Below are 72,089 nucleotides of genomic sequence, written 5' to 3'. Positions count from 1 at the left end.
AAAATCCAAAATAAATATCTGAGTAGATACAACTTTCAGAAGACTAATTAAATAGAAAGCTTAAATATTGCACGTTTAATGAAGGGATATAGTAACATAAATACCTCTCAAATGTTGTTGAACCGCAAAACATAACCACCGGACAGTAGAACCAGGAAATAACTCTTCAGAAACAAATGCCTAAAAAACAAAAGGTTTGTAACAGCCCAATTTTCACGCCCAAAAATTTCATTTTTATATATTACTTTCATTAAAACATTCGAAGGAAAAACATTGTCAAATCATAACATCTCATAAAACTATGTATAATGTCTGAAAATCCAAATCATAAATAGTGATAATGTCAGAGCACAATCCCAAGGAAACTCATAGTGCGAAATCTGGGGTGTGTGTATGATGTGCAGCTACCGCGCCGGCTCCTTCCCCTTCGCTGAAGAGGTACCTGAAACAAAATTGTAAACTGTAAGCACACAAAGCTTAGTGAGCTCCCCCATCGTACCACATACCATAAAATCACATATCATGCATATATTGTCAAGCATATCTGGGTGCCTGACCTACCCCTTCGGCCCTGTCGACCGGATAATGCCTAGCATATCTGGGTGTTGGCCTCCCCTTCGGTCCTGTCGACCGGATACTGCCTAGCATATCTAGGTGCTGGCCTCCCCTTCGGTCCTGTCGACCGGATACTGCCTAGCATATCTGGGTGCTGGCCTCCCCTTCGGTCCTGTCGAGCGGATACTGCCTAGCATATCTGGGTGCTGGCCTCCCCTTCGGTCCTGTCGACCGGATACTGCCTAGCATATCTGGGTGGACCGAATACCGGGGACTATTTCACCCCACTACCACTACCACATAACATGTATCACATAATCATATTCTATCTAGTATGACTGGCTGTGACTACCCTTCTTTGGCCCTATCGACCGGAGATCTTAGGGACTATCTCCCCTACTGCTACTGGCATATAACATCATATCATACTAGCACATAACATATCAGGTAGTAGCAAACCTAGATGAATATCACAAAGACAATCATCTAATATACAACTCCTACTGGTGGGCCGGCATTGTGGCCGTAGACCCACCGCTACTGGAAGGTAACTCACCTCGTAAAGCTAACTGCTCGAAAACTGCTCGGCAACTGTCTGACTGCTGTTCCGGTAACCCTCCGGCTATAATCCCACAAAACACTCAGTTAGAACCTGATATCTACTCTTAGGGTAAAATGACCATTTTACCCCTGACCAAGTCCAAGTCAAAGTCAAAGTCAAAGTCAACTTCCAGTTGACCCGACTCGCCGAGTTGGGCCGCCAACTCGTCGAGTCCCTCTTCGATATGAACATCGAATGAACCTTCATCCGACTCGCCGAGTTGTATGAACAACTCGTCGAGTTCATCTTCAACCATAAGGAGATTGCCTTGGACTCGCCGAGTCTGTTCTAGCACTCGTCGAGTCCCATGAACTCCAGGTCTAAAACTAGGTCCAATGCGTTGGGTCACTCTTTCTGTCCTGCTACAACCCTTCTAACACCCAACTGAGTTCTTTGGCCCTCGACAGATATGGGACTCAAAGCCTTGGACTCGTCGAGTCCCAAGAACGGACTCGCCGAGTCGATGGCATCCACACCCTAAATCCTCGATTTCTGATGTACAACACTTGACCAAAAGGTAGATCTAAGCTCCTTCAATCGTTCTAGCACGTAAAGTTACAAACTTTACGTGCATGCATGGGACTTTGAGCTCAAAAGGACATAAGATAAGCTCTTATGATGCATGGGACCTTTCTTGGGTGCAAAAGCAACCCAAATCTGCCTTGTGACTTTTCCCAAGTGCAAGATCCAAAGTCTTGACCCCCAACCATATTTGCAATCATGGTTGGTTACCAAAATGGCTTATAAAAGCCCTAAATCTCCCCAAAAAGGGATTTATCAAATGAAAGAGCAAGGTACAAACTTTATACCTCTCAAAGACTGCAAATGATGAACCAAACTCGAATCCTTCAGGTTCCTCTTGATCCTTCTATGCTCTTCTTTCTTCCTTGTGAACAAAACCACCAAAATCACCACAAATGCCTTAAGATCTTCACACACTCGGCTAGGGTTTGCTATGGAGGGTTTCTGGGAGCATAAAGGGGCGATGGAGGCTGTATAAGGTTGTTTAAATAGGGTGCAAACCCTCAGATTAGGGTTTTGTCCATACAGAGCCTACTCGTCGAGTCCGGGATCCGACTCGATGAGTCCATCACTTAAATCCCGCGTCTCATCCCGCTTCTACTCGGCGAATTGGTCCTTCAACTCGCCGAGTCCAAGGTCAAAAATGCAAAAATACTTAAGTAAATACATACCAAGAACCAGGTGCTACAAATCTCTCCCACTTATTTTAGACTTCGTCCACGAAGTCTGCTGCTCGATCCTGGAATAACTCTGAGTAATGCTCCATCATCTCATCAACCGGCTCCCAGGTCCATTCCGAGCCCTTCCGGTGCTGCCACTGCACCTTCACGAGCTCCACCCTCTTGTTTCTCAGATCCTTCGACTTCCGGTCGAGGATTGCTACAAGTCGCTCAATGTAATTTAGGCTGTCATCGACCTGAATGTCCTCTAAGGGTACTACTGCCAAGTCGTCCACCAGGCACTTCCGCAACTGGGAACCGTGGAAAGTGCTGTGGATCTGACTGAGTTCGGCTGGCAGATCCAACCTATATGCCACCTTGCCCACCCGGGCTATAACCCTGAAGGGTCCAATACACCTGGGACCCAACTTACCCCGTTTCCTGAACCGGATGACGCCCTTCCATGGCGACACCTTCAGAAGAACCATATCCCCGACCTGAAACTCCAGGTCCGATCGGCGCTTGTCGGCATAATTTTTCTGCCGACTCTGAGCAGTCTGAAGTCTGCTCCGAACCTGCTGAATCCTCTCTGTCGTCTTGAGCACCACTTCGGTGCTCCCCATGACCCTCTGGCCAACCTCACCCCAACATATCGGGGTTCTGCACTTCCTCCCGTATAACATCTCGAAGGGAGGACGGTCGATACTCGCATGATAGCTATTATTATACGAGAACTCCACCAACGGAAGGTAGGTATCCCAGCTACCTCTGAAGTCTAAAACACATGCCCGTAGCATATCCTCTAATGTCTGGATGGTCCGCTCGCTCTGACCATCCGTCTGCGGGTGAAAGGCGGTGCTACAATGCAGACGAGTACCCAGCTCGTCATGAAACTTCTTCCAAAACCTGGAAGTGAACAACACATCCCTGTCGGAAATCACGGAAACTGGCACTCCGTGCCGAGCTACCACCTCTCGGATATAGATGTCGGCCAACTTCTCGGCCGAGATGCTCTCCTGGATCGGTATGAAATGGGCACTCTTGGTCAACCGATCCACGATTACCCAAATCGAATCCACTCCCCGTGCAGTCTCGGGAAGCTTGGTGATGAAATCCATGGTAATATCTTCCCATTTCCACATGGGAATATCTAACGGCTGCATCTTGCCGTGTGGCCTCTGGTGCTCGGCCTTGACCTTCCTGCAGGTCAAGCACCGCTCCACGTACCATGCCACATCCCGCTTCATGCAGGGCCACCAATAATCAGGACGAAGATCTCTATACATCTTTGTGGCTCCGGGATGGATAGAAAATCTGGATTTGTGTGCCTCCTCCATCAGGATCTGGCGCACGCCTCCATGATAAGGGACCCACACCCTATGGTGAAGAGTCAATAACCCTCGGCTATCATAGTCGAAGGAGGAAACCTGCCCCACAATCCGCTCGCTCTTCCGATGTTCCTCCTTCATGGCCTCCTGCTGGGCCTCCCGAATCTGCTCCAACAGCGGAGTCACCACTATCATCCTCAGACAGATATCCCTGATCGGCGCTGCCTTGCGGCTAAGCGCGTCGGCCACCACATTGGCCTTCCCCGGGTGGTAAAGGATCTCGCAATCGTAATCCTTCACCACGTCCAACCACCGACGCTGCCTCATGTTCAGATTTGGCTGGTCCATGAGATACCTCAGGCTCTTATGGTCCGTGTATATGGTACAACGAACACCATAAAGGTAATGACGCCAAATCTTGAGGGCGAACACCACAGCCCCCAGCTCCAAATCATGCGTCGGGTAGTTCGCCTCATGAGGCTTCAGCTGCCTCGAAGCGTAAGCAATGACATGCCCTCTCTACATCAATACTGCGCCCAAACCTGAAATAGACGCATCGCAGTACACAACAAAATCCTCTACGCCCTCTGGCAGGGCTAATATTGGCGCCTCGCACAACCTCTGTCTCAGCGTCTCGAATGCCACCTGCTGCTCAGGCCCCCAACGGAAAACTACGGCTTTCTTCGTTAACCGCATCAAAGGTACGACTATTTTGGAGAAGTCCTGGATGAATCTCCGATAATAGCCGGCTAATCCCAGGAAACTCCGAATCTCGGATGGAGAGTTCGGAACCTCCCATCTCATCACGGCCTCTACCTTAGCCGGGTCGACCAAAATACCGTTCTGGTTGACAAGGTGCCCAAGGAACTGCACCTCGCGCAACCAGAACTCGCACTTGGAGAACTTGGCGTACAAGCTCTCCCTCCATAGAGTCCCCAACACCTCTCGCAGATGCTCCTCATGCTCCTCCTGCATCTTGGAGTAAACCAATATATCATCGATGAAAACTATCACTGACCGATCCAGCATCGGTCTACACACGCGGTTCATGAGGTCCATGAACGCGGCAGGAGCATTGGTGAGCTCGAAAGGTATCACCACGAACTCATAGTGGCCATAACGCGTCCGAAACGTAGTCTTATGCACATCCTCCTCTCTGACCCTCATCTGATGATACCCTGAATGCAGATCAATCTTGGAGAACCAAGATGCTCCCTGCAGCTGGTCAAAGAGGTCGTCAATCCTTGGGAGTGGGTAACGGTTCTTCACCGTCACCTTGTTCAGCTCCCTATAATCTATACACATCCGATGCGACCCGTCCTTCTTCTTCACAAACAAAATCGGGGCTCCCCAGGGCGAACTGCTTGGTCTAATGAATCCATTGTCTAACAGCTCCTGCAGCTGTGTAGACAACTCCTACATCTCAGGAGGAGCCAACCAATACGGTGCCTTGGCTATCGGAGCCGCACCACGGACTAGGTCGATCCTGAACTCCACCTGCCGCTCCGGAGGTATCCCAGGCAACTCCTCGGGGAATACGTCCGCAAACTCTCGCACCACGGGCACATCGCCCACTGTCGCCTTTACCGCCTCCCGGGTGTCCATGACATAAGCGACATATCCTGCGCAACCCTGCTGAAGGTAACGCCTTGCCCTCGTTGCTGAACATAAAGCTGGCCCTCGCTGTGGCCTCTCGCCCTGAATCACTAACTCTCCCCCTCCTGGGGTCCTGACTCGCACCGACTGCTGTGCGCAATCTATCACTGCTCCATTGGGGCTCAACCAATCCATGCCTATAATCATCTTGTTCCCTCTCAACGGAATAGGAACCATGTCTACCAGGTAACGCTCCTCAAACAATCTCAAAACACAATCTCCAAAGACCTCAGATGCTCGCACTGACCGGTCGTCTGCAATCTCGACCTCTAGAGGGCAATCCAACATGCCCGAAGACTCAGGAAACTTCTTGCTAAGCGCAAGAGAGACAAATGATCGGGTAGCACCCGAATCAAACAATACCTGAACTGGGATACCGTTCACATGGAACGATCCTAAACAGAGCACATACATAACATATCAAAATCACAGCAGCATATCATAAAAGCATAAACAAGAGGTCATACCCGTCACCACATCGGGTGCAGCACGTGCCTCCTCGGTAGTTAACTGGAAAGCCCGACTCCTCCCCACTGGAGCCTCTGCCTTGCCCTGCCGGCCATCAGTAATCCGCAGGGTCGCTGGAGCTGGCGCCTTTACTGGCGCTGCTGCTGTCAACTGGGGGCAATTGGCCTTCTTGTGGCCCCTCTGGTTGCAGTGGAAACACAGCAACTCAGATGTCGGAATAGTGGGTGCAGGGGCGGTACAATCCCTGCTGAAGTACCCCGTCTTGCCGCACTTGTAGTAGCCCGACGATCCCAACCTACACGCCCCCTCGTGCGGCATGCCGCATTTCCTGCAGCGGCCCTGTCCTGACTGGCCTTTCGGCCTACCATCTGATCCTTTGGGCTTCTTCCCCGAAGCCCCAGTCGTCTGTCCCTCCTCTACCTTCCTCTTCCGGATATGCTCCAGATCAATCTCCCTCTCCCTTGCCCTGGCAATCATGGAATCCAGGGTAGGGCAAGCTGAAAAACTAACATGCTCCCGAATGTCAGCTCGCAGCATGTCATGGTAGCGGGTCCTCCTCATGTCCTCATCTCCCGCATACTGGGGCACTAGCAACGCCCTCTCCCGAAACTTGGTGGTGATCTCCGCCACAGTCTCCGTAGTCTGTCTCATATCTAAGAACTCCCTCGCCAACTGCTGGAGCTCCACTGTTGGTGCAAACTCTGCCCTGAACCGAGTTACAAAGTCCGGCCATATCATAGCCTCAACCGTCGGGGCTCCCAGAGAGTCACCAACCGACTCCCACCAATCCTTGGCCCTATCTCTCAAGCATCCTGCTGCATATCTCACCTTCGACCCCTCAGGGCATAAGCTGGTCAACTGTGCAGACTCAATGTCTGCAATCCACCGTCTGGCCACAATGGGGTCCTTCGCCCCATGGAATTCCGACGCACCACTGCCCCTGAAGTCCTTAAAGGACAGTGTGCGTGATCCCGACTGGCTGGTCGCCATGTCGTTCCTGAACACCCGGAGGCGATCCTCCATCAGCTCGACAATCCCTTCCTTGATCGACCCAAAAATGACCGGGGTCGCATCAAGGATGCCTCTAGTGATCTCGGACGCGATAAACTCGCGTAGCCTCCCATCCACTGGTTCGGAACCTAAGCCCGAACCCGATCCCTCTCCTGAACTGCCAACTGCTGGCCTCGGACGTAGCACCACCATTCTGCAATACATAATGACAATCGTCAGTGCTACTGATACATCTAGAGGGATCACATCCATCACGAGCTCCTTGGTCTTGCCTCAGCCCTTCTCGATTCAAGTACGGATCCTCTGCTTTCAGTAGTACGGGCCCATACTACCTTCCACATCTATCTGTACTTTCCTCAAGAACCGCCTCGACTCTACCAAGTCACTACTACTGCTACTGATCTCTGCTACTCTCATCCTAGGCTTGCCCTAGGGAAATCTCTGACTCTACCCAAACCAGTCCTCAGCTACTGAAGGCCTCCTTGTAATGCCAACTAGCCATTACCTGAATACCATCACATGTAACGAGGCTCAGATAATCTTTCGAGTAAAAGACTCGTCCCTACAACGGTTAGACTCAAACGAGAGTTGCGCAATAGGGTCAAATCCAGCACTCTGAGATTATTCAATCCTGATCACATGTGACGTGACGTATTCACCTGATGGCTAACTCCCATCACTCAGAGTCCCACAAAGCACAAACCAAGCAGCATTCAGACAAAGGGAACGATCTCAAGCAATTCTATCCTCATAACAGGAAACTGCACCAACACATAATGCTAAGCTCATACTATCAGGTATAACCTAAACATGCTATCCTACTGCTATCTACTCAATACTAGCATGCAATTCTCATAAGCTGAAACACATAAAGCAGGCACATAAGGCATCATTCCTAGATCCTTAGTCCTTTTCTAGCATGCTGTTCTACTGAAGCTGTAAACATAACATAAACTTGTATGTGTACCTTGGGGAATACTTACTTGAGCTCGGCCGGTCGCGCACATCACACACTTCGTTCTTTCTCAAAACTCCTTTAACTTATATTTTAGACAACCATTTTCTTGTAAAAAGCTTTTAATCCCTCGATTTGAGTCCAGACACCCCCGAGGGTGTGTCCGAATCCCTCAAACCAGGGCTCTGATACCAACTTGTAACAGCCCATTTTTCACGCCCAAAAATTTCATTTATATATATTACTTTCATTAAAACATTCGGAGGAAAAACATTGTCAAATCATAACATCTCATAAAACTATGTATAATGTCTGAAAATCCAAATCATAAATAGTGATAATGTCAGAGCACAATCCCAAGGAAACTCATAGTGCGGAATCTGGGGTGTGTGTATGATGTGCAGCTACCGCGCCGGCTCCTTCCCCTTCGCTGAAGAGGTACCTGAAACAAAACTGTAAACTGTAAGCACAAAGCTTAGTGAGCTCCCCCATCGTACCACATACCATAAAATCACATATCATGCATATATTGTCAAGCATATCTGGGTGCCTGACCTACCCCTTCGGCCCTGTCGACCGGATAATGCCTAGCATATCTGGGTGTTGGCCTCCCCTTCGGTCCTGTCGACCGGATACTGCCTAGCATATCTAGGTGCTGGCCTCCCCTTCGGTCCTGTCGACCGGATACTGCCTAGCATATCTGGGTGCTGGCCTCCCCTTCGGTCCTGTCGATCGGATACTGCCTAGCATATCTGGGTGCTGGCCTCCCCTTCGGTCCTGTCGACCGGATACTGCCTAGCATATCTGGGTGCTGGCCTCCCCTTCGGTCCTGTCGACCGGATACCGGGGACTATTTCACCCCACTACCACTACCACATAACATGTATCACATAATCATATTCTATCTAGTATGACTGGGTGTGACTACCCCTCTTTGGCCTCATCGACCGGAGATCTTAGGGACTATCTCCCCTACTGCAACTGGCATATAACTTCATATCATACTAGCACATAACATATCAGGTAGTAGCAAACCTAGATGAATATCACAAAGACAATCATCTAATATACAACTCCTACTGGTGGGCCGGCATTGTGGCCGTAGACCCACCGCTACTGGAAGGTAACTCACCTCGTAAAGTTGACTGCTGGAAAACTGCTCGGCAACTGTCTGACTGCTGTTCCGGTAACCCTCCGGCTATAATCCCACAAAACAATCAGTTAGAACCTGATATCTACTCTTAGGGTAAAATGACCATTTTACCCCTGACCAAGTCCAAGTCAAAGTCAAAGTCAAAGTCAACTTCCAGTTGACCCGACTCGCCGAGTTGGGCCGCCAACTCGTCGAGTCCCTATCTCTTCCACTGTCCTCATCCGCGACTCTACTCGTCGAGTTGGGCCGCCAACTCGTCGAGTCCCTCTTCGATATGAACATCGAATGAACCTTCATCCGACTCGCCGAGTTGTATGAACAACTCGTCGAGTTCATCTTCAACCATAAGGAGATTGCCTTGGACTCGCCGAGTCTGTTCTAGCACTCGTCGAGTCCCATGAACTCCAGGTCTAAAACTAGGTCCAATGCGTTGGGTCACTCTTTATGTCCTGCTACAACCCTTCTAACACCCAACTGAGTTCTTTGGCCCTCGACAGATATGGTACTCAAAGCCTTGGACTCGTCGAGTCCCAAGAACGGACTCGCCGAGTCGATGGCATCCACACCCTAAATCCTCGATTTCTGATGTACAACACTTGACCAAAAGGTAGATCTAAGCTCCTTCAATCGTTCTAGCACGTAAAGTTACAAACTTTACGTGCATGCATGGGACTTTGAGCTCAAAAGGACATAAGATAAGCTCTTATGATGCATGGGACCTTTCTTGGGTGCAAAAGCAACCCAAATCTGCCTTGTGACTTTTCCCAAGTGCAAGATCTGAAGTCTTGACCCCCAACCATGTTTGCAATCATGGTTGGTTACCAAAATGGCTTATAAAAGCCCTAAATCTCCCCAAAAAGGGATCTATCAAATGAAAGAGCAAGGTACAGACTTTATACCTCTCAAAGACTGCAAATGATGAACCAAACTCGAATCCTTCAGGTTCCTCTTGATCCTTCTATGCTCTTCTTTCTTCCTTGTGAACAAAACCACCAAAATCACCACAAATGCCTTAAGATCTTCACACACTCGGCTAGGGTTTGCTATAGAGGGTTTCTGGGAGCATAAAGGGGCGATGGAGGCTGTATAAGGTTGTTTAAATAGGGTGCAAACCCTCAGATTAGGGTTTTGTCCATACAGAGCCTACTCGTCGAGTCCAGGATCCGACTTGACGAGTCCATCACTTAAATCCTGCGTCTCATCCTGCTTCTACTCGGCGAGTTGGTCCTTCAACTCGCCGAGTCCAAGGTCAAAAATGCAAAAATACTTAAGTAAATACATACTAGGAACCAGGTGCTACAAGGTTAGCATCCATTAACTCGGAATAAATAGAGGAATCACTGGAACCATGTGAGTTAAGATCCAAATAAGCTAATTGAACACCCATAAACTCGGTGCTCTAAGGTTTTTTACAACAAAAAAAACACATGAACAACCTCAATCTCTGATTTTAGATCGAGTGATATAGAGAGGAGAGATAGTTACCAGCATATGGTTCTTCTTCCAGGAGGGTCAACCAAGTGAGAGAATAGATAGTGATAGCCTCAGTGGATGATGGTGTGTGTAGCGACATGGAAAGCGATTTAGCGATGGTGGAAACAACGGTGTGTAGTGGGGAAGGTCGCCAGTTAGTAAGAGAGAAGGAGAAGAGCGGTGGTGGTAGTTGCGCAAGATGATGAAGGAGATGGAGATGGTTTAGTGGTGGAGGCAGAGATGGTGATGGAAAGGTTGAGGAGCGGCGCATTAGATTGATTGTGTCTACGGTGTTAGGCGATGTTGGTTTTTATATGTGAGGTTAGTTCCATTAAGATGCGATGGTCGTGGATAATCTGAAAAACGATGGTAATGCAAAGGATTTCCAATATTACTTACGGACTTTATGGTGATGCAATCAAACGGTAGTGCAAGGAGATTTATATTTAGAGAGAGAAATGAATTGTGTAGTTGCTCTACAAGGGAAATACATGAAGTAGCCAGAATAGAATGGAGAGATGTTTGTCGATATTTTAGCAATTAACAGACTCAATCAGGGATAAAAGGGATTAAAGCCGAGTCAAAATTCCATAGAGAAGTACATGCATTGGTTGATTGTACGCTCAGTTAATATGATTGAACGACTTAAAGATAATATTATTTTATTGATGATCATTTGTATTATTAGCTTAATGGTTTGGACGTCTTAAAAAAATAATATTATTATATTCAATTTATTTTTAGAAATAGTGAGATTTCTTTTATAAGATAGTATATATATATATATATATATATATATATATATATATATATATATATATATATATATATATATATATATATGGAAAAGGGAATATAAGGTTGTAATGTATGCATGCTTGGGTATAGAACCCTTCAAAACTACATCGTTTTTGTGGAAAAACCCACCAAATCACGTTCCGAGCTTATACGGGTTTTTTCCATGCATATCCTTTGTTTCCTTCTTTAACTCTGCTAACGATCTTCTCTATTGATTGCTCATGCTAAACCCTAAACCCACTTGTAATCGTAACTCCCATCGTTTTCAATATCAAATCTCTAAGTTGAATCGGCAAATAGTTCTCTGTGTACAATCAAATTGATTTAAGATAAAAACTCTTGTTTCCCAACCGTTGGTTAGTATGATATTTAGAAATACATATATTTACTTTTTGTTTTGGTTTCGTTCATTCAACCTCAAAATGCGATCAACATATAATAATAATAATAATAATAAAAAGTTAGTTTTTATCATTATCATCACGATAATATCAATTTTGCAAATCGCATACCACATGTAGAGCCATTAATTCCAAAAGCTTCTTAAAAGTGCTTTCTGAAGTCAAAGCTTCATAAAACCATTAAGTTTTAAATGGTAGCAGCTCAATGAAAAACATTTAATTCAAATACTAAAATTAGAGCTTTGTGAGTTAAAGATGGAAGAAAGTATTGATTACAATAATATGGACCATAATATTAATTTCGTCTTCAAGAGAAATAATTTCAAACAATAAAATTAGAGAAAAACCAAAATACCAATCCCCTATTATGTTTTTTTGTTGTTAAATTTGAATAAGTTAATGAAAACTTGAATATGATGAATCTATAACACTTTTTTCAATTAATTTCAGTTTACTAGTTTCTCATTTGTTCAGGGTGTTTTCTAATTCCATGAAAGAAAGACAGAAACATAATTAACCTTCTATAATTGTCAATTTATCAATGTTTATACATTATGAGTTTTTATTGATGGGTGATGCCTTGTGTATCTGGTACATGACATGCAAAACACCATGAATTTAGAAGCTCAAGTAGTTGATCATCCATTACAAACAGATACAACCGAAGATGTTGATGAGGATATGAACCTTGGTAATGATGTATATGAAAGTGATGATGAAAGTATCATGGGAAAGATTTTTGATACACCTCATGATGCGTATGCATTTTATAATCGATATGCTTTTTTACATGGATTTGGTATACGAATTCATTGGGGTTATAAAAATAAGACGACAAATGAGGTTTATCGTAAGATGTATGTTTGCAACAAAGAAGGTTTCAAAAGATTGAAGGCTAATAGTTCACATGGAGATGCAAAAAAACGGCGTAGAAATTTAAGGACCGGGTGTAAAGCAATGGTTCGGATTTCAAAACGGAAAGATGGGAAATGGTTTGTGGATGTGTTTAACGATAAACACAATCATGAGTTGAGTATTACACCGACAAAAGTAATGAAGCATCGCTCGCATGGAAAGTTACATCGTTTATTGGCGTGTAAATCTCTTATGTTGGAACTTGGCCAATCAGGGTTAAAGCCTTCTCCAATCAAAAAGGTTGTTAATGCAATGAAATCTCCATCTGACATCAATGTTACTTCAAAACAGTGTGTGGATATCTTATCTGAGGAACGAAGACAATACAAAGGGAAAGAGTTTTATGGGCTCATCAAACATTTCCAAGATAAAGCATTAGTTGATGTTAACCAGTATTTTGTTGTTGATTTATCTACGGTTGGATCTCCTCGAAATGTTTTTTGGGCTGATGGAAGATCAAGGGATGCATATACTATATTTGGAGATGTTGTGTTTGATGTTACGTACATGACAAATAAATTTAAGATGCCACTTTCTCCCTTTGTTGGAGTGAACCATCATGGCCAATCCATACTTTTTGGTGGTGCATTGCTAGAGAATGAAATGGAAGAAACTTTCCAATGGTTATTTGTCACACCCCCGAACCAGACGGCGGAAACGTCCGAGGGCTCGCGTGACTTAAATTGAAATATCATCACAATGAATATACATGAAACATAACACATTCATCACCAAACATTACATAGTACAACTGGCATTGTTTACATCAAGTACAAGGTTTACATTACATGATTCCAAAATATAAAGTGTTTGGTGATTTGCAACTACAAAAGAAACTTTCAACACACTGGATGCTCCCTTGTCTAACGATTACCTGAGAATACAAGTTATTTTAAAAACGGTCAACATATATAATGTTGGTGAGTTCATAAGGGTGTTTGATGTAAAGTAGTTTATGTCGTTGGTAAACCCAGAAAATCCAATATTTTCTGTATTAAAACTTTTCTTGAAAATGTTGTGATGATCCTGTAAGTATGTGCGTGGATGATTTCAAAACGTGAATAAATGAGAAGTTTTTGCATTATAGTTATTGAAAGTACAAATGAGCAAGATTGGTTTCCCCGGAAAACCCGATGTTTTCCGATAGAGAGTTATGATCGTTTTGCATTATTGTATCGTTACATCGAATGAATATGATTTCCCTTGATTAATGATATCGGATTTCTACGTGAGTCGTTATAACCATGCATGATAATGACTAGTTCGTCTGTCTTGGCATTCTAATGAACACCGAAATTTGATCTTAAGACTTTGTCACCCTAGACTGGCCGAGTCTAACTGTAGCGAACAACTTAGGTGTGGGGGAGTCACCCCCGTATAGATCTATACACAAACTCTCGCTCTCCCTCCAGGAGACTTTGATTACAACTACAGACTACGACCGACACTTATTGGTGTCACCCGTTATTACTCACTCAATCCACATGAAGAGAAGGTAAGCCTAACAGACGAGAAGAAGAGGACTACTATGCCCTACTAATTTTGTATGTTATTTAAGGCTGTCGAGTATACGAAAAGCGCGTTGGCCCATTTCGCATATGATTTATTTGGACCTTACTAGTAATGCTAATGGGCCACTGAGGCCCAATAGCATGTAAAAACCATTGAGGGTCCCTTAAGCATGTAATTGGGTCACAAGAGGCCCAATAACATGTATTATTTATGTTGGGCCCAAAAGCCATGTTAATGAGTCACGAATGCCCATTAAGCATGATTAGAATCTCTCAAGCCCAACCATTTGAACTTTTACTTGTTTTGTATAAAATTAATGTTGCGTGTTGTTTAATCGATGTGTCGTATAAATCACGAATATGTTTTATAACGATTTATAGATTTATAAAAATAGTTACTTTTCTATTTACAACCCATAAGTTATAAAGTTTTGTATATTTTGACCCAATTATTATTATTATCAACATAATTGACCAAAAACATTAGTTTGACTTATTCAGCCCCTTATTTTGTAAAGTTGACAATTTTTGCCCTTTTTATAAAAAAAATGACATTTTAGGTCCTTGAACCATTTTTCTTGACATCTTTGACCCGAACACTTATTTAAATAATGTTTTAAGCCCAAAAGTAAATTTTAGAAAGTTTCAACCCTTTAGTTAAAAGATTTTCATTTTAGTCCACTTTTTTCGCAATTTCTACACTTTTTACCCAAAATCCAAAATCTTTGCATTTTCAATCCTTTTTAACAAATATGATCATTTTAAACCCCATAAATAGATTTATTTACCTTTCTACCCACTGTTTTGAGAAATTTACCATTTCAGCCCCTTAAATCCATATTTTTCGCAACTTTGGGCCTATGGGCCGAAAAGCCCAAAATTTAGCCCAATAAGCCAAAAATTTCATTTTTAGTCCTTTGAAATCCATAATGTTCATAGAAATTTCCATTTTAACTGTTTTGGCATTTTGAACCTTGTAAAAACCGTAAATGACAACTTTTTCCCAAACTTTTGTTTATTTGACAAAAATAGTCCAATAATGAGTTTTATGTTGTAGTGTGTTATTTTAAAGCTTGTATATTAGTTTATCTTGACATGTTAAGTGAAATATGAACTAAGTCACATATTTTTCCTTCTTGAACTATAGATCTCGAAATATCTTTCATTTTTAGCACATATATATCACAAAAACACAAGAAATCACACATATCATACAAATACACATAGATATTCACATTTTACTTGCATTCTCCCCCATAAAACATATGAAAACCGAAAATAGAGGGGTATGAACTCACCTTAGGTTTGTTGCTTCGGTTTTGAAGAAAGAAAATGGAAGAGTTTGGTCCTAGCAACTTCCTTGAGTAGATCTCGAACTCAAGAAGATTTCTAAGAGTATACACACCAAAAACTTTGTGTAAAGGAATGATCTAACAAGAGAGTGAAGTTATGAAGCTTGGATGTGTAAAGACTTACCAAAGATAATGGTTTCTTATGGAAGAACCTCCTTGAAATGCCCTAGATCTCGAATTTTTGATGGAGGAATGAAAGGTGTTCTTGGGAGAATAGTGAGTGTTTGAAAAAATGAATTTGGTGTGGGTGTTGGGTGCTCTCGGCCGAAACAAGAAGAGAAGAGAAGAGAAGGAGAAGAGAGAGATAGATGAAAGGATGGTTGCATGGAGACATGTGAACTTGCATGGAAGTCCAACATGTAATAAGGAGGTGGCTAACCCTCCTTAATCCCCTTAATTCCCTTTTTTTTGTTTTTTACTTGGGCCGAGAGAGAGAGAAGGGAAGGAAAGGCTTGGGCCTTTTGTAATAGAGCCCATAATATGGAGCCCAAAATAATGGTTTTTCGGCCCATTGGACCCCTTGGGTAGATTACGGCCCAAATTGCATAAAAGAATGAGTTTTACGGCCCATTATCGCTTATTGGATTTGTTATGGCCCAACAAGGCCCATTAAGGTAAACCAATCCATTTTAGGCCCATTATGGCCCAAAAGTTAAGTTTCATGAAAGTGGGTTGAATTTCAAGCATAACATGAATTAGGGTTTACGAGTTTACAGTAGATAATGTTTACAAGAGTACATAATTTCCTAGCTAGAATGCTAGTTGTGACATTATTTGAGCATTCTATAAAGTGCATGTTCAACAAGTGCCCATCTGCAATGATAACCGATCAAGATAAGGATATAGGTAATGTAATTTTTAACATCCCGAAATTTTGCAGGTATTTCCAAACCCTATTCTATCATTACTTTGTCATTTGTAGTCCTTGGGGTTGGAAGTGTAGAGCCAAGTCAAGTATAAGGGCCAAGGTTGCAACCTCAAGAAGGAGTACGTTGAGCGTACATAAGAGTACGCTAAGCGTACTAGGGTCCGCCTTAGTATGCTGGGTGTACACTTGTGTACGCTGGGCGTACTTATATCAGGATGAAACCCTAATATTTAGGGTTTGGGGATTATATAAGCAACATTATGAGCACCAAACCCTCCCTTACCTCAGCCTCCACTGCTTAGAGTCGTTTTCCCCAAACCCTAGACATTTCCTTGAGTGTGTGAGCTTATTGAGTGTTTCTTGAGTGTTTTAAGAAGAAGGTGTTGCACCAAGGAGTTGGAGGAGACGATCAAGCTTGTAGATCTGAAGTTGGTTTGTGCCTTAGAAGCTACAGAAGGTAAAAAGCTTCAAACTTTATGCATATATGTTTAGATCTAGCCATTTTGCTTTAAAGAACCATTTCTTGTCCCAAAAAGTCCCAAGATGGTGCATGATGTGATTTGGACAAAATGAATTGTCCTTCTAGACTCTTGAAGGAGTTTTGAGTGATAAAAATGAGGTCTTAATAGCTTAAGATGTCCCATGCATGGAGTAGGAAGGTCTTAATGGATTAAGACCAAGTATTAAGAACTTTCTGGACGCCCAAAGTGATAAAGTTCGTGACTTTATGGGTCCTAGGCACATTTGGTCACTGGATCTGAAGTTTAGGCTTAAGTGCTTAAGCCATTAAGCACTTATTAAGATTTTGGCAAAACGCGACGTACGCCCAGCGTAAATCCAATACACCCAACGTACTGGGTCAACCACCCCGATGGTGGTCAACATCAGAACGAGTACGCCCAGAGTACCAGAGGAGTACGCCCCGCGTACGTCCTCTGTTGGGCTTTTGACATTTGGGCTTCGGGTTTTGGGCTGTTTATGGACTAGTTGGATTTGGGCCTTTGCTGGACTTTATGAATATGATGTTTTGGACCAAGCTTTGATAATGGATCTTGGAATTAGGCCCAATTAGGAAGTTGGGCCCAATTTGGTAAATTGGGCCAATAATGGGCTTTGCATAAGGACTTTCAAAGTTATGGACTTGGCATTGGGCTTTGGCCCAATAAAGAGAATGGACATGATGGATTGTATGGGCCCTTAGTCAAGACTGTTATGTGGTGTATTGACTTGGTATTTATTATGTGATAGTTCGGGATTTCCGGTGAGACGACAGTAAGAGGTTCGGTACTTCAACATTATTTGCGAGGTGAGTTTCCTCACTATACTAAGGGGTCTAAGGCACCAAGGTCGGCCCATTGGATATGATATCCTAGCAGTTGGTAGTATGATGAGTATGAGTTACCGTTGCATGCTAGTTTCTATGCCAGTTAGGTAGATGCAGGGTGTACGATCAGCCGGAGCCAGTAAGTAGGCCCCAAAATACTATACGGTTATTTGATATTATGATATGTTAGAACAGCATGTTAGTACTAGGCTAAGGATCTTCAGGAATTGCATGATAGAATTGTCTGATTACATGATGCCGTCTAGCCTAGGGTTTTCTTTATATGAGATTGACATCATTACTGTAGTTGCTTAGTGTATGCATCACGACTGTACATAATTAAGATCTTATAGCCTGAGAATGTTTGGTTTGGCCTTATTTCCTGTTCTTGTTTGATGAAGAGCTTAGGGTAGGATCAGGTATTCGAAAGTCTATAAGGTCCAGCGTTATGTATGGTTAGCATACATGAGTGTTGCAGGGTTGGTGGAAGTTTCATGGATGGGTGGGTCATGTGAGGCCGGGAGGCCAGTTATGTGATATTTAGCATTCCTCTAGGAGTGAGGATCGAGTGCTCGCTATATATATATATATATATATATATATATATATATATATATATATATATATATATATATATATATATAGAAGTAGGTTCAAATAAAAATATCAAATAAAGTGAGAACGTGAGAACACTTCTCAGCCAATCGTTTTATTTAATTAATTTTTAAAAAATATATTTATAAAAAGGTATTTTAGGTATTTGCTACAACCATTAATAACCAATTTAAATTCAAACCCTATTTTTATGGAAAAAAAGTCTTATCATCCATTTGATGTTCTTGTTTCCATCAAGATAAAATAAATTAACACATAATTTTGGCCCAATTTTAAGAAATGATATCATGCCTTTTGGATTCTGGCTTCTCTATTTCTTTAAAAATAAAATAAACGATAATACATCCATTTTACATTTATGTTTGGCATGTATAATTACTAAAATATTGTGTTTGAATGTTAAAATATTGATTTTAAAAGTGTTAACTATGTAATATGAGTTTCGTCAAATGGGTTATAAAATCACTTTAGTTATAAATTCGTTTCATTAAAAAGTTACTAAAAAAAATATATATTCTTAAATAGATATAAATTTTTAAAAATAAAATAAACGATAATACATCCATTAGACACGTATGAGAATCCACATACCTTTCTTTCTAATTCTTTCGTGAATATTACTTTTATTAGTAGCCATATATATATATTAAAAATTATATATAATTCTAATATGGATATTAGTTTGATTATGTTTGTTGTTATTTTTGTATTTCGTCTTGAAAAAAATATATATTCTTAAATAGATATAATTTTTTTTTATGATAATGATAATATTCCATCATAAATATTGTTTGTGCCTATTTTCTAGATATTCTTAATGGAAGATGATATCATTCACATTGATATATATGTTTATATTCATATGTGAATAACTCTTGTATGGTATATTCTATGAGGAATAATTATGTCATCATTATTGTCATAGTACAATTTATATTTGAATATTTTACTATTTATATAAATGTTCAAAATTATTCGGTATTTTATTCATAAGTTCATAGCCAAAGTTTGATGTCAACTTTTTGCCTTCAATCGATATGTATTGAATTTTGATTTTAGTTGAAATCGAAATCATAAGAGTTTGTTGAAAAAAAAATTAGGAATAAACAAATCATTTTCCTTTAAAAAAAATATATATGAATTATGTCAAATTTGCAAACATGATTCAATAATGAAACAATTAAATATCCCTTAAAATGGGAAACAAATATGAAATTAATTACATAATTAACTATTATCCCTAAAAATCCTCCGTAACCACCACTTCCTTGTTTTATTTATTTCACTTTTATAGTTTTTTCCTTACACGTTTAGTTATATATATTCTAATAGTATTTAAAATATTACTTAATAAATGAAATGATTGGTTGAGAATCGTTCTCACGTTCTCACATCATTTAGTGTTCTCATTTGAACTTTCCCATATATATATATATATATATATATATATATATATATATATATATATATATATATATATATATGGTTAGGGTGTTGTGGTGATACTTGAGACAAATATGGGTAGGTGTGGAAGGTAGTATGGGCCCGTACTACGTAAAGCACAGGACCCATACGCTTAGCAAGGAAGTCACAACCCCTAGGGTTTCGTTGGAAGTTGGTCCCCTGTTATCATGTTGATTATTTGATATCTTTCTGGTATGTTTTCAGAATGGTGGTTACGAGACGCTTTGTGACTGGATGCGGGTTAGGATCAGGATCAGGAGACGAAGGCCAGGTGGGGCCAATAGCACCCGAGACTGTGGTGCAGATGGGGACAGAGGAGCTAGATGCCAAGATTCGAGAGATCCTGCAAGATGAGGTTGCCGCTATGTTCCGGGCACAGCTACCAGATATGTTTGGGTCTATTAAGACCGCCATGGTCGAGTATTTCGACGAGCGTTACGCAGCCCTTGTAGAGACGGCTGCCGCTGCAGCTGCATCGGCTGTAACAGCGGCATGAGGAGGAGGAGCCAGCCGGGCTTTTCAGTACAGGGACTTCGATAACACGAAGCCCCCTACTTTTGATGGGACTCAGGATCCCATCAAATCCATGAGGTGGATTTCTGATGTAGAGGGGTATTTGTTTACTTGCTCGTGTCCTACTGACCAGAAGGTCAGATGTGCCCTGAACCTGCTGAGGCTCGGGGCCAAGGACTGGTGGAGATTGACGACAGGGCCGTACACTGATGATCAGAGAGCTGCTGTTACTTAGGAGCAGTTCAGGGATATGTTCCACGCTCGATACATTCCACGGGTCGAGCGGGAACGTTTGGCTCAGGAGTTTTTGAGTTTGAGACAGGATGGGGAGTCGGTGACGGAGATCACCCGCATGTTCACTGAGAGGGCGATGTTCTGCCCAGAGTTTGCTTCTGAGCAAGCCCAGATGACACGTTATCTGAACATGCTCAAGACTGACATTCGTCAGTTTGTTGCCACACAGCGATGTGATACTCTACTGGATTTACAGGAGGCCGCTAGGCGGCGTGAGTTGGAGATTGAGTTACAGTTGAGGGAGCAGCGACAGGCCCCGACACAGTCACAACCGGCGCCGAAGCGGTCTAAGACCGTTGATTCTAGGGTTGGGAGTCAACAGAGCCGCACTTGTGGAAAGTGTGGCAAGGGTCATTCTGGGGTTTGTCGAGCTGGTAGTGGGTGCCACAAGTGTGGAAAGGACGGACATTATGCGAAGGACTGTCGCCAGCCCGCCTCAATTCCGAGCATGAGATTGTGTTATCGCTGTGATCAGGTTGGCCACTTGAAGGCCAACTGTTTGTTACTTGCCGCCACGCCGGCACAGGCTCCCGTACCAGCTACATTGAGGATTACGGACAGGAGGTCAGGTAGGTCAGAGCCCCCGAAGGCTCAGGGGCGTGCCTTCCAGCTCACCGCAGAGGAGGCTAGGGCAGCGCCAGATGTGGTTGCTGGTATGTTTCTATCCCTTATCTTACCGATCTTATATATTTTATGCTTATCTGTTTATACCTGTGGTTAGGTACGTTTTTAGTAAACTCCTTGCCTGCATTGGTTTTATTTGACTCGGGGGCGAGTCGGTCATTTGTATCACAGGCATTTAATAGGGAGTTCAGTGTGCCAGTAGGCGAGCTAGAGTGTCCGTTGCGAGTCTCTATCGCCAACGAACACGGGGTTTCTACTTCTTTGGTCTACCAAGGATGTGAGTTGGAGATCTCCGGAGTATCCTTTTCGATAGACTTGATTTTGATTCCCATGGGGGATGTGTGCGTAATTGTGGGGATGGACTGGCTCAGTCGATTCGGTGCCATGATTGATTGTGAGGGTCAGCGGGTAGTAGTTCGAACCCCAAGTGGGGGAGAACTGATTGAAGATGGCGAGGGCACTAGAGTGGGATCAGGGTTTTGTTCAGCTGTCAGGGCTCGGCAGTATATTCAGCACGAGTGTGCGGGTTATCTAGCGTATGTGGTGGATACGTGGGTCAGGGATCAGACTCCAGTTTCAGAGGTTCCAGTGGTTAGAGAGTTTGCTGACGTGTTCCCGGAGGAGTTATCAGGGATACCTCCGGAGAGACAGGTCGAGTTCCGGATCGACCTGGTGTCGGGTGCGGCCCCTATCGCCAAGGCGTCATACCGATTGGCGCCACCAGAGATGCAGGAGCGGTCATCACAGTTGCAGGAACTGTTGGGCAAGTAGTTCATTCATCCGAGCAGTTCGACATGGGGAGCACCGATACTTTTCGTCAGGAAGAAGGATGGTTCACACCGGATGTGCATTGATTACCGGGATTAAACAAGCTGACAGTGAAGAACCGTTATCCACTCTCGAGGATAGACGATTTATTTGACCAGTTACAGTGTAACAAACCGTTATTTCAAACCTATGTAATAGTGTAGGTCAATTTGTATTTCTTTTTAAAATAATAAAGAGAAATTTTAGCATACTGTGTATATTTACATAATTGACCCTCAAAAATAAAGTATTAAACAATCTCGATTGGGATGAACAAAGTGGTAGAGATTGTAACAAGGTTTCCAAAAATATAAAGAACACTAAAATCCGAGTTATAACGAAGAAGTTATGACCAATCGAAGATCCGCGACAAAACCGGCAAAACACTGTTCAGTGTATAAAGTGAATTTTCAATAAAAAGCTTTTTAGCCATAACAATCTAAATAAAAGTTGTAGATTATGTTAAACCGAGAACTTTCATAAAAAGAACGTCAAAATCTGACTTCGTATGAGGAAGTTATGATTTTTCTAAGTTTCAGTATAGTAGTATACAGCTAAAAACTCGAAATAAAGATCGAGTGATTTTTAGCCAACACAACCTAAACGAGAATTGAAGGTCTCGTCAATAGTAGTACAACGGTAAAAAGACAGACAAAAACGGACGCTGGATGAAGAAGTTATGAATTTTTAACGGATTTCCTGTCTCGGTCTGTTAAAAATAATAATATTAAAAATAAAGTCAAAATTAGCCGACGAAGTCTAAACGAAAGTCATAGATTATAATTTTACCTACGTGTGCATATAAAGAACGTCGAAAACGGATCTCGTATGCGAAAGTAATGAATTTCGCAAGTTTTGGGCATGAAAATCGAAAAATGTTGAAAACCGGGAAAAATCACATGGTGCATACTCGGCCACGTCACCTCGCATGCGAGGCTTCTTCGGGTACGCCCTGTGTCACCTTCTGATTGGACCGCATCTGCGGTCCAGTGGCCATCCGACACGCCCTTCGCACGCTGGAGCTTCCGAACTCGCACCGTGCCCTCTTCTGATTCGACCGAAGTCCGGTCCACTCCTGATCCGACGTGCCTCGCTAGCTGTCCGAAGCGAACCCTCCCCCTCGCCACCTGTCCGAACACGCGTCTGCTTCTCCTTGCTTCGGATCCGAGGCTTCGCCCTATATAAGGCATGCGAGACCCTCCAGATTTTTCACATATTTCACACCATTTTCCACTTCTTTTCACTTATTTCACCACTTTAAAATTTCCTACAACCCCTAAAGCCCCGATATCAATTCTAAAACCCTAAGCAAGCCTCGAAGCCCCGAGATTCCGGAGAAAAACAACTTTCTCCAGTCGAAACTCTGCTCGATTAAAGCCGTTTTTTCGTCAAATAAACTCCTTTCCAGAAAACGAAACGCTCTCCAAATCACCACCTATCAAGTGAGTTTATACCCCCGTATTTTCATAATTTCTACTGTTTTAAGGGGGGGGGGGGGAATACAAGTATAACACAAGAACTTTGTGTCACCTTCTGATTAGACCGCATCCGCGGTCCAGTGGCCATCCCACACGCCCTTCGCACGCTGGAGCTTCCGAACTCGCACCGTGCCTTCTTCTGATTCGACCGAAGTCCGGTCCACTCCTGATCCGACGTGCCTCGCTAGCTGTCCGAAGTGAACCCTCCCCCTCGCCACCTGTCCGAACACGCAACTGCTTCTCCTTGCTTCGGATCCGAGGCTTCGCCCTATATAAGGCATGCGAGATCCTCCGGATTTTTCACATATTTCACACCATTTTCCACTTCTTTTCACTTCTTTCACCACTTTAAAATTTCCTACAACCCCTAAAGCCCCGATATCAATTCTAAAACCCTAAGCAAGCCTCGAAGCCCCGAGATTCCGGAGAAAAACAACTTTCTCCAGTCGAAACTCTACTCGATTAAAGCCGTTTTTTCGTCAAATAAACTCCTTTCCAGAAAACAAAACGCTCTCCAAATCACCACCTATCAAGTGAGTTCATACCCCCGTATTTTCATAATTTCTACTGTTTTAAGGGGGGGGGGGAATACAAGTATAACACAAGAACTTTGTGTTATAAAATCATAATTTTAAATCATGATAAAACGACATTAAATCATCAAAATATTCTCAAAACATTAAACTCTTTCGTAAACTTATATTTTTCCCCAAGATTCATATTTGTGTGTGTGTATATATATATATATATATATATATATATATATATATATATATATATATAAATAAGATTTAAAAGGCTTAGGACTGATAACTCATTCTGGGTCCTTTTCCTTGTTTGGATGTGGGCTTATAGTACCGGTTATTTGTCCGAATGTTGTTTAAATTTTACTTATATATAATTGTATATGTATATAAATATTGAAGTTATTTCATTCAGTTTAAATTCCCTTTGTAACATGTTGAGCAAAAAGGGGTTTCTTTCAAAAACAGTTAAATACCAATTTAGAAAGTACATATAAATTATAATAGGTATAATTTATGATACATAGAACAATAATACATGAATCAAGTATACTAGAATACACAGTTTTACAAGAAACAAATGTTTGGTTCAAAACAAATCAAGGGATATACAATTTTCATATACATGTTAAAAATACTAATTCAAGAACATACTGTCAATCATTTATTTCAGAATGATTGGGTTTTCATAACTAATATACATGTAACGTTTATATGCTTTTTATGAGTCATTCAATTCAGGTTGTTTAATTCATTTAGACAACCAAGTTAAAGTCCTGATATTATAACCAGAGTCTCCAGTCAGGGGATCGAAACAAGTTGTGTGTAGATCTATATTGGGATTGACAACCCCGCACTCAGGCTGCTAGCTACAGTCAGGCATACACGCCAATGAGTGACAATTGTTATCAACAGTTTAAACGCCTACAAAGCGTTTGTTTCAGGCTATCATGTCTCAGTATGGTTATAATAACTCATTAAAAAGATATTAACAATATGTTAGTATATAATCAACTAAACGTAAGCACACCTTCAAAGTACCAGTTTACAGAATACAAACTACAATAGTACAATACAGTTTTCAATAACAGCTGGTGAAACCAGGCACACTCTCAGTTACAAGTTTTACATAAAGGAATACAAATACAAAACATTGATTTACAAATAGAACGGTTTTATTGGAATAAAACTACTTTTCATATACAACGGAAAATATAGGATTTTCTGGAACAGATTACATATGCAAGATACAGATACATCCTTTCAAACATAAACACTTATGCACTCACTCAACTTTATGTTGATACTCTCTTTTCAAATTACTTGTATTCTCAGGGAAATAATAAACAGGTACTCCCCGAGCTTTTTGAGAAGATGGAGCTATTTTGAGTAATATCTTCTTCTTTTGTATAACTATTTTGGTTTCAATATACAATGATTGAACACATGTAAATACTTATACTTTTTAAATACAATGGTTGTTTGTGCTTTGATTACTCTGATGGATGTGTTGTGATACTACAATGAAGTCCTCCACCCCCGTACATTTCCGCCGGCTGGTTTGGGGGTGTGACAGATTGGTATCAGAGTATTGTTTATAGTGAACTCAGTATATCAATCCATAAAAGATATACAAACTATAAATACATCGGGGCTAAAGAGCTCTGACTACAAGAAGACTTTTTAAAATTCTAAGTATTTTTACAAGAAGTATACTAACACTCATACCTACAAGTAGAGTATCACAGTCATAAGAACTTAAAAGTATTTAAATGTTGAACATTATAGTCAAACCTGGGCAGTTATGTAATCATATCTGGAATTAATATAGCCTGATCAACTATATTGATTTGAAATATGACCAACATGTGTTTAGGAGTGATAGTAGTGTTGCGTCATGTCTAAAACTTACCATACATATTTAGAAGAACTATAGAACAGAACACAAAGATTAAAATACTATGGAAAGTATTTTACTTACCTCACTTCTAATACAGACAATATGGTTGAACACAATTTACCTGGGGACCCCTACCATCAACAAGGTGCGGGATGGAATTCAAACTCAGATGAAGAACCCTTTGAAGACAGCGAATCAAGTGGTATGGATACAGAGCCACAAGTCTGCAACCCTAGGGAACGTCCCCTGAGACAAGGCGAAGCAGAACCCATACCCGAGTGGGGCCAATATATAAACCATTGGAGTCGGCAAGACGGCCAACGCCCTCCTTACGGAATGGAAAGAGGTTTCTATAACGTCTCTAGAGGAGGAACAACTGATAGATCTCTTCCGGTTATAGTAAATCGAATAGCCCGTCAAGCCGATCAATCAAGGATTTCTATCAATCGAATCCTACAAGTAAATACGGTTGCGCAGGATAACACTGCAGATATCCTTCGTCTTGATGAAATGCAGGACGACACCCAGCATCATACAGAAACCCTTCAAAGGCAACTCAATGCTGCTCAATCTGAGATAAGGGAATTGAGAGAGCATCACGCTGCACAAGAAAGGCGCTGGAAAACGCAGGATGAAGCAGGATCCAGCAACCGTCGTAGCAACCGCCGCAAGTAGTGTTCGCACTACTTTTACTTTCTACTTTTATATCGAATGTATATACTACTTTTCACGATATGTACAAAACCGAGTATCAATAAAATAATAAGCACTTTACTTCAACAAGAGTTATTACAATTTTCATAAACATTCTATTCCAGAGTTTTGGTTTTCAGATATGTTCCAGTGTTATTTTTCATGCTTTTCAATACGACCGTGAAAATTTTATTTTCGATAAGTCGGTTTGATGTCGACACTTCCTCAGTATTGTGGTATATTATAGACCTTCTTTAAGGTCAAGTTTTCCAGATTACATATACTTAATATACCAATACACGCGACATGTAGTTTCATACTCTTTGAAAAATATCCACTCAAATTCATATCATCCTGTTGCAAGTTGTTTTTGCAATAGATTTCTATTTCCAATCCTTTACAAGATTCATGTTGAATTAAGTGTTTTGTTCAGAGATATCAAATTCATATTCATTCTTGATATCTTACCATCTTTTATCTTTTAAACTTTTATAGAAAAGATGCCTCCTCGTAGAAATCCAAGACGTGACAATGAAGCACCGACGCCACCCCCACCACCACCTCCTCAATTCGACCCCGCTATATTGCAAGCGGCGGTCATGGCGGCTATAGTTGCTGCCATGTCTCATATCAATACTCCTGGTGCTAGTGGGTCGGGAACTGGTGCACATCCTTCTAACCATGGCAAGAGTCATGAGCACTCGCGAGAGTGCACTTATAAAGACTTCTCGAATGCCAAACCCAGGACCTTTAATGGAACTGGAGGAGTGATGGTTTTAAGGCAATGGATTGAGAAGACAGAAGCAATCTTTGAAATTTTCTCCTGTCTGGAGGGTAGCAAAGTTAAATTTGCTGCCTATACTTTTTCAGATAGGGCCCTAACATGGTGGAACGGCCATGTTAAGTCACTGACTTTGATAGTGGCTAATACTATAAGTTGGGAGAACTTAAAAACCATGTTGATGCTGGAATACTGTCCGCGAGGGGAAATTCAAAAACTTGAGCAAGAACTCTGGGGTCTTACCATGGCCGGTGCAGACATAACAACTTACACGAATCGGTTCTGTGACTTGGCGATTCTGTGTCCAGAAATGGTTGCTCCGGAGAGCAAAAAGATTGAAAGGTATATTTGGGGACTGTCGCCCCATATACAGGCAAGTGTCATTGCCTCCAGGCCTGTTACCTTTGATAGTGCCAATGAGCTGGCACAACCACTTATTGACCACGGAAATCGTCAAAACTATGTGGTCGCTGCCCCAGAACAACCTAAGGAGAACAACAGCAACAAGAAGAAGAAGGGTTGGAACAAAAGGAAGGGCAAATCTCCTCTGGAACCTTCAAAGAAGCAACAAGTAGTGGCAGTCCATGCCACTACTGTACCTGCTACTGTACCTGCTGTTGCCTCTAATAACCCAGCACCCACTAAGCCCTATGCTGGTAACCTCCCTAAATGCAACAAGTGCAATTTTCACCACAACGGAAATTGCCAAGAAATGCAATGTCGTAACTGCAACAGGAAAGGGCATACTGCCCGATTCTGTAGAACACCACCTCAACCACTTAACCAAGTACCTGCCGCTGGAGTAGACCGAGCATGCTACCAATGCGGTGATGTGGGGCATTTCAAGAGAGATTGTCTAAAAGCTGGAAATGCCGGTGGAGTTGGGAGGATTCTAGCACTGGGTCACGAAGAAGCGGTGGCAGACCCTGCAGTGGTCACGGGTACGTTCCTTCTCAACAATACTTATGCATGCATTCTAATTGATTGTGGTGCTGAGAAGAGCTTTGTGAGCCATAATTTTAAACACCTACTAAATCAAAACTCCCAACCACTAAAAGAAACATTCACAGTCGAAATGGCTAATGGGAAATCCGAATCCACCAACGATATATACATAGGATGTACCCTTACCTTGAATGACTTGTCTTTCCCAATAGACCTTATGCCGGTCTCTATCAAAAGTTTTGACATCATAATAGGTATTGTCACACCCCCAAACCAAGGATGGCGGAAACGTCCGGGGGTGGAGGACTTCATGTATAGTATCATAACAGCAATTGTAATAGTAATTCAAGCAAACACAACCAACATATATATAATTGAAAAAGTGACATCATTGTATGAATTACATATTTACGAATCAATTATAATATGTTGATAAAATATGAAATAGTAGACGCCTTAGCGTCCCATCCTCAAAAGCACTTGATTACCTGTTTAATGATTTCCTGAGAATACAAGTTGTTTGAAAAAGTGTCAACACAAAGGTTGGTGAGTTCATAAGCTTTTCGTTTGTAAAAGTAGTATTTGTGTTAGAAAAATCCAATATTTTCCTTAATGTGTAAATGTAGTCTTAAAACCCAAAGACCGAAATGTACAAGTAATTTGTCATATTTATAGTAAAACAATGCAAGTTTAAATCGACATAAACTCGTTAAATTTTAATGAAGTTCCCGTAATTTCCAATGTTTGTTAATACTTTATGTGAGTTTATTATAACCATACTATGACCAAGGTTGCCTAAAACGACGTTCTTCAGGCGTCGGAAATGTTATGACATTTGTCACCCCGGACCTATCGGTCTAACTGTTGCATGCAGTTTAGGTGTGGGTTTGTCAAACCCAATATAGATCTATACACAAGTATCACGCTCTCCCTCAAGGAGACTCTGGTTACAATACAGGACTTAATGGTAATTTGAAGTAAATGTCTCACAAAGTCATTAACGGAATTACGTGTTATGAAAACTTGGTACCGTATGGCCGTACCTTGCTTAATGAAAATATCCTTTGTATAAATGTACCCTTTTTAAATGTATGTGTTATGTAATGTATCATAAACTATACCTATTATAGTTTATCAACCAAGGGTAGTACGTGGTAATGTATGCAAACTATATTCAAAATAGTTTATTTAATGTTTGAATGTATCGATTGTACTTTGATTATAATCACTTGTTATTCTTTATATTTTATATGACCAAATCCAGTTGTAAACTGATGTGTGTCTAAATATTAAGATAAAATGTCATATATTGCAGTAACATATAATCACATAAAGATATACACCTTGCTCAACATGTTACAAGGTGAAATGAAATTAACAGCAACTTTTCGTAAAAAAACAGTTTCTGTTACCGTTCTTAGAAAATTTATAGAAAAATCATCAAAGCTCTAAATCCAAATCCGCAAATTTTGAGAGTTTGGAATATGAGTCTAGTTTGTTCGGAAATTTTATCATGATTTTTAGTGATCTCTAACAGAGGTGAAAATGTTCATAATCACAGACTGGTCCGGGTTTGCCTCTGAAATGACAGGCAGTTTTGTAAAAATCACCATAAATTGTAGAAAAATCATATGGAGATGTGCAAGTAGCCATTTTAAAGCTAAGAGTTTGAACTACTTGCACCTGAAACAGTTTTGAAAACTAAAATATTTAAGTTGACCAAAACAGTCCGTGATTAACGTCCATCTTTTCTGATGTAATCTGTTAGGAAAAGTTTAATTGTGTTCTTGATGATTTTACTTGTATCCCCCCCTTAAAACTTAAGAAAACATGTAAATGTATGGGTATGAACTCACCTTATGGGGTTTCAGTAGATGAAAGTGAGAGAGAGGAAGTGTTCAACTCAAGAACACTAAGAAGATGTCTTGATGATTCGAGAATCTAACACCGAATAAGATGGAACTTGTGTAAGATATCAATGATTTGAGTAGAATGGAGTTTAATAATTATGTGAATGATGAAGATACTTACTAATTGAAGAAAGAAATCCCTGGAGAAAGCCTTGAAGTTCTTGAAGTTGAGAGAAAAGATGAGAGAATTTTGGAGAGTGTTCTTGGTTGCTAAGTGTAGAATGAAAGAGTTTTATGGAGAATGAGGAGAGAGGATCAATCCTCCAGCTCTTAGAACGTGGGAAGAGCTGGAGATTGGCTGTAAAGGTCCACTAAGGAGACAAGGGGTAGTGGGAAAGTATGGCTAATCATAGAGTGAGGTGGTGGTGGTTTGCTTTTTCCATAAATTAAGGAAAAGCAAATATTCCCTCAATAATTAGTTCAATCACCAATTCTTTTAATATATTTTATAAAAACCATGGAGATTTATATATTTTGGGGCCTTAGTTTATAAAATAAAGTTTTGGGTGAAAATCCCACGTTAAAATAATGAAAAACGGAGTTAAAACGAAGTCGTAGTCGAAAAACCGGTAAAAAGGAGCTGTCTGCGAGGCTTCGGACCTTCGGACCTTCGGACCTTCGGACCCTCGCTTCGGACCTTCGGACCCTCGCTTCGGATCAGAGGCCTCGGATGCGAGGCTTCGGATGCGAGGCTTCGGATGCGAGGCTTCGGTCCAGAAGCTTAGGTTTCGGATCCTTAAAGCTATTTTACTCGTTTTTACTCCGTTTCAAGCGATTTTTGACCCGGTCAAGGGTCGAGATGACCCAAATGATTACAAAAAGTTAAAGTAACTTTTGAGTGAGATTTGGGAGAGATTTGGGAGAGATTTGGGAGAGATTTCAAATAGAAAGAGATAGAGTGAAAACGATTTAGAGAGGTTTCGTTTGTGCTTAATTTGAGTGTCCGGCTTCACAACGCAAGGTTTGTAAACCCTATTAAACCGTGTTTTAGTGTCTTACACAATCCCGATGATTGTGTAATAGTGTTTTATCGCTTTGGTTCGTTGTTTAGCACTTGTTAAGGCTAAGGAAAATCAAACACATGAACTTTCCAAATGATGATTTCTCATTAAAATAGCGAATTGTATAGTGATTACATAACGTAAACCCTAGCATACAAGGGTTATTGGAGTTGACCGGTTTGACTTGTTGACTTTGAATTGACCGAAATTTGACGGTTGTCACAGGTATGGATTGGTTGTGCCCCAACCATGTCGACATCCTATGCTATGAAAGAGCTATTTGTTGGAACTTGCCAACTAATGAAACTCTTATTATCTACGACGACAAACCCGGAACGAACCTTCAGATCATTTCTTGTATCAAGGCACAAAAATACCTTCGCAAGGAGTACTGTGTTTTCCTAGCTCACGTGGTAGACAAAAAGCGAGAAGTGAAAGATATCGCGAGCATTCCTGAGGTCTGCAACTTTCCCGATATTTTTCCCTATGATCTTCCAGGAGTACCTCCCGAACGACAAGTCGAATTCCGAATCGACTTAATCCCTGGAGCTACCCCTGTAACCAAATCCCCCTATCGTCTTGCACCTTCTAAAATGCAGGAATTATCCAGCCAGCTTAACGAGCTGCTAAGCAAAGGTTGTTGGATATAGTGTCTAAGTCCATAACTTTATTTGGTATGTACTTGACCCGACCCGACATGGTCCATTTGGGTTGCATGGCATTGCAATACTTGGATAGACTAGATGAGAGAATAAGGCACTTATGATTATTAATATATTATAAGTTCTAATATATTAATAATAGTATTATTTAATTAGTATTGATCAAGTATTAATCTAGTATTAATTTGGTGATCAAAGTGAGACTAATTAAATATATAGGGTTGATTATGACAATCATCAATTCTTTTATGGTGGATTAATGATCCATGGTTTATGGGTTTGGTTATAACCATATGGAGCTCCATGGATAGTCCATAGGCGTTACAAACCCATGGGTCATGAGAAATCAAGAGTCATGACAATTAAGGGCATTCATGTGTAAACCCTAATTGTGACAACACTATAAAAGGAACCCTATGGCTAGCAAAATCGTGACCTAGTGTTACTAGAGAGGGTATAACCGATTTTGAGTGCTAGAAGTATTCTCTCAAGTTATTCCAAGTCTTGTGGTGTTGTGTGAAGCATTTGAGGCACAACATTTGGGGTGCTAGGCTCACAAAGTCTTGAAGGAATCCAAGCAACAACAAGGTATGTATTTCTACTAGTTTTATTTTCTATGTAATCCCCATGCCATGCTAGTTAGGAAATAACCTTGAAAAGAAATTTGCATGTATATAGAGAAAACATAGATTCAAGGTTATTAGGGTTGCATGTACACTTAGGAAGTGTTAGAATGCTCAAAAACCCATCAGTGGTATCAGAGCCTAGGATTGTTTTCTGTATACTTGTTGCAAAACTGCTTAAAAAATCGAAAATTCTGCACTCTGACGACTGGACTCGCCGAGTCCATGGGGATGACTCGCCAAGTCCATGAACAAATTCATCCTACTCGACGAGTAGAATAATGCACTCGGCGAGTAGGAGCGTGCTGGGCAGTTTTCTCGAGTTTTGTTGCTGGAAATGGATTAAGATCATTATCCCAATCTGTTTTGGACTTGTAAAATCTATTTTTCAAGATGATAATGATTATGTTAACCCATTTTACATGACCTTTATCAATTTTCAAGTATTGTATATGTTTATATGATTTTCTTGAAATTGCTTGACATGAATTTGTGTTCATATGAGTTTAGAAGATCATAGGAATGATGTGTAACCTCCATGTGTGTTTAATTCATGATCTTAATGGCTATGATGGTGTCCATAACTTGTCCTCAAGTTATGGATAACCAAAAGTCACTTCTTTTAATTATGATTAAAGAACTAAAGAGGTTTCATAAAATGAAGAGTCTTCTTTTTATGAACCATTAAAACTCATAAGTTACAAATTGAAGAGACTTCGAATAGTTTCAAATCTTGCCCTCAAGTTTTGGAATTTGAAAAGTCTTACACTTTAATACTTTAATTCCAAATTAAACCTTAGATTTTTAAAAAGTTTAAAAATCAACACTTATACTATTATTATAATTTTATTATATAGATATGTATAAGAATATGTCATTCTTACCGTTAGTAGGCCTCATTCACGAAGCCGGTCTATAAGGGGGTATAAGGTTGTTGCCTATAAAATGGTTACTTAATGGGTGTCCACTCTCACCCACCGCTTCCTTGATCGGTGGAGGGTCGTTAGCCGAACGGGTAGGATACGACTTTAAATACTCGTTAAAAGTATAATGAATTATAAAGTAACTACACATTATAAATTCCCAATCTTAGTTACTTTAGGAAAATGTGAAATTGGTGCTAGCCCATAAAATTACACTTTGTACCTTACCAAGTCGTTAGTGGAGCGTGTGTGGTTAACCGGCACACTAACATGGACTAGTAAGAGTGGCAAAGGGTAACTTGACCTTATTATAGATCGGTGGAGCGTGCGTGGTTAACCGGCACATCGATTAGGTAATATTGTTGAGGGTACCAAGTCAATTTGTATGGTTATTCACACCTTGTTTGTGATCCTCGGCATCCCAGTCACAAACTTGAGAGGGCACAATCGAGATTCAAACATGCCATTGAAAAGTTCAATGTATCTCAAAAGATCTAGGAGTTTCAAAACCAATAAAACCTAATAATAAAATATTTCGTTCTTATGGTGGAAATTGGTAAATCGTCATTTACCTACCTTCAAATATTTTATAGTATGGATTACGGCATCCCTCTTCCAACTATAAATAGTTTGTTGGATCCTAGCCTTAATATTTCATTTGGGTGAATTATTAAGGATTCCTAATCTAATGAAACTTGTCTTTCTTTCCTTTCAGATGTCTTCCAACAATGCTTCTGGCTCAAACCCAACAGGCTCCTTTTCCCTTATGAACTTGTGTGGTAAGGTCATCTTTGATGGATCCAATTTCAATGAGTGGATCAGAAACATCAGAATGATTACCCGCTATGAGGACAAAGAATATGTCCTCGATAGGGAGCTTAAGGTTGTGAGTGAAGCCACTGCTACTCCTGAAGAGTTTGCGGAGTTTGTTGCACATGAAAAGGATGCTACTAAAGTAGCATGCATCATGATGGCCACCATGACTCCTGAACTTCAAAAATCCTATGAAGATTTCTACCCCTATGAGATGCACCTGGATCTGATGGAAAGGTACCATCAGAGCGCGCGTCAGGAGAGGTATGAAATCATCTCCTCCATGATAACCGCAAGGATGAAGGATGGTGGACCCATCACCGGTCACTTGCAGAAGATGCAAAGGTTCGTTGACCGGTTGCTGAAGCTAAATGTTGACTTTCCTGAGGAAATGGCGATTGACATCATTCTCCATTCCTTACCTCCAAGTTATGATCAGTTTCGTATGACTTATCATATGAACAAGGAGGAAGTCACACTTAGCAAACTTCAAGGACTCTTAAGGACAGCTGAAAATGGCCTTAAGGGTAAAGCGGTTGCTACTTCTACTCCTTCAACAGCCCCTGTTCTGGCTATTGGGCAGGGAAAGGGTAAGAAGAGGAAGAACCCTTCGAAGGGTACCAAGGGTAAGACTCTTGATGGTTCCTCTTCAAGTGGGACAAAGAAAGGTCTCATTACTCCTTCTTCAAACCCAAAGGAAGCACAGTGCTTCTATTGCCAGGATAAGGGACACTTCAAGCGAAGCTGCCCTAAATATCTGCAAGATGTAAAGGATGGGAAGGTTAAACCCACCCATGCAGGTATTTACACTAAATTGTCTAATAACTCATCTAATGCTAATTCTTGGGTGCTTGATACAGGTTGTGGTATTCACATATGTACTGATTTGCAGGCACTAAGAAGAAGTGAGCAAGTGGAGCACGGGAAGATAAACTTAGTCATGGGCAACAGGAAAGCATCACCTGTTACCAAGATAGGAGTTTATTCTTTATTGCTTAATAATGGGTTAATGTTAGATTTGAATAAGTGTTGTTACTCGCCCGAAATGGCGAGAAATATTATTTCTTTTCATGGCTTGTACAAACAAGGTTTTTCATTTTCATTTGATAATAAAAATGGTGCTATTAATGTTTATTACAATGATGTATTTTACTTTAAAGCATTACCTTGTGATGGTGTATATGAAGCCGTGAATGTTGTAGACAATCTAGGAAATAATGTGTTGTATATTGATTCTTCAGATAGCTTAGATAAAGCATCCTTGTGGCATTGTCGTCTTGGACATGTTAACAAGAAGCGCATAGGCCAACTCCAAAAGGCTGGAGTCTTGGAATCATTTGACCTCAAGTCAGATGATAGTTGCGAGTCTTGTTTACTTGGAAAAATGACAAAGTCACCCTTCACAGGTACTTATGATAGGGGTGAAGGTTTGTTGGACCTTGTACACACGGATGTGTGTGGGCCCTTCAGAGTTGCTACAAGGGATGCTAATCGCTATTATGTGACTTTTACTGATGATTACAGTAGATATGGATGTATTTACTTAATCAAGAATAAGTCAGAAACCTTTGAAAAGTTCAAAGATTTTAAGCAGGAAGTGGAGAATCAATTGGGCAGGAACATCAAGATGCTCCGATCCGATCGGGGAGGAGAGTATCTTAGCATTGAGTTCCTTGACTATCTTAAGGAATGTGGGATTGTCTCACAATTGACACCTCCCAGAACACCACAGTTGAATGGTGTAGCTGAGAGGCACAATCGAACCTTGTTGGATATGGTTCGTTCCATGATGAGTCGAGCTTCGTTACCAATCTCTTTCTGGGGGTATGCCTTAGAGACTGCCGCCCATATCCTTAATCTAGTCCCTACTAAAAAGGTTGCCAAAACACCTCACGAGATGTGGACTGGGAAAGTTCCCAATTTGGACCACATCAAGATTTGGGGTTGTGAAGCTTTCGTGAGGCGTGAGACTCATGATAACCTTGAACCTCGAAGTGAGAGGTGTATTTTCATCGGCTACCCACAGAGATCCTTTGGTTACCTCTTCTACAGACCCAGTGATAATGTGGTTTTTGTAGCAAGAAGAGGAGTCTTTCGTGAGAGAGAATTCATAAGCCAAGGGGACAGTGGGAGGCAAATTGACCTTGAAGAGCTTCAAGAGTCAAGTGGTGAAGGAACCTCAAATGCTATCGACCAACCTGAGGAGGAAACTCATGTTGATCCGATAGATGAGTCTGTACCTCCAAGACGTTCCACTAGGGTGAGGAACACACCTGATTTTTATTATGGTTATCACATCACCACTGAAGGTGATACATTCATTAGTGATAGTACACTAATAGATTTGGATGAACCTAATAATTACAGGGAAGCCATGGCAGGCCCTGAGTCTGCTAAATGGAAGGAGGCTATGGACAGCGAGATTCAGTCCATGTATGACAATCAAGTTTGGAACTTGGTTGACAATGTACCAGGTCGTAAGACAGTTGGGTGCAAATGGATCTTCAAGAAGAAGACTGACATGGATGGGAAGGTACACACTTATAAAGCGCGACTGGTTGTGAAGGGCTTTACTCAAACTCCGGGAGTTGACTATGATGAGACCTTCTCACCAGTAGCGAAGATTAAGTCTATTAGAGTATTGTTAGCCATAGCTGCATTTCATGATTATGAAATATGGCAAATGGATGTCAAAACCGCTTTCCTTAATGGAAAGTTGGCTGATGATGTTTACATGGTTCAACCAGAGGGTTTTGTCGATACAAGATACCCTAATAGAGTGTGTAAGCTTGATAAATCCATTTATGGATTGAAACAAGCATCTCGCAGATGGAATCTTTGCTTTGATGAGAAAGTCAAAGAGTTTGGCTTTTCTAGGAGTGAGGATGAGTCTTGTGTGTACGTCAGGGCTAGTGGGAGCATAGTTAGCTTCTTGATGTTGTATGTGGATGACATACTTGTCATAGGAAACGACGTCCCAACCTTGCAGGAGGTTAAGTCCTGGCTTGGGAAGTGTTTCGCTATGAAGGACCTTGGGGAAGCTGCCTATATCCTAGGGATAAGGATATTGAGAGATAGGAGTAAGAGACTAATTGGACTTAGTCAAAGTACTTACTTGGATAAGGTGCTGAAGAGGTTCAACATGCAAGAATCCAAGAAAGGGGAATTACCCGTCCAGAGTAATGCCAAGCTGAGTAAGACTCAGAGTCCGAGTACAGAGGCTGAGATAGCTGAGATGAGTCATATACCATATGCTTCCGCTGTGGGCTCGATCATGTATGCTATGACTTGTACTCGCCCTGATGTGGCCTTTGCTTTGAGCATGGTCAGTAGATATCAAGGGAACCCTGGCAAGGCACACTGGACAGTGGTAAAGAACATTCTCAAGTATCTGCGGAGGACTAAGGATTGGGTCCTTACCCTCGGAGGCAGTGATGACTTGAGAGTGGAAGGATATAGCGATGCTAGCTTCCAGACTGATAGGGATAATTTCCGCTCTCAGTCAGGCTGGGTCTTTATCCTAAATGGAGGGGCAATTACTTGGAAAAGTTCCAAGCAGGAGACAGTAGCTGATTCTACTTGTGAATCAGAGTACATAGCAGCAAGTGAAGCAGCTAAGGAGGCGATACGGCTAAAGAACTTCATCGGAGACCTTGGAGTTGTACCAGCTATAAAGGAGCCAATGGAAATTTTCTGTGACAGCGAAAGTGCGGTTGCTTTGGCTAAGGAACCAAGAGATCACGGGAGATCTAGGCACATTGACAGAAAATACCATTTCATCAGACATCGAATAGAAGAAGGACTCCTCGTGGCTAAGAGGGTATCATCAGATGAGAACCCGGCAGATCCCCTCACGAAGGGACTGAGCAGGGTTAAGCATTTACAGCATGCGAGGCGCATTGGGCTGAAGGATGATATTAGTTTCAATAATTAGATTCCTGAAACTTGTAAAATGTAATTGACATTTGATGATAAATAAAAGTTGTTATTTATTTATGAGTAAGGTGTTACTATCTTGTGTTGATTGTTTACTATGTTTCAATTTTGCATGTTTTTACTTCCAGAATAATTATGTTATTATTCAAACCATCCACAGTCAGTCAAACTTTGGAAGTAAGTATTGATTTAAGACTGTCATGAATTTGGCTTGTATGATTTGTCTAAAAGTGCTTTGGACAATGCAATGGTTGCTACAACATTCATGAGTACTCATAAGGGCCGAGTATTGGATCCAACCCACGCTCACTTGCATCACTTCATGGAATTTATCTCGAGTGATCGTGAGACGGTAATATCATATAAATCTTCAAACCTAGAGATATGAGTTGTTGACTATGAGTTGGTTATTCATTGATTGCACGAAAACACATTGGTAACTCGATGTCATAAAACGTGCCTTTGTGAATAATTCAACAAGTAGTTAGTACAAGCATATCAGTCAAAGTTTATCTGTTCCTTCTAGAAATAGAAGCGATATCTGGGCCCCTCGATGATTTGGTTTTGACTTATGTACCGGGCCCGGTCAGAACCTAATTGATGTGTTTGTACGGCTGATATCATGAGAACAGAGGATTATATGATCACTTATCTTAAATGGCATATCATCATCATCTCAGTTCCGAGAGACTTTGAAAGAGCTACGATTGCTAGTCGGATTTTGAAGTCATATTTGCAAATATAGTTATTAGACTTATCCAAGTGGGAGACTGTTGGATATAGTGTCTAAGTCCATAACTTTATTTGGTATGTACTTGACCCGACCCGGCATGGTCCATTTGGGTTGCATGGCATTGCAATACTTGGATAGACTAGATGAGAGAATAAGGCACTTATGATTATTAATATATTATAAGTTCTAATATATTAATAATAGTATTATTTAATTAGTATTGATCAAGTATTAATCTAGTATTAATTTGGTGATCAAAGTGAGACTAATTAAATATATAGGGTTGATTATGACAATCATCAATTCTTTTATGGTGGATTAATGATCCATGGTTTATGGGTTTGGTTATAACCATATGGAGCTCCATGGATAGTCCATAGGCGTTACAAACCCATGGGTCATGAGAAATCAAGAGTCATGACAATTAAGGGCATTCATGTGAAAACCCTAATTGTGACAACACTATAAAAGGAACCCTATGGATAGCAAAATCGTGACCTAGTGTTACTAGAGAGGGTATAACCGATTTTGAGTGCTAGAAGTATTCTCTCAAGTTATTCCAAGTCTTGTGGTGTTGTGTGAAGCATTTGAGGCACAACATTTGGGGTGCTAGGCTCACAAAGTCTTGAAGGAATCCAAGCAACAACAAGGTATGTATTTCTACTAGTTTTATGTTCTATGTAATCCCCATGCCATGCTAGTTAGGAAATAACCTTGAAAAGAAATTTGCATGTATATAGAGAAAACATAGATTCAAGGTTATTAGGGTTGCATGTACACTTAGGAAGTGTTAGAATGCTCAAAAACCCATCAAAGGTTTCATAAGACCAAGCTTCTCACCTTGGGGAGCACCGGTTTTGTTCGTAAAGAATAAGGATGGATCATTCTGCATGTGCATAGACTACCGCGAGCTGAATAAACTTACCATCAAGAATCGATATCCTCTGCCTCGCATTGACGATCTGTTCGACCAACTTCAAGGTGCGAACTACTTCTCGAAAATAGACTTAAGATCCGGGTATCACCAGTTACGGATTTTGGAGGAAGACATTCCCAAGACCGCGTTTAGAACTCGTTATGGTCATTACGAGTTTATAGTGATGCCATTCGGATTGACGAATGCACCTGCTGTGTTCATGGACGTAATGAACACAGTGTGTCATCCATTCCTGGACAAATTCGTCATAGTCTTCATTGAAGACATCCTTATCTACTCAAGAAGCAAAGAGGAACGTGGCCTACATCTTCGTCAAGTATTACAAACCCTTAGAACAGAAAAACTCTATGCGAAGTTTTCAAAGTGTGAGTTTTGGATTAGGAAGGTTGAATTCCTAGGTCTCGTGGTCAGTTCAGAAGGAATACACGTGGACCCTTCCAAAATCAAGGCAATTGAAAACTGGCCAGCACCCAAAACACCTATAGAAATCCGACAATTCTTAGGTCTAGCTGGCTACTATCGCAGATTCATCCAAAATTTCTCCCGAATCGCTAAACCGCTTACCACCCTGACACAAAAAGGGTGTAACTTTTAGTTGGGGAGAGAAGCAAGAAACAGCATTCAAAACGTTCAAACAAGCCTTGTGCAGTGCACCGATCTTGTCTCTACCCGAAGGGACAGAGGACTTTGTAGTGTACTGTGATGCTTCAAATCAAGGGCTTGGGTATGTTCTTATGCAAAGAGGAAAGGTTATCTCCTACGCCTCAAGACAGCTTAAGACGCATGAGGTCAACTATACAACACATGACCTTGAGCTAGGAGCAGTGGTGTTTGCTCTGAAGATCTGGAGACATTACTTATATGGCATGAAATGCACAATATTCACGAACCATAAAAGTCTCCAGCATATCTTCGATCAAAAAGAGCTGAACATGAGACAACGACGATGGGTAGAGCTACTGAACGATTACGAATGTGAAATTCTTTACCACCCTGGTAAAGCAAATGTAGTAGCTGACGCCCATAGCAGAAAAGAATACTCGGGACGCCGAGTAAAGTCGTTGACCATGACAATCCATTCACATCTGTCCACATAGATCAAAGAAGCTCAACTTGAAGCCTTGAAACCCGAAAACGTGGCAGGTGAAACTCTAAAAGGAATGGATAAGAACTTTGAAGTCGGGAATGATGGAGTCTATTATTTCATGAACCGGATCTGGACGCCAAAGTTCGGTGGTTACAGAGACATGGTTATGAATGAAGCGCACAAAACCCGATACTCCATTCATCCAGGTTCAGAAAAGATATATCTGGACCTCAAGAAGCTATACTGGTGGCCTAACATGAAGGCCGAAATCGCTACCTTTGTGGGCAAGTGCCTTACTTGCGCTAAAGTAAAGGTAGAATACCAGAAACCTTCAGGTTTATTACAAAAACCTGAAATCCCTGAATGGAAGTGGGAGCGGATTACGATGGATTTCATAACTAAGTTACCCAAGATTACGGGTGGTTATGATACTATTTGGGTAATCGTCGATAGATTAACCAAATCCTCACACTTCTTGCCAATAAAAGAAACCGACAAAATGGAGAAGCTAACAAGAACTTACCTCAAGGAGGTTGTTAGACTGCATGGTGTGCCAATATCTATTATTTCAGACCGAGATAGTAGATTCACCTCTCGTTTCTGGCAGTCTTTACAAAACTCTCTGGGAACTAGGCTGGACATGAGTACTGCCTACCATCCACAAACCAACGGACAAAGTGAGATGACGATTCAAACATTAGAAGACATGTTGCAAGCTTGAGTTATAGACTTTGGAAAGGCATGGGATATTCATTTACCCCTTGTTGAATTCTCTTATAACAACAGTTATCACACTAGCATAAAGGTTGCTCCATTCGAAGCCCTCTATAGCTGCAAGTGCAGATCCCCTCTGTGCCGGGCTGAAGTAGGTGACACGCAGCTAGCCAGATGTCAAACTCCTGACAGTGCTCTCACTGGTCCGAAAATTATTCGAGAAACTACCGAGAAGATCGTACAAATTCGGGAGCGACTTAAAGCTTCCAGAGATAGACAAAAAAGCTACGCTGACAAAAGGAGAAAACCCTTGTAATTCCAGGTTGATGACCGCGTCTTGTTAAAAGTCTCACCCTGGAAGGGCATGATACACTTTGGAAAGCGTGACAAACTGAATCCAAGGTACATAGGACCATTCGAAATTCTTGCTAGAATCGGTCCTGTAACTTACAAACTTCGACTACCCCAAGAACTAAGTAACATTCATCCTACCTTCCACGTTTCGAACTTGAAAAAGTGTCTATCCGACGAGACTCTTGACATCCCACTCGAGGAAATCGAGTTAAACGAGAGCCTCAACTTTGTGGAAGAACCCGTAGAGATTCTAGACAGGGAAGTTAAGAAAAACAAACAAAGTCGTATCCCGATAGTGAAGGTTCGCTGGAATGCAAAACGGGGACCTGAATTCACTTGGGAACGGGAGGATCAAATGCAATAGAAATATCCACATCTTTTTCCCTAGTCTATCTGTAATGTTAATTTCGGGACGAAATTCTCTCTAACGGGGGGATAATGTAACAAACCGTTATTTCAAACCTATGTAATAATGTAGGTCAATTTGTAGTTCTTTTTAAAATAATAAAGAGAAATTTTAGCATACAGTGTATATTTACATAATTGACCCTCAAAAATAAAGTATTAAACAATCTCGATTGGTATGAACAAAGTGGTAGAGATTGTAACAAGGTTTCCAAAAATATAAAGAACACTAAAATCCGAGTTATAACGAAAAAGTTATGACCAATCGAAGATCCGCGACAAAACCGGCAAAACACTGTTCAGTGTCTAAAGTGAATTTTCAATAAAAGGCTTTTTAGCTATAACAATCTAAATCTGACTTCGTATGAGGAAGTTAAGATTTTTCTAAGTTTCAGTATAGCAGTATACAACTAAAAACTCGAAATAAAGATCGAGTGATTTTTAGCCAACACAACCTAAAAGAGAGTTGAAGGTCTCGTCAATAGTAGTACAACGGTAAAAAGACAGACAAAAACGGACGTCAGATGAAGAAGTTATGAATTTTTAACGGATTTCCTGTCCCGGTCTGTTAAAAATAATAATATTAAAAATAAAGTCAAAATTAGCCGACGAAGTCTAAACGAAAGTCGTAGAGTATAACTTTACCTATGCGTGCATATAAAGAACGTCGAAAACGGAGTTCGTATGCGAAAGTTATGAATTTCGCAAGTTTTGGGCACGAAAATCGAAAAATGTTGAAAACCGGGAAAAATCGCATGGTGCATACTCGGCCACGTCACCTCGCATGCGAGGCTTCTTCGTGTCCGTCCCGTGTCACCTTCTAATTGGACCGAAGCCGCGGTCCAGTGGCCATCCGACACGCTCTTCGCATGCTGGAGCTTCCGAACTCGCACCGTGCCCTCTTCTGATTCGACCGAAGTCCGGTCCACTCCTGATCCGACACGCCTCGCCAGCTGTCCGAAGCGATCCCTCCCCCTCGCCACTTTTTCGAACACGCGTCTGCTTCTCCTTGCTTCGGATCCGAGGCTTCGCCCTATATAAGGCATGCGAGACCCTCCGGATTTTTGACATATTTCACACCATTTTCCACTTCTTCTCACTTCTTTCACCACTTTAAAATTTACTACAACGCCTAAAGCCCCGATATCAAGTCTAAAACCCTAAGCAAGCCTCGAAGCCCCGAGATTCCTGAGAAAAACAACTTTCTCCAGTCGAAACTCTGCCCGATTAAAGCCGTTTTTTCGTCAAATAAACTCCTTTCCAGAAAACGAAACGCTGTCCAAATCACCACCTATCAAGTGAGTTCATACCCCCGTATTTTCATAATTTCTATTGTTTTAAGGGGGGGGGGGGGGAATACAAGTATAACACAAGAACTTTGTGTTATAAAATCATAATTTTAAATCATGATAAAACGACATTAAATCATCAAAATATTCTCAAAACATTAAACTCTTTTGTAAACTTATATTTTTCCCCCAAATTCATATTTGTATATATATATATATATATATATATATATATATATATATATATATATATATATATATTTATATAAATAAGATTTAAAAGGCTTAGGACTGATAACTCATTCTGGGTCCTTTTCCTTGTTTGGATGTGGGCTTATAGTACCGGTTATTTGTCCGAATGTTGTTTAAATTTTACTTATATATAATTGTATATGTATATAAATATAGAAGTTGTTTCATTCAGTTTAAATTCCCTTTGTAACATGTTGAGCAAAAAGGGGTTTCTTTCAAAAACAGCTAAATACCAATTTAGAAAGTACATATAAATTATAATAGGTATAATTTATGATACATAGAACAATAATACATGAATCAAGTATACTAGAATACACAGTTTTACAAGAAACAAAAGTTTGGTTCAAAACAAATCAAGGGATATACAATATTCATATACATGTTAAAAATACTAATTCAAGAACATACTGTCAATCATTTATTTCAGAATGATTGGGTTTTCATAACTAATATACATGTAACGTTTATATGCTTTTTATGAGTCATTCAATTCAGGTTGTTTAATTCATTTAGACAACCAAGTTAAAGTCCTGATATTATAACCAGAGTCTCCAGTCAGGGGATCGAAACAAGTTATGTGTAGATCTATATTGGGATTGACAACCCCGCACTCAGGCTGCTAGCTACAGTCAGGCATACACGCCAATGCGTGACAATTGTTATCAACAGTTTAAACGCCTACAAAGCATTTGTTTCAGGCCATCATGTCTCAGTATGGTTATAATAACTCATTAAAAAGATATTAACAATATGTTAGTGTATAATCAACTAAACGTAAGTACACCTTCAAAGTACCAGTTTACAGAATACAAACTACAATAGTACAATACAGTTTTCAATAACAGCTGGTGAAACCAGGCACACTCTCAGTTACAAGTTTTACATAAAGGAATACAAATACAAAACATTGATTTACAAATAGAACGGTTTTATTGGAATAAAACTACTTTTCATATACAACGGAAAATATAGGATTTTCTGGAACAGATTACATATGCAAGATACAGAGTCATCCTTTCAAACATAAACACTTATGCACTCACTCAACTTTATGTTGATACTCTCTTTTCAAATTACTTGTATTCTCAGGGAAATAATAAACAGGTACTCCCCGAGCTTTTTGAGAAGATGGAGATATTTTGAGTCATATCTTCTTCTTTTGTATAACTATTTTGGTTTCAATATACAATGATTGAACACATGTAAATACTTATACTTTTTAAATACAATGGTTGTTTGTACTTTGATTACTCTGATGCATGTGTTGTGATACTACAAATGAAGTCCTCCACCCCCAGACGTTTCCGCCGTCTGGTTTGGGGGTGTGACATACAGGGTGCATCTTGGTTTTCCAAGATACACTTGAGATCTGGGTATCATCAGGTCAGGTTCAGAGAGGAGGACGTGGAGAAGAACGCATTTCGGACTCGTTATGGACATTACGAGTTCGGGGTGATGCCATTTGGGCTCACCAACGCGCCAACAGTGTTTATGGACCTGATGAATCGGGTCTACAGACCGATGCTCGATCGCTCGGTCATAGTATTCATCAATGATATCTTGGTATATTCCAAGACCCGAGAGCAGCACGAGGAGCACCTCAGGGAGTCACTGGGAGTTCTGAGACGGGAACGAATGTACGTCAAGTTCTAGAAGTGTGAGTTTTGGTTACGAGAGGTCCAGTTCCTCGGACATCTCCTTAACCCGGAGGGGATTTTGGTCGACCCGGCCAAAATCGAGGCAGTCATGCAGTGGGAGGTTCCAAAATCTCCCTTAGACATCAGGAGTTTTCTAGGATTGGTAGGGTACTACCGGAGATTCATACATGACTTCTCCAAGATTGCAGTACCCCTCACTCGTCTGAAGAGGAAGGGGGTGGATTTCCGGTGGGGCCCTGAGCAGCAGAGGGCGTTTGAGACCCTCAGAAAGTGGTTATGCGAGGCTCCAGTTTTGATCCTCCCCGAGGGAGTAGAGGATTTTGTGGTTTACTGTGATGCATCCATCACAGGTATGGGAGCGGTCCTCATGTAGAGAGGACGGGTGATAGCCTAAGCATCACGGCAGCTGAAGCCGCATGAGACGAGATACCCTACTCATGATCTGGAGTTGGGAGCGGTGGTATTCGCTCTCAAGATTTGGAGACATTACCTCTATGGGGTCCGTTGTACCATATACACGGATCACAAGAGCCTGAGACACATCATGGATCAACCAAACCTGAACATGATGCAGCTCAGGTGGTTGGATGTAGTCAAGGATTACGACTGCGAGATCCTTTACCACCCCGATAAAGCGAATGTGGTGGCGGACGCTCTGAGCCGCAAGTCAGCTGGGTCTTTCACCCCAGCGATATGTATGAGGATAGTGGTGGATTCTCCACTTGTGAGTTTGATTAGAGATGCTCAGGTTGAGGGTATGCGACCAGAGAATTGGAAACTGGAGAGGATCAGGGGTGAGAACGCCCATTTTGTGCAGGATAGTAAGGGATTATTGACCCGATGCGGTCGAGTATGGGTTCTTATGTCTGGTGGGGTCAGACAAACAGTTATGGAGGAGGCTCACAAGTCTCACTTCTCTATTCATCCGGGGGCCACCAAGATGTACTGGGACTTAAGTTTGAGTTACTGGTGGTCGTGCATGAAGCGAGAAATCGCTTGGTACGTCGAGAGGTGCTTGACCTGGAGGATGGTCAAGGCCGAGCATCAGAGGCCGCATGGCAAGCTGCAGCCCCTGGAGATTCCCATATGGAAATGGGAATAGATCACGATGGACTTTATTACCAAGCTGCCGAGGACATCGAAGGGGTTTGATGCTATATGGGTCATCGTGGATCGATTGACCAAGAGTGCCCATTTCTTGGCCATACGGGAGAGTTCATCGGCCGAGAAGTTGTCCGACGTGTATGTCCGCGAGATCGTTGCTCGCCACGGAGTTCTGGTCTCCATTGTCTCCGATCGAGATGTTAGATTTACCTCCCATTTCTGGCAGAAGTTCCACGAGGAACTGGGCACGCGGCTGCACTTTAGCACATCATATCATCCACATACCGACGGTCAGAGCGAGCAGACCATACAGACCCTCGAGGACATGTTGAGGGCTTGTTTCATCGATTTTGGTGGGAGCTGGGATTCCCACCTACCTCTTGCGGTGTTCGCCTACAACAATAGCTACCATTCAAGCATTGGCGCCCCGCCTTTTTAGCTGTTGTACGGGCGGAGATGTCGCACCCTCGTTTGTTGGGGTGAGGTTGGTCACAGAGTGATGGGACGGACAGAGGTAGTTTTGCAAACTACCGAGAAGATTCAGCAGATCATACAGCGACTACAGACCGCTCAGAGTCGGCAGAAGAATTACGCCGACAGACGCCGATCTGAGTTGGAGTTCCAGGTAGGTGACATGGTGTGACTGAAGGTTTCACCATGGAAGGGTGTGATTCGCTTCAGGAAGAGGGGAAAGTTGGGTCCCCGATACATTGGACCATTTCGGGTTATCGCCAGGGTTGGCAAGGTTGCATACAGATTGGATCTTCCAGAGGAGCTCCGTCAGATACACAACACTTTTCACGTTTCGCAATTACGAAAATGCAACATGGATCAGGAGGCAGTAGTATCGTTGGATGATATTCAGGTCGATGAATGCCTGAATTATGTGGAGAGGCCCGTGGCCATCCTAGAGAGGAAGATGAAGCATCTGCGGAACAAGGAAATACCTTTGGTAAAGGTACAATGGGAGCATTGGAGAGGATCCGAGTGGACTTGGGAGCCCGAGTCCGAGATGCGGGAGCATCACCCAGATCTATTTACAGCAGCAGACTTCGAGGACGAAGTCTAGGTCAAGTGGGGGAGAATTGTAACATCCCGAGATTTTGCAGGTATTTCCAAACCCTCTTCTCTCATTACTTTGTCATTTGTAGTCCTTGGGGTTGGAAGTATAGAGCCAAGTCAAGTATAAGGGCCAAGGTTGAAACCTCGGGTCAAGAAGGAGTACGCTGAGCGTACATAAGAGTACGCTAAGCGTAATAGGGTTTGCCTTAGTACGATGGGCGTACACTTGTGTACGTTGGGCGTACTTATATCAGGATGAAACACTAATATTTAGGGTTTGGGGACTATATAAGCAATATTATGAGCACCAAACCCTCCCTTACCTCAGCCTCCACTGCTTAGAGTCGTTTTCCCTAAACCCTAGACATTTCCTTGAGTGTGTGAGCTTATTGAGTGTTTCTTGAGTCTTTTAAGAAGAAGGTGTTGCACCAAGGAGTTGGAGGAGAAGATCAAGCTTGTAGATCTGAAGTTGGTTTGTGCCCTAGAAGCTCCAGAAGGTAAAAAGCTTCAAACTTTATGTATATATGTTTAGATCTAGCCATTTTGCTTTAAAGAACCATTTCTTGTCCCAAAAAGTCCCAAGATGGTGCATGATGTGATTTGGAAGAAATGAACCGTCCTTCTAGACTCTTGAAGGAGTTTTGAGTGATAAAAATAAGGTCTCAATGGCTTAAGATGTCCCATGCATGGAGTAGGAAGGTCTTAATGGATTAAGACCAAGTATTAAGAACTTTCTGGACGCCCAAAGTGATAAAGTTCGTGACTTTATGGGTCCTAGGCACATTTGGTCACTGGATCTGAAGTTTGGGCTTAAGTGCTTAAGTCATTAAGTACTTATTAAGTTTTTGGAAAAACGCGACGTACGCCCAGCGTAAATCCAGTACGCCCAGCGTACTGGGTCAACCACCCCGATGGTGGTCAACATCTGAACGAGTACGCCCTACGTACCAGAGGAGTACGCCCCGCGTACGTCCTCCCCTGGGCTTTTGACATTTGGGCTTCGGGTTTTGGGTTGTTTATGGACTAGTTGGATTTGGGCCTTTGTTGGACTTTATGAATATGATGTTTTGGACCAAGTTTTGATAATGGATCTTGGAATTAGGCCCAATTAGGAAGTTGGACCCAATTTGGTAAATTGGGCCAATAGTGGGCTTTGCATAAGGACTTTCAAAGTTATGGACTTGGCATTGGGCTTTGGCCCAATAAAGAGAATGGACATGATGGATTGTGTGGGCCCTTAGTCAAGACTGTTATGTGGTGTATTGACTTGGTATTTATTATGTGATAGTTCGGGATTTCCGGTGAGACGACAGTAAGAGGTTCGGTACTTCAGCACTACTTGCGAGGCGAGTTTCCTCACTATACTAAGTGTGACAACCGTCAATTTCTGGTCAAGTCAAAGTCAAATAATGTCAACAAGTCAAACCGGTCAACTCAATTAACCCTTGTATATTAGGGTTTACCTTATGTTTACTATTGTACAAAGCACCATCGTAATACAAAGCATCGCTTAGAAGTTTCACGTGTTCAGAAAATCTACACCCAAATTAGGGTAAGTGATGGAACTACTCGATAAAACATTAATACACACCCTTCGGGGGGGTATAACATTCATAATAAGGCTTAACGGGGTTTACACACCTTGTGTAGCAAAGCTAAACATCCAAAAAGGTCTCAAACGAAGTCTCTCTCAAATCTCTCTCACTCTATCTCTCGCTACCAGAAATTTCTCCCAAATCTCTCCAAGCATGTGAAATCTCTCCCAAATCTCTCTCTGTATGAGAAATCTCTCCAAGTGTGTGAAATCTCTCCCAAATCTCTCCAAGCGTGTGAAATCTCTCCCAAATATCTCTTTGTATGAGAAATCTCTCCAAGTGTGTGAAATCTCTCCCAAATCTCTCTCTGTATGAGAAATCTCTCCAAGCGTGTTAAATCTCTCCCAAATCTCTCTCTGTATGAGAAATCTCTCCAAGTGTATGAAATCTCTCCCAAATCTCTCTCTGTATGAGAAATCTCTCCAAGTGTGTGAAATCTCTCCCAAATCTCTCTCTGTATGAGAAATCTCTCCAAGTGTGTGAAATCTCTCCCAAATCTCTCTCTGTATGAGAAATCTCTCCAAGTATGTGAAATCTCTCCCAAATCTCTCTCAAAATCTCTCTAAACTTTTTATAATCACTCGGGGCATCCCGACCTTCGAATTAGACGAAAACTGCTCGAAAACGGAAGTCTACGCGAAAAACAGCCTTAAGGAGTCGAACCGTCTTAAGGAGCCGAACCCTCTTAAGGAGCCGAACCTCTTAGGAACTGAACTTGTCAGAAGCGAAGGTGTCAGAAGCGAACTACACCCTCTCGGACCGAAGCTCAGCAGACCGAACCGAGACCTCGGACCTTCGGTCCCTCCCCCTCGCACCTTCGGTCCCCTCCTCTTCCTCTCGGTTCCTTCCTTCCATTCTCTCGGTTCTCACTCTCTTAGAGCCGAACCTCGCAGGTTCGGTCCATATTGCCGGTTTTGGACCCAAACTTCGTTTTAAGCTCGTTTTCGTGATTTTAACGCGGGATTTTCACCCAAACTCGTATTTTAACATAATAAACCCTAAATATCCATATTTTAATTATATTTTGGGGAAAATCCTTGCCTAAGAATAAAATCTAGTAGGTAAGATTTATGGGTGGAGTGTTGACTTACCCTTTGGGCAAAGACACAAGTTACCTCCCATACCCACTCCAAGACCATCCCCAGTTACTATTCCACCATACCTGGTCATTTCATTGTCCTTTTTCCCCACTCTTTCCAGCCAAGTACCTTGCCACAAGGATAGAAAAACCCTTATCTCTCCTCCTACTTTATTCACTCTTTCTCAAGGAGAACAAACACATCTCTTTCACTTTCTCTCTCTAAAATTCGAGATTCAAAGGCTGGTCTTGAGTTTTTCCTCCACATTTGGTAAGTATCTTCCTCCTACACTTAGATATTCTACTATCCTTCATCCAAATCATGGATTGCTTACACAAATATCGTCATAATTATTGTTAGATCTTCAAATCTTCAAGCATCTCCCAAGTGTTCTTGAGTTGAACACTTCTTTTCTTCCTCATCCATCTACTGAAATCACTCAAGGTGAGTTCATACCCCTATCTTTTCATGTTTTTCTTAAGTTTTAAGGGGGGGAATACAAGTTAAAACACCAAGAACACAACTAAACTCATCCATCAGCTTTCATCAAAAAAGTTTAACTCCATTCACGGATTGTTTTGAACATCTTAAACTTTTTAGTTTTCAAAACTGTATTAGGTGTAAATATTTCAGGTTTATACCTTTAAAATGACTATTTGCACACGTTCATACGATTTTTCTACTAATTATGGTGATTTTTACAAAACTGTCTATCACTGTAGCTACGAATTCGGACCAATCAGTGAATATGAACGCTTTCACACCAGTTAGAGACTTCTAAAAATCATTATAAAAATTATGAACAAACTAGACACAGTTTCTAAACCCTCAGAATTTACGGAATCATTTTTCGACTCCGTATGATTTTTCTATAATTATTCCAAGAACAGGAACAGAAAAGATAAAACTAGCAAATTGTCAGTAACTCATTTACACCTTGTAACTTGCTGAGCAAGGTATGTATTATCATATATAAGTACATGTTGGTTATATTACATGTCTTTTACCTCATTAAAAAGGTTTACATCATATACAAAGAGGATTTCTACCATTACAAAATGTTTTGATAAGCTATAATAGGTATAGTTTATGATTCCATTAACACAACAAACATAGTTCGGAAGGTTTTATTCCCACTGAAAAAGGTTTTACACTCACACACACCACACACAAACTTGTTAACGTAAATTGTGAGACATTCCTCTTAGTACTCCTAGAGTACGGGTTAAAATTCCTGGTAGTTATAACCAGAGTCTCTTGTAGGGAGAACGTGATAGTTGTGTATAGATCTATATTAGGTTTGACAAACCACACCTGAGCTGCATGCAACAGCTAGACCGGCAGGTCTGGGGTGACAAGTGTCATTATCTTTTTCGACGCCTGAGAAACGTCGTGGAAGGTTCATTAGTCATAGTATGGTTATAGCGACTCACATAGGGAGTTAACAACACATAAAGTTTACGGGGATTTTCTCAAATCAAAAAGGTTTTTATGTCGATTTAAAATCACTTTTATATCAATAAGTATGGATAGTACTGTACACTTTCGGTCTTGGAATTAAAGACAACACGTCACTTTTGTAAGGAAAATATTGGATTTTTCTTGTTGTCACACAATTCATAACAAAGATCGGTTTCCAAACTCTTCATCTAAAAAGCTTATGAACTCACCAACTTAATTGTTGACACTTTTTCAAAACTACTTGTATTCTCATGGAATCAACGAAACCAGGTAATCGCAAGCTTTTGAGGATGGAACGCTACGGCGTTGAACAACTATTTTTATATCATGTTGTAATCAATCATAGTTATATGTAACACTTGAAACCATGTAATTCTTTTCCTTTATATTTATGATTGGTTGTATTGCTTTGATCACTGTTATACACGTTGTTTTGATACTATACATGAAGTCCGCCACCCCCGGACGTTTCCGCCATCCTTGGTTTGGGGGTGTGACAGATTGGTATCAGAGCATTGTTTATAGTGAACTAAGTATATCGAACCACATAAGATATACAAACTATAAATGCATTGGGACTAAAGTCTCTGATTTAAACGGTTTCAAATAACTATACTTTTTTTTTGAAATAAATAGTTTCTTGTTAAAAGTATAAGTACATACATGCATACAGGTATAGTGTCACGTCTAAGGAAAACACAAAAGTAAAATGAGGAGTTGGACACTACGAGTAGACCTTGGGATATGTAATCAGACTTGGGATGAATATAACCTGATCAACTATATTTATCCGAAGTGTGACTATTGTATGCCGGGGCATGGTCGTAGTGAGCAACAAGCCTAAAAAAAAAACTTCCCATACAAGAAAGTTGCTAAGAACCAAACATAACGTTTAAAAATACTATAGGAGTATTTTGTAATATTATAACTTATGTGAAAACTAAACAGATCCTTAATAATAGGTCTATAGTCACTAAGTGGATACTTTAAAGTTATATATAACATAGAGATCATAGACTTAGAATCTGTGATCATTGCCTTACTTCATTTTCCTTGTTTGGATGTGGACCTAGGGTAGGATCACTTATTCGAAGGTCTATCATATCTTTGTTATATGTAAATAGTATGCACTATGTCATTATAGAAGTAACTAATGAGGATCAAACCCCTATAAGTATTTCTAGGAATACGACTAATATATGCTTCCTACCCCTCCTATTCTCGCACGTATAACATGGAAAGATTCTACTTACCAGGCGACTCCTACTTTCCCAACCAGGGAAATGGTGGACGATTAGGAGAAGAACCCGAAGAAGACCCCGATGAAGAACCCGAGGAAAACGAGGAAGAAGAATCTGAAGATGAGGAAATCGAAATAATGACGAGTGAAGATGAAGACGAGGCAGAATCAGAAGAGGAACCTGAGGTGATCAACCCTCCGTACATAGCCTAGGTTCCCACAAATCGCTTCGACTACATCGGACCTGTGCCCCGTTGGCCAACCGTGATCGAGGGTTGGAATCGACAGCAATGGCAACGATCACCATTTGGAGACCAACGAACTTGCTATGACCTCAACCACGGGGGACCGACTGACAGAGCCCTCCCGGCAAAGACCTGACAGATCACGAACATCGGGGATTAAAACAGGGGGACTGCAAATCGATTACGGAAACTGCGCGCTACTACAGACACCACCATCTCACGTACCCGAGACTTGGAAAGAGACTGCTACCCCAGAGACCAACTTCTTAAGAACCTTATCGCCGCTCCGGCGGGGGTAAAAGAGAAACAGGGTAGACTCACGACACTCGAAGAGAGAATGGTTGTAGCCAAGCGTCGATTGGCAGAGCTGCAAGGTGCATCGACTTTGTCTCAGGCATCGCAAGGGACGGATCGTCGTGAGTAAAGTTCATACTGCTCACAAGACCTTGTAGATTAGGTTCATGAGTATGCGTTAGTGCTACTCTATTCTATGTGTAAGCTCAACCCTACGATTTAAGTGGTTATTCTAATCGGGGGATTTATTTACGGGCAAATACCATAAAAGCCACTATATTTTCACGTGTTTTTGAGAAAAACCCTATTATTATTTTTTGGTTGGCTCTGGCCACAAACTGGACATAGAGTTACCACTCTAGCCCATTTAACGATTTTCATGGTTAACTAACTCTGTTAAATTTTTTGCAAAATTAGTCCTAAAAGTTCAAATTTGGTCCCTGTAATTTGAAAAAATTTACACAACATGTCCAAAACTCGGTTTTATGTTTCTTAATTTCTTTATTTTCATTTGTTTTTTTATTTTTTAATCAAAGCTAAACTTGCATTTATATTTTTTAACATTTTTCATTTTTTATACTTTTCGTTCTTTTTTCATTTTTTTTGGGGTTTTTTTTTTTATTTTTTAACTTTTTGTTTTGTTTTTTATATTCATTTATTTTTCATATTATTTTGTTTTTTCATTTTTTTTAGAAAACAAAAAAAACTCAAACACCAAAAATATAATATGCTCTAATATATTCATACACTTTACACTTTCTAAAAAATTATCAAATTGATGATAAACAAAACGTAACAAATATACAAAAAAACAAAAAAACGAAACAAATACGAAAAATATAAAAAAATATTCATACACTTTAAATTTTTTGATAAATATCAAAAGAAGTTATCAAATTGACGAAAAACAAAACGTAAATTTTATTTTATCAAAAATAAAGAAAAACGAAAAAACGAAAATAAAGAAAAAACGAAAAAAATGAAAATAAAGAAAAAACATAAAAAAACGAAAAAAAAATATGAAAAATAAATGAATATAAAAACCAAAAAAACCAAAAAAAAAGAAGTTAAAAAATATAAAAATATATAAAAAAACAAAAAAAAAACAAAAAAAGAATGAAAAATATAAAATAAATATAAAAACAAGTTTTGCTTTGATTAAAAAATAAAATAAATGAAAATAAAGAAGTTTAAAAACATAAAACCGAGTTTTGGACATTTGTGTAAATTTTTTCAAATTACAGGGACCAAATTTGAACTTTTAGGACTAATTTTGCAAAAAATTTAACAGAGTTAACCATGAAAATCGTTAAATGGGCTAGAGTGGTAACTCTATGTCCAGTTTGTGGCCAGAACCAACCAAAAGAAAATAATAGGGTTTTTCTCAAAAACACGTGAAAATATAGTGGCTTTTATGGTATTTGTCTTTTATTTACTGTCAAAACTTTTCCTTACAATGATCTGGTGTAGCTGCATCGAGGTCAAAATTTTCTCTGAAACCAAAATTACTAGAATCACATTAACAAAAGGGGCTTACGGCAGGCCCATTAGACTCAAAGGTCTATTAAGTCTTAATCATACCACTAAGCATACATCAAGTGGTCGTAAGAAGGACCTAGCTTGGATCAAATTACAAGGTTTCACTTGGATACAGAACTACTAAAATACATGGGTTTATTACAGACTTTCATTAGGAATTGCTTTCAGAACACCATAATAATCGAAATACAATACACTTAGAACTAAGATAAACTTAGTTGGATAACCCACGACGCATAGCCCTTTTCTAACGACTCATTATCGTCTCACCTTTAAAACATTTTGGTTGAAAGATGCCTTCTTCGTAGACCTATAGGGTGCGATCATACCAGCACTAATACACCGGATTCCATCAGAACTCCTCAGCTAAGAGTGTTTGGGCAAAGATAGTAACTAGGATGGGTAAATTTAGCATTCATACAAAACCTACTTCTACCCATTTCCATAACTCCACCTCAGGAGTGTTTAGCAGAAACACTAAGAATAGTACAGCAATGTGCGAAATTTATATATGTGAAAATAAATTGTAAGAATGCACTTGAGGTAATCATCCCCACTCACGAAGTCGTTTTTCATCATGAAACATAATTATGTCTTCACCAAGAGGTAACCAACCAACTAGCAAGGCGCCAACCCTACAGATAGACTCTGCTACTTTTCAAGCTGCAGTCACGGCAGCCATGGCAGCCATCATGACGCTACCCAATGCTAACCACGTCGGCGGGCGCGGAGATGGTGTCAGAAATATTAACCGCAATAACAATCAAGAACACCAGCGGGCGTCTACCAACGAAAATACCTCAGACCACAAACCTAAGAGCAAGAAACGGAAGTTTTGGAACAGAAAGAAGTGCAACCCATCTCAAAAACTCGCTAAAGGACAGCGATACGTGGCTGCTCCTATAATTACGACATCAGTCACAACTCATGCCTCGACATCAGACACAACATCTGTCACTCAAGCACCGGACAGACAATATATGGGGACACTTCCAAAGTCTAACAAGTGTAACTACCATCACACAGGAGCTTGCCGGATTCTACACTACATCAACTGCAACAGGAAAGGACATACCGTCCGCTTCTGCAGAACCCCGACCCAGCGCCTCGCTTCAACCACCAACACCAGGGTAGGCCTAGTATGCTACCTATGCGGTGAAACGGGACACTTCAAGAGAGAATGTCCAGCTGGGAAGAATGACGGAGGAGCAGGAGGAGTGTGACAACTGAACCAGCGGAAGCAACGAGGAAACTTATTAGGACTTTTGTAACGTTTCAACACAAAAACATTTAAGTACCATATGTTTGTAATGTATGTGGTATGTTTCTAAGATTTCCGTCTTTTAAAAGCAGTTAAATTACTCTCTCGTTCAACTAAATCAAAACACTTATGCGCATCGAGCAAACATTTAAGAGGCCTGTTAGGGATCATAATATGAAGTATCATCACCAACTATCAGAACACACTTACTACCAGCACTAGCTACTGTGGTATAAATCATTTCCAGTAACAATAACAACGATCAAAACGGAAAACACTAAAAAGAAACACAGGATGCACCATCACTCTAACGAATACCTATTACGAATACGACTTAATACATGTGTCATCGAGAAACTCCGGTGTCGTCATTCGATATGGATTGGTTTGGATCATCACCTTATCAATTGCATATGTTACGAGAAGACCCTCCACCTAACCAGTTGAATATCGAAACCCTCGTCTCTCATAACCCTAAATCTGACTCTGATTCCCTGGTCATCCTTCACTGCGAAACCCCAAAGCACTCTCTGGAGGTGTGTTATACATTCTGTAACCCTTTCAAATTATTCCTAGTAAACCCTTCGAGAATATCACTCGTATAACATGTGACATCCCCTAATTTCTCGGCCAGAAAAGACCGATTTAATTTATGCTTTTTTTTTAAAATAAAATAAGAGAAATCTTTTCAAAAGATGTTGCGGAACTGGTCCCCAAACAACATATGATAAAAGTTTATCAAAACCCTTCATTAAGAAGGTATATATTTTCCATATATATCAAAACCTCGGGATGTCATGTTTCGATACATATCAAAAGCATAAACAAGACATTATAAGCCTTACTACAGTTATTTACAACTACTGGCCTATAATCCAAAAATCTCACGTCATCCTCCGACTAAGCTCGGGGTCCACTACCTGTAATCATAAAAAAACTGAGTGGGTCAGGCTTGGGAGCCTGGTGAGCATATAGAGTTTTCAACCCACAGTAATAATAAACTTATTAAGTTCACCAATCAATAATAACCCTGATTACCCGTTCCCGTTATCCTCACTTTACGTCCCTAAACACTTTTCACAAGGGACCTAGCCTAAAGAATATGATCGGGATGGACACTACTGCTAAGGGGTTTCCTCAGCCATATATGTCCTAAAGGCAACCATGAGGGGGATGGAGTACAGCGAATAAACACCCAAGTTCATTAACACCTACAGGTTGCGGGCCTGCTAGTGCTTCCCACTGGACTGTCTAGAAAGTCCGTGGTCGTCATCCAAACTCCGCTAGATGACTGAATCACAAATCACATCGAGGCCTCTCATCATTTTTATTTTATCACACATCACTATCTACCCATGTTCTACCCAACATATTTGTAGATAAAAATACTTATACAGTTTAAAACTCGTATAAAACATCAACTCAATAGTCACCTCAAATAAACAATTAATATATTCGCACATAGCACGTATTATAAGGTAAATACTTCATATCTATGTGTAAAATGAAAGTGACTATACACTCACTTGTTTTGATGATAATCGGGCAGCAATTCGTTTCCTAAAACGTTCGTTTCTAATAAAACTGGGAGTTTTATTCAGAAACCAGGCTCTGCGAGGGTCGGGCTTCGAAACCGAAAAGATAAATTTTCCGGGCTTCACGGGCTCTTCGTGGCGTATTCCGGGGTTTATAATCGATACCGGGGCTTTGGGGGATTCTAAGATAAAGAAAATATGAAGAAAGGGGTGAAAGATGGCAAAATCTCAAAAGTATCCGAGAAGGCTCGCAGGACCCTTCTATTTATAGGGGTCCGAAGTCCTGATCCGACGGTTGAGAAGGAACCACGCGTCGCAGATCCGAAGCTCGCAGGGGGATGGATCGCACGAGGCTGCACGTGCGAAGGCCTCGGTGGCAGTTGCTGATTGGACCGAGGTCTACTGGTCCGAAGTAGGGCATCGTGGCATGCAGGCGAGGGTTCGGACACGCACCAAGGGCACGCGTCGGATTCTTAGTGGACCGCGGGTACTGTTCATGCGAGGATGACTCAGCAGCTCGGACACGTGGCACATTCTAAGCGAGGGTGACGTGGCAAATCGTGACTATGCGAATTTTCTCGGTTTTTGTGCAAAAAATTCTAAAATCCATAACTTTCGCATACGAGCTCCGTTTTTGACGTTCTTTATATGCACGTGTAGGTAAAATTACGCTCTACAACTTCCGTTTAGACTTCGTCGGCTAATTTTGACTTTAATTTTTATATTATTATTTTTAACAGACCGGGACAGGAAATCCGTTAAAAATTCATAACTTCTTCATCCGACGTCCGTTTTCGTCAGACTTTTTACCGTTGTGCTACTAATGACAAGACCTTCGATTCTCGTTTAGGTCGTGTCGGCTAAAAATCACTCGATCTAAAATTCGAGTTTTTAGCTGTCTACTGCTAAGCTGAAACTTCGAAAAATCATAACTTCCTCATACGAAGTCAGATTTGGGCGTTCTTTTTATACCTACTCTCGGTTTAACGAATACTACGAGTTTCGTTTAGATTGCTAAGGCCAAAATGTAGTTTATCAAAAACTCACTTTTTACGACATTCGGCGCCGTGCCGGTTTGTCGCGAAACTTCGACAGGTCATAACTTCTTCGTTATAACTCGGATTTCGGCATTCTTTATATATCCGTAATCCTTGTCACGCCCACTACAAGTTTCTTAATAGATATCGGCTTTATCTAAAATTTAATTTTTGACGCTCATTTTTATTCTTAATTAATTAAGCCCTAATAATTAAGCATAAAACACATAATTCACATAATATTCACATAATTCCTTTTCATTTCTTCAAAATGAGTTACAAAGGTTAACCTAGACTATAATGTCAATATAAATGCCTAGCCTAGAAACACGGGTATTACAATTCTCTCCCCCTTAGGATGATTCCGTCCCCGGAATCACATATCAACAAACAAATGCGGGTAGCGACTCATCATGTCACTCTCCGTTTCCCAAGTGAGATTTGGCCCATTCGTATATTTCCAACGCACAAGCACTAAATCGACCATCTTGCGTCTCAGCTTCTTAGTCTTACGGTCAACTATTGCCTCAGGTTCTTCGATCAACCTCTTATTTTCGTCCAACCTTAACTCAGAAATGGGAATTATGTCGGGCACATCTCCCGTAAACTTTCTCAAATAACACACATGAAATGTGTTATGAATACCCTCCAGTTCTTCCGGTAATTCTAGCTTTTAAGCTTGATTCCCGATCCTCTGAAGAACTTTAAATGGTCCAATAAACCTTGGACTCAACTTTCCCTTCTTACCAAATCTTATAAGTCCCTTCCACGGCGAGACTTTAAGTAAAACCGAATCTCCAACATCGAAGGATATCGGTTGTCTTTTCTTGTCAGCATAACTCTTTTGTCGATCTTGAGCAGCTAACATCCTTTCTCTTATCACTTTCAACTTTTCAGCAGTCTGATGGACTATTTCAGGTCCCATAAACTGCTTTTCCCCAGCTTCCAACCAGCATGATGGCATTCGACACTTCTCCCCATACAAAGCGTGATAAGGTGCCATCTTGATGCTCGAGTGGAAACTATTATTATAGGAAAATTCTACTAGAGGTAAGTGTTCATCCCAGTTACCTTGGAATTCTAGGGTACATGCTCTGAGCATATCCTCCAATGTTTGAATTGTTCGTTCGCTCTGACCATCGGTTTGAGGATGGTAAGCTGTACTCAAACACAACTTGGTACCCAATTCCTCTTGTAGACTTCTCCAAAACCTTGAGGTAAAACGGCTGTCACGATCGGATACAATCGTTAACGGAACACCGTGTAGCCTCACAATTTCCTTCACGTAAGAATTCGCAAGTTTATCCATAGACCATTTCTCGTTAGCGGCTATGAAATGCGCACTCTTAGTGAAGCGATCAACGACCACCCAAATTATGTCGTGACCATTCCTTGTTCTGGGAAGTTTAGTCACAAAATCCATAGTGATATCTTCCCATTTACCCATGGGTACAGGTAAAGGTTCTAAACTCCCATACGGTTTTTGATGTTGTGCCTTAACCCTAGCACAAGTTACACACTCGGCCACATACTTAGCAACATCAAGCTTCATCGTCGGCCACCAGTAATAGGGTTTTAGGTCCCTATACATTTTCGTACTGCCGGGATGAATCGAGTACATGGTTTTGTGAGCTTCTTCCATCAGAAGACCTCTTACTCCTCCCGTCTTAGGTACCCAAACCCTATCTTTGAATACCTTCAATCCTTGACCGTTTGTATCAAACACCAACGTTTTACCCAAACGTTCCTCCTTCCGGTCAATTTTCTCTAAAGCTTCCTCCTGAGCTTTCTTTATACTTTCCACAATTGTCGAGACAACTTCAATTCTCAACGCTCTTGGCCTTCTCTTTTCAAGATTTACCTTCCGACTAAGAGCATCAGCAACAACATTTTCTTTACCAGGGTGGTAAAGTATCTCACAGTCGTAGTCCTTGAGTAGTTCCAGCCAGCGCCGCTGTCTCATGTTCAATTCCTTCTAATTAAAGAGATATTGAAGACTCTTATGATCAGTGAAAAGTTTACACTTAGTACCATAAAGATAATGTCTCCATATCTTTAAGGCGAACACTACCGCTGCCAACTCCAGATCATGAGTGGGGTAGTTCTTTTCATGTTCTTTCAACTGCCTCGATGCATATGCTATCACTTTATCCCTTTGGGTCAGAACACATCCTAACCCAACTCCAGAGGCATCACTATAGACTGCGAAGTCCTCAACTCCTTCAGGTAACGAAATAATTGGTGCTTCACACAGTCTCTTCTTTAACTTCTCAAAGGCTTCCTTATGGTTTTCATTCCAAGCATAAGTAGCTCCTTTGTGAGTCAAAGCTGTTAATGGAGTAGCGATCAAGGAAAAGCCTTGGATAAATCGGCGATAATATCCGGCTAATCCTAAAAAGCTTCTAATCTCCGTAGGACTTTTTGGTTGTTCCCACTTCATCACAGCTTCAATCTTTGTTGGGTCAACCATTATTCCTTCTTGGTTAACCACATGACCTAAAAATTGGACTTCTTGAATCCAAAATTCACATTTGGAGAACTTTGCCTACAACTTCTCCTCTTTCAGAACTTTTAGCACTTCACGCAGATGCTTTTCATGCTCCTGCTTGCTTTTCGAATAGATCAAGATATCGTCTATGAATACTATCACGAATTTATCAAGGTATGGTTTACAAACCCTGTTCATTAAATCCATGAAAGCTGCTGGGGCATTGGTTAATCCGAACGACATAACCAAAAATTCATAGTGTCCATATCTTGTTCTGAACGCAGTCTTCTCGATATCCTGCTCCCTCACCTTTAGTTGATGGTATCCGGACCTAAGATCGATCTTCGAGAAATAGCTCGAACCTTGCAACTGATCGAACAGATCATCGATCCTCGGCAACGAATACTTGTTCTTTATTGTCGTTTTATTCAGCTCTCTGTAATCGATTCACATTCTCATGCTCCCGTCTTTCTTCTTTACAAACAACACATGGGCTCCCCAGGGTGATGAACTAGGTCGAATGAAACCTTTGTCCAATAACTCCTGAAGTAGTGTCATAAGTTCTTTCATTTCGGTTGGCGCTAATCGATAGGGTGCTTTCGCTATCGGCGTCGTTCCTGGTAACAAGTCGATACGAAACTCAACTTGTCGATTAGGGGGCAATCTGGGAAGATCTTCGGGAAAGACTTCCGAATAATCACATACCACCGGAATATCCTGCACCTCCTTCTTTTCCTTCTTAGCATCGATCACGAACGCTAGATATGATGTACATCCCTTGGCCAGACACTTTCTCGCTTTCATTAGGGAAATGATTCCAGAGTTTACTCTGCGTTTGTCTGCGTACACCATAAACGACTCTTTCCCTGGCGGGTTTACTTTTACTATTTTCTGCCTACACAGTATCTCGGCATCATTGGCGCTAAGCCAATCCATTCCTAAAACTATGTCGAATCCATTTAACTCGATAGGCAATAATTCCTCGTGGAACTTATTTCCATCCAAGTCAATGATGATGTTTTTCATACGATGGCTAACAGGTACAAACTTGCCACTAGCAATTTCGACTAATAAGGCATTAACTAGTCTATCAACAGGCAAAGCTAGTTTTCTACCAAATTCATGCGATATAAAGGAGTAATTGGCTCCAGAATCAAACAAAATTTGGGCAGACAATTCATTTACGAGAAAGGTACCTGAAGCGACATCGACTTCTTCTTTTGCAGCTTCAAGGGTCATCTGAAAGGCTCTCGCCTTTGGCTTTGGTGGTAGATTGGGCTTTGCTGCATCCTTCCTCTTTGGACAGTCTTTAAAAACATGCCCTTCTTCATGGCACTCAAAACATACCCTCTTGTCGGAAGGACACACGTTGGCATAATGCCCAGTCTTTCCATATTTGTAGCAAGTCACCTCCTCGCTACATTTCTCAGAGTGCTTTTTCTTGCACTTCTCACACCATTTCACTTCACCTCCTCCTCCTCCAAACTTCTTAGACTTAGAAAATTTGCTTCTCTTGTTGGAACCTGAAGTTCCTTCAAATTTTCTCTTTTCACCAACTTCTGCCCTCTCTACACCCTTCTCCCTGATCTGAACCTCCACATTCTTAGCAGCCCGGATGGCGGCTTTCAAAGTGGTTGCTTGCTTAACCATCGGACCAAAGTCCGCTGGTAATCCGAGGGCAAACTTGTTGACCTTAGAGAGTTCAGTCGGAACTAGGTAAGGAACAAGCTTCATCTTTTCAGTAAAACTAGCAGCGTATTCAGTAACGCTCATCTTTCCCTTCCTTAAATTCTGGAACTCATTATTAATTTCCAGAAGGTCCTGCTCAGAGCAGTATTGCAGTGTCAGTTGTAGCACAAAGTCTTCCCAAGACATCTTACTAGCTTCTCCCTTGGGCATCGAATCAGCTAGTAATTTCCACCAGCTCAACACACCAGACTTTAGCAGAGGAATTGCAAGTGCGGTCCTTTGTTTGTTGCTGCACTCACAGCTTTCAAACATCGTCTCCATTTCGGAGATCCAGTTCATGACTTCCACCGGTGTCAGACACCCAGATAGACATGGTGGTTTAGATGCCATGAAATCTTTATATTTGCACCCGCGTCCATCAGCTCCTCCATCCTGGTTGTTTTGTCTAACTATCGGTGGGTTGGCTTGACCAAGAGTCCCACTATAGTTCCCTCCTACTGATTGCCCTTCATTCAATACAGGCTGTTCAACAGGCATCGTAGTTTCTTCCCTATTCTGTTGTAGTAATCGCCTCGTCTCCTCCATTTGGCGATCCAACATCGTCTGTATCATTGCTTGTACCCCAGCCATCGTCATTGGCTCAGGTGCAGCTCCTACAACAGGTACTTGCTCAACTACTTGGGGTTGAGGCTGTTGATCCCTGTTTCCGTTTGCATTTGTAACTCCACTACGAGTTCTTGCCATTACAATCTATATACCGAATAAGGCGAATTTAGGTCTTTATCCTTGTTAGACATTTCAATTCCCTTATCACTCCGAAACGTTTACATGTTAGTTCTAATCTCGTAATCATACGCTTAGAATCCTACACACATAAGGTTTCCAGATCCGGTCGGCAACAGACCATAGATCCGAACAAATAATGGCACATATGGCAAACACATAACATTTAGCACATAAGGGCATTTTAGGCATTTTTCCTAAAATAAACTAGTGCTCGTGTCTAAAATATGGTAGACACTCATCTCACAATCATCACTTAGCATTCTAAGTTTAAGTCTAGAAATCGTAGGATATTTCTTAGTTCGCTTAAACCTGGCTCTGATACCAACTGTGACATCCCCTAATTTCTCGGCCAGAAAAGACATTTAATTTATGCTTTTTTTTTAAATAAAATCAGAGAAATCTTTTCAAAAGATGTTGCGGAACTGGTCCCCAAAAAACATATGATAAAAGTTTATCAAAACCCTTCATTAAGAAGGTATATATTTTCCATATATATCAAAACCTCGGGATGTCATGTTCCGATACAGATCAAAATCATAAACAAGACATTATAAGCCTTACTACAGTTATTTACAACTACTGGCCTATAATCCAAAAATCTCACGTCATCCTCCGACTAAGCTCAGGGTCCACTACCTGTAATCATAAAAAAACTGAGTGGGTCAGGCTTGGGAGCCTGGTGAGCATATAGAGTTTTCAACCCACAGTAATAATAAACTTATTAAGTTCACCAATCAATAATAACCCTGATTACCCGTTCCCGTTATCCTCACTTTACGTCCCTAAACACTTTTCACAAGGGACCTAGCCTAAAGAATATGATCGGGATGGACACTACTGCTAAGGGGTTTCCTCAGCCATATATGTCCTAAAGGCAACCATGAGGGGGATGGAGTACAGCGAATAAACACCCAAGTTCATTAACACCTACAGGTTGCGGGCCTGCTAGTGCTTCCCACTGGACTGTCTAGAAAGTCCGTGGTCGTCATCCAAACTCCGCTAGATGACTGAATCACAAATCACATCGAGGCCTCTCATCATTTTTATTTTATCACACATCACTATCTACCCATGTTCTACCCAACATATTTGTAGATAAAAATACTTATACAGTTTAAAACTCGTATAAAACATCAACTCAATAGTCACCTCAAATAAACAATTAATATATTCGCACATAGCACGTATTATAAGGTAAATACTTCATATCTATGTGTAAAATGAAAGTGACTATACACTCACTTGTTTTGATGATAATCGGGCAGCAATTCGTTTCCTAAAACGTTCGTTTCTAATAAAACCGGGAGTTTTATTCAGAAACCAGGCTCTGCGAGGGTCCTGATCCGATGGCTGAGAAGGAACCACGCGTCGCAGATCCGAAGCTCGCAGGGGGATGGCTCGCACGAGGCTGCACGTGCGAAGGCCTCGGTGGCAGTTGCTGATTGGACCGAGGTCTACTGGTCCGAAGTAGGGCATCGTGGCATGCAGGCGAGGGTTCGGACACGCACCAAGGGCACGCGTCGGATTCTTAGTGGACCGCGGGTACTGTTCATGCGAGGATGACTCAGCAGCTCGGACACGTGGCACGTTCTAAGCGAGGGTGACGTGGCAAATCGTGACTATGCGAATTTTCTCGGTTTTTGTGCAAAAACTTCTAAAATCCATAACTTTCGCATACGAGCTCCGTTTTTGACGTTCTTTATATGCACGTGTAGGTAAAATTACGCTCTACAACTTCCGTTTAGACTTCGTCGGCTAATTTTGACTTTAATTTTTATATTATTATTTTTAACAGACCGGGACAGGAAATCCGTTAAAAATTCATAACTTCTTCATCCGACGTCCGTTTTCGTCAGACTTTTTACCGTTGTGCTACTAATGACAAGACCTTCGATTCTCGTTTAGGTCGTGTCGGCTAAAAATCACTCGATCTAAAATTCGAGTTTTTAGCTGTCTACTGCTAAGCTGAAACTTCGAAAAATCATAACTTCCTCATACGAAGTCAGATTTGGGCGTTCTTTTTATACCTACTCTCGGTTTAACGAATACTACAAGTTTTGTTTAGATCACTAAGGCCAAAAAGTAGTTTATCAAAAACTCACTTTTTACGACATTCGGCCCGGTGCCGGTTTGTCGCGAAACTACAACATGTCATAACTTCTTCGTTATAACTCGGATTTCGGCATTCTTTATATATTTGTAATCCTTGTCACGACCACTACAAGTTCTTAATAGATATCGACTTTATCTAAAATTTAATTTTTGACGCTCATTTTTATTCTTAATTAATTAAGCCCTAATAATTAAGCATAAAACACATAATTCACATAATATTCACATAATTCCTTTTCATTTCTTCAAAATGAGTTACAAAGGTTAACCTAGACTATAATGTCAATATAAATGCCTAGCCTAGAAACACGGGCATTACATAGCAGGTCAAGATCAAGCACGGAAGCTTGGGACGAATACGGTTAGTCTATCACTACTAAGTGTATACGCGAGGACAATATATAACTAAGATTCTACGGACATTGGATGTGTATTTCCGCCTTATTTCCTGTTCCTTGTCTGGTTGTGGACTTGGGGCAGAGTCACCCATCCAACTGTCTTACCAACCTTAATTACATACGACTTTTATGCGCAAGTTAAAGATAGATGGACCAAGTACGAGTCCTACCATGAACTTCGGGACAAGGCTACCCAGGAGTGCGAGTGAACGTTCTACCATCCGAATAAGTCTAGTCGCGTAAACTAAACCCATATGCTCCCTACCGAACTAATCAATCGAGAAGCTCTACAGCAGGCCCTATGCAGCGCTCCGAGGAGAAGTTATTACTTATGACTTAAGACAGCTAAAGACGTATGGGATCGGCAGGTCACGCATGACCTCGAACTAGGAGCGGTAGTATTCGCCCTAGAGATCTAGAGGCACTATCTCCACGACACGAAGTGTACAATCTTCACCGATCATAAGAACCTATAAGGCAAGACCGGCAGGGCATGTTATCCCATGAACCGGATCTGGACACCGAAGTTGATGGAATCAAAAATGACGTCTTGAACAAAGCACATGAAAACTCGCTACTCCATTTATCTAGGCTCAGACAAGAGGTATCTCGACCTCAAAAAGTAACATCAGTGGCCGAATAGGAAAGCTGATATCGCTACACATGTGGGCAAGTATCGGACTTGTGCCAAGGTCAAGGTAGAACAACAAAATCCTTCGAGTTACCTACAACTTATGGTCAGAGCAAAGGAAACTGTTCAAGCCTTGGAAGACATACTAATATCTTGGGTGATTGACTTCGGTAAAGCGTGGGAATGCCCACTTACCACTCATTGAATTTTCACACAACGACAACTATCACCCTATGGAGCCGAACCCTCTTAAGGAGCCGGACCCTCTTAAGGAGCTGAAACGTCTTAAGGAGCCGAACCCTCTTAAGGAGCCGAAACCTCTTAAGGAACCGAACCCTCTTAAGGAGCCGAACCTCTTAGGAACCGAACTTGTCAGAAGCGAAGGTGTCAGAAGCGAACTACACCCTCTCGGACCGAAGCTCAGCAGACCGAACCGAGACCTCGGACCTTCGGTCCCTCCCCCTCGCACCTTCGGTCCCATCCTCTTCCTCTCGGTTCCTTCCTTCCCTTCTCTCGATTCTCACTCTCTTAGAGCCGAACCTCGCAGGTTCGGTCCATATTGCCGGTTTTTTTACCCAAACTTCGTTTTAAGCTCCTTTTTCGTGATTTTAACGCGGGATTTTCACCCAAACTCGTATTTTAACATAATAAACCCTAAATATCCATATTTTAATTATATTTTGGGAAAATCCTTGCCTAAGAATAAAATCTAGTAGGTAAGATTTATGGGTGGAGTGTTGACTTACCCTTTGGGCAAAGACACAAGTTACCTCCCATACCTACTCCAAGACCATCCCCAGTTACTATTCCACCATACCTGGTCATTGTTGGATTAGTGTCTAAGTCCGTAACTATATTTGGTATGTACTTGACCCGAGTGTGCATGGTCCTTTTGGGTTGCCTTCACCAAAGCAACTTGACAAGGTAATTTGATATGAGAGAGAAGATATTATGGTTTATTAATATATTATAAGAATAATATATTAAAGGAGAAATCATATTTATTTAATTAGTATTAGTCATAAATTAATTAGGAATTAATTTGGTGACTAAAAGAGATTAATTAAATAAAGGGGTATAAACTGTCAAATGTGTGATAGTTGAGTTTTGGGCTGGGAAACCTAATGGACTAAGGGAGAACGAAATTATGATGAGGGATCATCATATTTTCGTCCAAGGGCCTCATTCCAGAAGGTTCCTTGGGCTGCTTGGTGGCTAAGCTATCCATTAGGGTTTAGACTGAAACCCTAGCACCCTACAGTATAAATAGATGCCCTATGCTTCAATTTTAGGCCACTTGATTCCAAGGGAAACCCTAGGGCCAAAATTAGCATCCTTCCCCTCTCTCTCTTAATTGCCTTCTTGCTTCAAGGTGTTTGTGAGCCATTAGAGGCACTACAATTGTGGTGCTTGCTTTCAAGAGTTCAAGAGATCAAGGAAACTAGTTGTTATTGCAATATAACAACAAAGGTATGTCTACTACACTTCTATATGATTTTCGAAAATAATAGAAGCATGCCAGGGTTTATTTTGTGTTCATATAGTTGTATGTCTTATAGTGAAAACATAGATCCAATTAGGGTTGCATGCACACATAGGATTGTTTGTATAAAACCTATCAGTGGTATCAGAGCCTTTGGTTTTTTGTTTTCAATTGGATTTGATACATATTATGAATTTGACAAATTAGGGTTTATGGCAAGTAAACCCTAAGGCTTGATGATTTTCGCAAATTAGGGTTGCAAAACCCTAGTTGGCGATTTTGATAGGGTTCTTAAAACCCTTTTGCCTAGCCTCACATTTTCGAAATTAGGGTTATGAAACCCTAGGGATTTCGAAAATCCCTTGCCCCCCAAGACAAGATCCCAAAATTTTAGGGATTTGGATAATGCCATCTTTGTGATTATCAACTTAATTGTTTAAACTAGATAATTGAAGATCTTGAATTATCCTTTCCATAAATTTCGAAATCTAGGGGATAAAAAGGATTAGGATAAATTAATTGTTTAATTTTATGATAATCCTTCATGATTTAATAATTTAAATTAATTGTTTAATTTTGATAATTAATAAATCAAAGATTTTTGGTGTTTAAAATTTTAAATTAAATTGTCTAATTTTCGAAAATTTTAAATGCAACAAAGACACTAGTATTTTAAAATGTTTTAAAATACACCCTTATACAATTATGATATTATAAGATTAATTATTATATATATGTATAAGAATAAGCTAGTCTTATCGCTAGTAGGCCTCATTCACGAAGCCAGTCTATAAGGTGGGTATAAGGTTGCTGCCTATAAAATGACGCTTAATGGATGTACACTCACATCTACCGCTTGCTTGACTGGTGGAGGGTCGTTAGCCGAACGGATAGGATAGGGCACTTAATTCCTCATTATAAGTATAATGGAAATATTAAAGTAACTACATTGTTTTACAAATTCCCACTCTTAGTTACTTTAGGGTAAAATGTGAAAAATGATGTTATTCCATGGAATTACACTTTGTACCCCTGTCAAACGTTAGTGGAGCGTGCGTGGTTAACCAGCACACTAATTTGGGATTGACATTGGTGACAAAGGGTGGCTCGAAGTCTTATCATAGATCAATGGAGCGTGCGTGGCTAACCAGCACATTGATTAGGTGATGAAGACATTGAGTGCACCATGATGATTCGCATGGTTATTCACAAACTTGTTTGCGATCCTCGGCATCCCAGTCGCAAATTTGAAGTGCATATCGAGATTTAAACATGCCATTGAAATGTTCAATGAATCTCAAAAAGAAATCTAGGAATTTTCAAATACATTTAAAACTTAACCTCTTTCGTTTTTCATGGTGAAAATTAGTGAATCGTCATTCACTTACCTTCAAATTATTTACTTTTAGATTACGGCATCCCTTTTCTAAGTTGTAAATAATGTTGTTGGATCCTAGACCTAATTTCTCATGTGGGTGTTTAATTAGGGATTCATTCTAATCAAACTTTGTTCCTTTCTATTTCAGATGTCAAACGCAAACGCAAACAACAACACTTCTGGGTCATTCTCGTTGATGAACCTGTGTCAAAAAGTGACATTTGATGGCTCGAACTTCAACGAGTGGATGAGATACATTCGCATGATAACTCGTTATGAGGACAAAGAATATGTCCTAGACGAGAAGCTTGAAAGGATCAACCCAGAAGAAGCTACTCCTGAAGAGATGGCCGCCTTTGAGGCCCACGAGCGTGATGCAACGAAAGTTCATTGCATCATGTTGGCCACCATGAACCTTGAACTCCAAAAGTCCTATGAGGACATGTATCCATATGAAATGCATCAAGATTTGCTGGACAGGTACCACCAGAGCGCGAGGCAAGAGCGCTATGAGATCATCACCAACATGATCACCGCTAAGATGGGGAGTGGAGAATCCCTAACTGCTCATTTGCAAAGAATGCAAAGATATGTTGATCGTCTTCTCAAACTTAATGTTAAGTTTGATGAGGATTTGGCTATCGACATCATCCTCCACTCCTTGCCTTCCTGCTACAGCCAGTTCAGAATGACCTACCACATGAATAAGGAAGAGGTCACCCTAAGTAAGCTTCAAGGGCTCCTGAGGACAGCTGAGAGCAACCTCAAGGACAAATCTGTTGCATCACCCTCTACTGTAGCTGCTCCTGTGTTGGCAATTGGCCAAGGAAAGGGAAAGAAGAGGAAGGCTCCTTACAAGAGCCACCATAAGGGTAAGACCCAAGATGGTTCTTCTTCTAGTGGGACCAAAGCAGGTTCTGTTAAGCCCTCTTCTGACCCCAAGGAAGCAGAGTGCTTCTATTGCCACCAGAAGGGCCACTGGAAACGAAGCTGCCCTAAATATCTGCAAGATATTAAGGATGGGAAGATAAAGCCCACCTTTGCAGGTATGTATTTAATTAAATCTAATAACTCATCATTTGCTACTTCATGGGTTCTTGATACAGGGTGTGGTTACCACATTTGTTCTGATATGCAGGGCCTAAAAAGAAGTAGGGAAGTGGAGCATGGAAGGATAAGCTTGATCATGGGAAACAAGAAGTCTTCACCAGTAACCAAGATCAGAGTTTATTCCTTAGTGTTGAGTAATGGGTTAGGACTAGATTTAAATAATTGTTGCTATTCGCCAGATATGGCAAGGAACATCATTTCTTTTCATGGTTTGTTTAGACAAGGTTTCAGATATTCATTTGATAATAGTAATGGTTCTATTAATGCTTATTTGAATGGTGTCTTTTATTTCAATGCATTACCTTGTAATGGGATTTATGAATCTGTGTTAGTTATTGACAATTTAGGAAATGATGTTTTGAATATTGATTCGTCCACAAGTTTGGACAAAGCATGCTTGTGGCATTGTCGCCTTGGCCATGTGAACAAGAAACGCATAGCCCAACTCCAAAAGGATGGAGTCTTGGAGTCTTTCGACCTTAGGGACGATGACGTGTGTGAGTCTTGTTTACTTGGGAAGATGACCAAGTCACCCTTTACTGGCACATGTGAAAGGGGTGAGGGTGTATTGGATCTCATACACACAGATGTATGTGGACCCTTTAGATCCACCACAAGGGACGCTTGTCGCTTCTACGTGACTTTTACAGACGATTATAGCAGATATGGATATATCTACTTAATCAAGCAAAAGTCAGAAACTTTTGAAAAGTTCAAAGAGTTCAAGAATGAAGTGGAGAATCAGTTGGGCAGGAAAATCAAGATGCTTCGATCTGATCGAGGGGGAGAGTACCTAAGTCTTGAGTTTCACGACTATCTGAAAGAGTGTGGAATAGTTTCACAATTGACGCCTCCTAGAACGCCACAATTGAATGGTGTGGCTGAGAGACGTAATCGAACCTTGTTGGACATGGTTCGCTCTATGATGAGTCGTGCTTCGTTACCAATCTCATTCTGGGGGTATGCCTTGGAGACTGCCGCCCATATCCTTAACTTAGTTCCCACCAAGAAGGTTACCAAAACGCCTCACGAGATGTGGACAGGGAAAGCTCCCTCGTTAGCACATATCAAGGT

General features: G+C 41.0%; 1 protein-coding gene across 1 annotated transcript; it reads left to right on the top strand.

Moving 5' to 3' along the window:
* Positions 1-12,192: 12,192 nt before the first annotated feature.
* On the top strand, positions 12,193-53,242 carry LOC145127804 (protein FAR1-RELATED SEQUENCE 5-like). Its single transcript, XM_079062931.1, has 2 exons — positions 12,193-13,125; positions 53,069-53,242. The coding sequence occupies exons 1-2, from the start codon at positions 12,193-12,195 to the stop codon at positions 53,240-53,242; spliced, it is 1,107 nt and encodes a 368-aa protein (XP_078919057.1).
* The last annotated feature ends 18,847 nt before the right edge of the window (positions 53,243-72,089 follow it).

The sequence above is a fragment of the Lactuca virosa genome, chromosome 7 (assembly GCF_052849685.1).
Source record: "Lactuca virosa cultivar CGN04683 chromosome 7, Lactuca_virosa_CGN04683_v6, whole genome shotgun sequence".
NCBI classification, from domain to species: Eukaryota; Viridiplantae; Streptophyta; class Magnoliopsida; order Asterales; family Asteraceae; genus Lactuca; species Lactuca virosa.
The sequence above is the reverse complement of the archived record's forward strand: the minus strand, read 5'-3'. Positions and strand labels throughout refer to the sequence as shown.

Excerpts from the sequence above, each read along its gene's own strand:
- LOC145127804 (XM_079062931.1), top strand. The coding sequence starts at position 12,193 with ATGAATTTAGAAGCTCAAGTAGTTGATCATCCATTACAAACAGATACA. Across the intron at positions 13,126-53,068 it reads AAACTTTCCAATGGTTATTT|GGAAATGGTGGACGATTAGG; the intron begins GTCACACCCCCG and ends TTTCCCAACCAG.